Genomic DNA, 72,089 nt, shown 5'->3' with positions numbered 1-72,089 from the left:
ATCTCTCTATTAGCAGTCTACAGAAACTTTATTAGAGTGCTTTAGAATGGAGAGCTGTAATGGTCCTGTAACGATTACTGAGGGGACTTTTTTTGTTTTTTTATTTAAATCCAGGTGCCTAATAATGTATTATAACTTAACTAGTGAACTCTACCTTTGCTGCCTGTGGATATCTAAGTCTGAACACTCTCTGCTCCCTGTCTTCCTGTAAATGTAGAGACGCCAAGAAGGGGGCCTGGGCTTGCTGGAGGGGCCTGGTGTAGGCCTTGGTCCGCCCTTCCCTTCCTCACATGTCAGCTGGCAGCAGCCTCTCTCTCCTCAGCAACCAGCACACGCTTGGCTGCATGAGTTTGGGGAGGCTGCTGTGGCTGAGCTGCAGAGGTCCTCCTCTGCCTGTGGGAGGGAGGGTGTGTGTGTGTGTGTGTGTGTGTGTGTGTGTGTGTGTGTGTGTGTGTGTGCGTGGGGGGGGGATGCGATCACACTGTTCGAACCCCTCATTTATCTGCCCCTGCTGAGGTGCAATTGGAACCCACCTGTGCAGTATTTTTTTTAAAAGTGTTTAAAAGGGGTGTTGCCATGGCTCACATGATTAAGCTATGCCTCCTGCATTACCTTGGCCCGGCCTCCCTCTCTGCGCCCCACATCTCCAAAATTCTCTCTTTCTTTCCAATCTCCATGGCTGCCAATCATTTGCCCCCTCTTTTTTTCAATCAGAATTGGCTAGATCTAAGGTTTAGTAGGGTCTTCTTGGCCAACTTCATACCATAGATTCTAATTTGGTCATCAATTAATAAATGCTGAGACGTTTAATCCAAGCAGATGTGTCTGTTATTTAAACATTTTATCATTGCAACTTGTGTCAGTTTTCCCAAGCATGCATTGGGCCCTTGTATGGCTCACCTCCCACAGTGTAACCTTCGTAGTGTGCCCAACATGGCTGCCTCATCTGGTACACTTGTGGATGGGATGAAAAATACATGGACCTGGTGGTTTTGTTGGACCTACTCTGAGCGTGAAGACATTACAGTCTCCCCATTTCGTGTCATCTCTTCTAGGGGTAGACTATTCCACGCATGGTAATCCTATGCTGCACGCCCAAGATGGCTGCCGCACCTGGTACCTGTGAGGGTGGAATACACAACCCTTGGAAGTTGTTACCCAAAATGCCTGCACCAATCCTGCATTATACTTATTGTGTGCTCAAGGTTTTCTTTTATGTCTCTGTGGCTTGTCTATTGCTGGATTGCTTAAATCTTCTGCAGTATAGGCCTACTTACAGGTTGATTGCAAGACAACATTTTCTTCCAATGGGCAAAACCATGTGCACAGCAGGTGGTGGGGAAGGGGGGCTGGCAGATATGATATAACATGTGCAGAGAGAGTTAGATTTGGGTGGTGTGTACTCAAACGGAAATTTAAATTGCAGTGTAAAAATAAAGCAGCCAGTATTTACCCTGCACAGAAATAATATAACCCCCCAAACCTAACTCTCTCTGCACATGTTATATCTGCCCCCCCCCCCCCCCGCCCCCCGCACTGCACATAGTTTTGCTCATTAGAGGAAAATATTGTTTTGCAATCAATCTTGATTTAGGCCCTATGGCCCTCATTCCGAGTTGTTCGCTCGCTAGCTGCTTTTAGCAGCATTGCACACGCTAGGCCGCCGCCTACTGGGAGTGAATCTTTGCTTTGCAGAATTGCGAACGAAAGATTAGCAGAATTGTGAATAGAAATTTCTTTGCAGTTTCTGAGTAGCTCGAGACTTACTCTGCCACTGCGATCAGTTCAATTCTTTTCGTTCCTGGTTTGACGTCACAAACACACCCAGCGTTCGTCCAGACACTCCCCCGTTTCTCCAGACAATCCCGCGTTTTTTCCCCCTGACACGCCTGCGTTTTTTCGCACACTCCCATAAAACGGCCAGTTTCCGCCCAGAAACACCCACTTCCTGTCAATCACACTATGATCACCAGAAGGAAGAAAAATCTTCGTTAAGCCGTGAGTAAAATAACAAACTTTTGTGCTAATTTACTTGGCGCACGCGCACTGCGAACATTGCGCATGCGCAGTTTGCGACTTATCGCACCAATGCGAAGAAAAAGAACGAGCGAACAACTCGGAATGAGGGCCTATGTGCATTGTTTTTGATGTCTATAAAGCGCCTTAAGTCCTGTCGGAGGAAAAGTGCTATATAAATAAACGTATCATTATTATTATTATTATTATTATTATAACTTATAAAAACATTCACAGACTCGCACTTAATTGGATAAAGTCCTTTGTTGTATAAGGCAAAACAAACTCCAATTTTCCCAATTGTAATATGGTTTTCAAGCCTTAATTGTTACCTTCAATGCATGCAAAGTCTTCAATGAAGACAACACCCTAAGTGATAATCTCAAAGTCCCATTAGCACGTGTTAAACTTTTCCCTTACCTGGAAGCAGCATCTGCAGCTTCTCTATTGGGCTGCAGTGGGGCCAATAATGTGCTTAAAATAAAAATAACTGTATTTTTTTCTAAGGGTGCATGGCCACACCTCCTCTGATTAGGCCACGCCCCCTGAAAAGTACCTGGGCTTAGCCAGGCTCTCTACTGCCCTGGCAGGGAGGCATGCCATGCTCCTTTGAGTGGGTGCTTATCGTGTTCTAGGCCCCCCCCCCAAAGATGTGTGACCATGCCCCAAGCATGCTGTGGTCACCCCCCCTCTGGGGGGGGGGGTACGGGGTCCCAGAGAGTTGTTGTACCGGGGCCCGGGATTTCTCTTGGCAGCTCTGCATCTGGCACCTGCTTCCTCCAGTGTGACTGCAGACATGGACGGCGTGTGAGAGGATACTCAGCGTATCCTGGTTACAACGAGGCACCCTGCATCTGGCACCTGCTTCCTCCAGTGTGACTGCAGACATGGACGGCGTGTGAGAGGATACTCAGCGTATCCTGGTTACAGCGAGGCAGCCTGCATCTGGCATCTGCTTCCTTCAGTGTGACTGCAGACATGGACGGCGTGTGAGAGGATACTCAGTATATCCTGGTTACAGCGAGGCAGCCTGCATCTGGCACCTGCTTCCTCCAGTGTGACTGCAGACATGGACGGCGTGTGAGAGGATACTCCGCATATCCTGGTTACAGCTAGGCAGCCTGCATCTGGCACCTGCTTCCTCCAGTGTGACTGCAGACATGGACGGCGTGTGAGAGGATACTCAGCATATCCTGGTTACAGCGAGGCACCCTGCATCTGGCATCTGCTTCCTTCAGTGTGACTGCAGACATGGACGGCGTGTGAGAGGATACTCAGTATATCCTGGTTACAGCGAGGCAGCCTGCATCTGGCACCTGCTTCCTCCAGTGTGACTGCAGACATGGACGGCGTGTGAGAGGATACTCAGCATATCCTGGTTACAGCTAGGCAGCCTGCATCTGGCACCTGCTTCCTCCAGTGTGACTGCAGACATGGACGGCGTGTGAGAGGATACTCAGCGTATCCTGGTTACAGCGAGGCACCTTGCATCTGGCACCTGCTTCCTCCAGTGTGACTGCAGACATGGACGGCGTGTGAGAGGATACTCAGCGTATCCTGGTTACAGCGAGGCAGCCTGCATCTGGCATCTGCTTCCTTCAGTGTGACTGCAGACATGGACGGCGTGTGAGAGGATAATCAGTATATCCTGGTTACAGCGAGGCAGCCTGCATCTGGCACCTGCTTCCTCCAGTGTGACTGCAGACATGGACGGCGTGTGAGAGGATACTCAGCATATCCTGGTTACAGCTAGGCAGCCTGCATCTGGCACCTGCTTCCTCCAGTGTGACTGCAGACATGGACGGCGTGTGAGAGGATACTCAGCATATCCTGGTTACAGCGAGGCACCCTGCATCTGGCACCTGCTTCCTCCAGTGTGACTGCAGACATGGACGGCGTGTGAGAGGATACTCAGCATATCCTGGTTACAGTGAGGCAGCCTGCATCTGGCACCTGCTTCCTCCAGTGTGACTGCAGACATGGACGGCGTGTGAGAGGATACTCAGCATGTCCTGGTTACAGCGAGGCAGCCTGCATCTGGCACCTGCTTCCTCCAGTGTGACTGCAGACATGGACGGCGTGTGAGAGGATACTCAGCGTATCCTGGTTACAGCGAGGCAGCCTGCATCTGGCACCTGCTTCCTCCAGTGTGACTGCAGACATGGACGGCGTGTGAGAGGATACTCAGCGTATCCTCGTTACAGCGAGACAGCCTGCATCTGGCACCTGCTTCCTCCAGTGTGACTGCAGACATGGACGGCGTGTGAGAGGATACTCAGCGTATCCTGGTTACAGCGAGGCAGCCAGCATCTGGCATCTGCTTCCTTCAGTGTGACTGCAGACATGGACGGCGTGTGAGAGGATACTCAGCATATCCTGGTTACAGCGAGGCAGCCTGCATCTGGCACCTGCTTCCTCCAGTGTGACTGCAGACATGGACGGCGTGTGAGAGGATACTCAGCGTATACTCGTTACAGCGAGACAGCCTGCATCTGGCACCTGCTTCCTCCAGTGTGACTGCAGACATGGACGGCGTGTGAGAGGATACTCAGTATATCCTGGTTACAGCGAGACAGCCTGCATCTGGCACCTGCTTCCTCCAGTGTGACTGCAGACATGGACAGCGTGTGAGAGGATACTCAGCATGTCCTTGTTACAGCGAGGCAGCCTGCATCTGGCACCTGCTTCCTCCAGTGTGACTGCAGACATGGACGGCGTGTGAGAGGATACTCAGCATATACTGGTTACAGCGAGGCAGCCTGCATATGGCACCTGCTTCCTCCAGTGTGACTGCAGAGATGGACGGCGTGTGAGAGGATACTCAGCATGTCCTGGTTACAGCGAGGCAGCCTGCATCTGGCACTTGCTTCCTCCAGTGTGACTGCAGACATGGACGGCGTGTGAGAGGATACTCAGCGTATCCTCGTTACAGCGAGGCAGCCTGCATCTGGCACCTGCTTCCTCCAGTGTGACTGCAGACATGGACGGCGTGTGAGAGGATACTCAGCATGTCCTGGTTACAGCGAGGCAGCCTGCATATGGCATCTGCTTCCTCCAGTGTGACTGCAGACATGGACGGCGTGTGAGAGGATACTCAGCATGTCCTGGTTACAGCGAGGCAGCCTGCATCTGGCACCTGCTTCCTCCAGTGTGACTGCAGACATGGACGGCGTGTGAGAGGATACTCAGCATGTCCTGGTTACAGCGAGGCAGCCTGCATCTGGCATCTGCTTCCTCCAGTGTGACTGCAGACATGGACGGCGTGTGAGAGGATACTCAGCGTATCCTGGTTACAGCGAGGCACCCTGCATCTGGCACCTGCTTCCTCCAGTGTGACTGCAGACATGGATGGCGTGTGAGAGGATACTCAGCATGTCCTGGTTACAGCGAGGCAGCCTTCATCTGGCACCTGCTTCCTTCAGCGTGACTGCAGACATGGACGGCATGTGAGAGGATACTCAGCATATACTGGTTACAGCGAGGCAGCCTGCATCTGGCACCTGCTTCCTCCAGTGTGACTGCAGACATGGACGGCATGTGAGAGGATACTCAGCATATACTGGTTACAGCGAGGCAGCCTGCATCTGGCACCTGCTTCCTCCAGTGTGACTGCAGACATGGACGGCGTGTGAGAGGATACTCAGCATATCCTGGTTACAGCGAGGCAGCCTGCATCTGGCATCTGCTTCCTCCAGTGTGACTGCAGACATGGACAGCGTGTGAGAGGATACTCAGCATGTCCTGGTTACAGCGAGGCAGCCTGCATCTGGCACCTGCTTCCTCCAGTGTGACTGCCGACATGGACGGCGTGTGAGAGGATACTCAGCATATCCTGGTTACAGCGAGGCAGCCTGCATCTGGCACCTGCTTCCTCCAGTGTGACTGCAGACATGGACAGCGTGTGAGAGGAATACTCAGCATGTCCTGGTTACAGCGAGGCAGCCTGCATCTGGCACTTGCTTCCTCCAGTGTGACTGCAGACATGGACGACGTGTGAGAGGATACTCAGCATGTTCTGGTTACAGCGAGGCAGCCTGCATCTGGCACCTGCTTCCTCCAGTGTGACTGCAGACATGGACGGCGTGTGAGAGGATACTCAGCATGTCCTGGTTACAGCGAGGCAGCCTGCATCTGGCACTTGCTTCCTCCAGTGTGACTGCAGACATGGACGGCGTGTGAGAGGATACTCAGCATGTCCTGGTTACAGCGAGGCACCCTGCATCTGGCACCTGCTTCCTCCAGTGTGACTGCAGACATGGACGGCGTGTGAGAGGATACTCAGCATGTCCTGGTTACAGCGAGGCACCCTGCATCTGGCACCTGCTTCCTCCAGTGTGACTGCAGACATGGACGGCGTGTGAGAGGATACTCAGCATGTCCTGGTTACAGCGAGGCAGCCTGCATCTGGCATCTGCTTCCTTCAGTGTGACTGCAGACATGGACGGCGTGTGAGAGGATACTCAGCATGTCCTGGTTACAGCGAGGCAGCCTGCATCTGGCACCTGCTTCCTCCAGTGTGACTGCAGACATGGATGGCGTGTGAGAGGATACTCAGCATGTCCTGGTTACAGCGAGGCAGCCTGCATCTGGCACCTGCTTCCTCCAGTGTGACTGCAGACATGGATGGCGTGTGAGTGGATACTCAGCATGTCCTGGTTACAGCGAGGCAGCCTTCATCTGGCACCTGCTTCCTCCAGCGTGACTGCAGACATGGACGGCATGTGAGAGGATACTCAGCATGTCCTGGTTACAGCGAGGCAGCCTGCATCTGGCACCTGCTTCCTCCAGTGTGACTGCAGACATGGACGGCATGTGAGAGGATACTCAGCATGTCCTGGTTACAGCGAGGCAGCCTGCATCTGGCACTTGCTTCCTCCAGTGTGACTGCAGACATGGACGGCGTGTGAGAGGATACTCAGCATATCCTGGTTACAGCGAGGCAGCCTGAATCTGGCACCTGCTTCCTCCAGTGTGACTGCAGACATGGACGACGTGTGAGAGGATACTCAGCATGTCCTGGTAACAGCGAGGCAGCCTGCATCTGGCATCTGCTTCCTTCAGTGTGACTGCAAACATGGACGGCGTGTGAGAGGATACTCAGCATGTCCTGGTTACAGCGAGGCACCCTGCATCTGGCATCTGCTTCCTCCAGTGTGACTGCAGACATGGACGGCGTGTGAGAGGATACTCAGCATATCCTGGTAACAGCGAGGCAGCCTGCATCTGGCATCTGCTTCCTTCAGTGTGACTGCAGACATGGACGGCGTGTGAGAGGATACTCAGCATATCCTGGTTACAGCGAGGCAGCCTGCATCTGGCATCTGCTTCCTTCAGTGTGACTGCAGACATGGACGGCGTGTGAGAGGATACTCAGCATATCCTGGTTACAGCGAGGCAGCCTGCATCTGGCACCTGCTTCCTCCAGTGTGACTGCAGAGATGGACGGCGTGTGAGAGGATACTCAGCATATCCTGGTTACAGCGAGGCAGCCTGTATCTGGTATCTGCTTCCTCCAGTGTGACTGCAGACATGGACAGCGTGTGAGAGGATACTCAGCATGTCCTAGTTACAGCGAGGCAGCCTGCATCTGGCACCTGCTTTCTCCAGTGTGACTGCAGAGATGGACGGCGTGTGAGAGGATACTCAGCATATACTGGTTACAGCGAGGCAGCCTGCATCTGGCACCTGCTTCCTCCAGTGTGACTGCAGACATGGACGGCGTGTGAGAGGATACTCAGCATGTCCTGGTTACAGCGAGGCAGCCTGCATCTGGCATCTGCTTCCTCCAGTGTGACTGCAGACATGGACAGCGTGTGAGAGGATACTCAGCATATACTTGTTACAGCGAGGCAGCCTGCATCTGGCACCTGCTTCCTCCAGTGTGACTGCAGACATGGACGGCGTGTGAGAGGATACTCAGCATATCCTGGTTACAGCGAGGCACCCTGCATCTGGTATCTGCTTCCTTCAGTGTGACTGCAGACATGGACGGCGTGTGAGAGGATACTCAGCATGTCCTGGTTACAGCGAGGCAGCCTGCATCTGGCATCTGCTTCCTCCAGTGTGACTGCAGACATGGACAGCGTGTGAGAGGATACTCAGCATGTCCTGGTTACAGCGAGGCAGCCTGCATCTGGCACCTGCTTCCTCCAGTGTGACTGCCGACATGGACGGCGTGTGAGAGGATACTCAGCATATCCTGGTTACAGCGAGGCAGCCTGCATCTGGCACCTGCTTCCTCCAGTGTGACTGCAGAAATGGACAGCGTGTGAGAGGAATACTCAGCATGTCCTGGTTACAGCGAGGCAGCCTGCATCTGGCACTTGCTTCCTCCAGTGTGACTGCAGACATGGACGACGTGTGAGAGGATACTCAGCATGTCCTGGTTACAGCGAGGCAGCCTGCATCTGGCACCTGCTTCCTCCAGTGTGACTGCAGACATGGACGGCGTGTGAGAGGATACTCAGCATGTCCTGGTTACAGCGAGGCAGCCTGCATCTGGCACTTGCTTCCTCCAGTGTGACTGCAGACATGGACGGCGTGTGAGAGGATACTCAGCATGTCCTGGTTACAGCGAGGCACCCTGCATCTGGCACCTGCTTCCTCCAGTGTGACTGCAGACATGGACGGCGTGTGAGAGGATACTCAGCATGTCCTGGTTACAGCGAGGCACCCTGCATCTGGCACCTGCTTCCTCCAGTGTGACTGCAGACATGGACGGCGTGTGAGAGGATACTCAGCATGTCCTGGTTACAGCGAGGCAGCCTGCATCTGGCATCTGCTTCCTTCAGTGTGACTGCAGACATGGACGGCGTGTGAGAGGATACTCAGCATGTCCTGGTTACAGCGAGGCAGCCTGCATCTGGCACCTGCTTCCTCCAGTGTGACTGCAGACATGGATGGCGTGTGAGAGGATACTCAGCATGTCCTGGTTACAGCGAGGCAGCCTGCATCTGGCACCTGCTTCCTCCAGTGTGACTGCAGACATGGATGGCGTGTGAGAGGATACTCAGCATGTCCTGGTTACAGCGAGGCAGCCTTCATCTGGCACCTGCTTCCTCCAGCGTGACTGCAGACATGGACGGCATGTGAGAGGATACTCAGCATGTCCTGGTTACAGCGAGGCAGCCTGCATCTGGCACCTGCTTCCTCCAGTGTGACTGCAGACATGGACGGCGTGTGAGAGGATACTCAGCATGTCCTGGTTACAGCGAGGCAGCCTGCATCTGGCACTTGCTTCCTCCAGTGTGACTGCAGACATGGACGGCGTGTGAGAGGATACTCAGCATATCCTGGTTACAGCGAGGCAGCCTGAATCTGGCACCTGCTTCCTCCAGTGTGACTGCAGACATGGACGACGTGTGAGAGGATACTCAGCATGTCCTGGTAACAGCGAGGCAGCCTGCATCTGGCATCTGCTTCCTTCAGTGTGACTGCAAACATGGACGGCGTGTGAGAGGATACTCAGCATGTCCTGGTTACAGCGAGGCACCCTGCATCTGGCATCTGCTTCCTCCAGTGTGACTGCAGACATGGACGGCGTGTGAGAGGATACTCAGCATATCCTGGTAACAGCGAGGCAGCCTGCATCTGGCATCTGCTTCCTTCAGTGTGACTGCAGACATGGACGGCGTGTGAGAGGATACTCAGCATATCCTGGTTACAGCGAGGCAGCCTGCATCTGGCATCTGCTTCCTTCAGTGTGACTGCAGACATGGACGGCGTGTGAGAGGATACTCAGCATATCCTGGTTACAGCGAGGCAGCCTGCATCTGGCACCTGCTTCCTCCAGTGTGACTGCAGAGATGGACGGCGTGTGAGAGGATACTCAGCATATCCTGGTTACAGCGAGGCAGCCTGTATCTGGTATCTGCTTCCTCCAGTGTGACTGCAGACATGGACAGCGTGTGAGAGGATACTCAGCATGTCCTAGTTACAGCGAGGCAGCCTGCATCTGGCACCTGCTTTCTCCAGTGTGACTGCAGAGATGGACGGCGTGTGAGAGGATACTCAGCATATACTGGTTACAGCGAGGCAGCCTGCATCTGGCACCTGCTTCCTCCAGTGTGACTGCAGACATGGACGGCGTGTGAGAGGATACTCAGCATGTCCTGGTTACAGCGAGGCAGCCTGCATCTGGCACCTGCTTCCTCCAGTGTGACTGCAGACATGGACGGCGTGTGAGAGGATACTCAGCATGTCCTGGTTACAGCGAGGCAGCCTGCATCTGGCACTTGCTTCCTCCAGTGTGACTGCAGACATGGACGGCGTGTGAGAGGATAATCAGCATATCCTGGTTACAGCGAGGCAGTCTGCATCTGGCACCTGCTTCCTCCAGTGTGACTGCAGACATGGACGGCGTGTGAGAGGATACTCAGCATGTCCTGGTTACTGCGAGGCAGCCTGCATCTGGCATCTGCTTCCTCCAGTGTGACTGCCGACATGGACGGCGTGTGAGAGGATACTCAGCATGTCCTGGTTACAGCGAGGCAGCCTGCATCTGGCACCTGCTTCCTCCAGTGTGACTGCAGACATGGACAGCGTGTGAGAGGATACTCAGCATGTCCTGGTTACAGCGAGGCAGCCTGCATCTGGCATCTGCTTCCTCCAGTGTGACTGCAGACATGGACGGCGTGTGAGAGGATACTCAGCATATCCTGGTTACAGCGAGGCAGCCTGCATCTGGCACCTGCTTCCTCCAGTGTGACTGCAGACATGGACGGCGTGTGAGAGGATACTCAGCATGTCCTGGTTACAGCGAGGCAGCCTGCATCTCCCCCAACGAGTAACACTGCTCCACAGAACATAACAAATCTTTTTATATTTATAATTTCTCTCAATGTATGTTTACTAGCCCCTTATAGGGATGTAGTAATGTGACCTTTATACATAGTTTAATCTTTCTAATGGACCCAGGCATTCTCTTGACATCTGAAGGGGTTCTGCCCTTGCTGTGTTTTTGGAGAATGGAGCGGGTATCTCCATCTTCACCAGCCATGCCAGATAAATATCATCCAATATCCCATTTTTTCAATATATTTTATAATCTGATTATTTTAATGTGAGGGGGAAGGGGTGCGTGCAAAATTACTGCCTTACCCTCAGTGACAAAATTCCTAGTTTCAGCCCTGCCATGACTCCCGGTGCATTTGCATTTGTGTCTCCAGTCTCCTTCTGAATCTACAGCATTACTTCTTTTCTCCCAGTGTTCCTGTGACTTCTGTTTCAGATAATATCCGCAGTGCCTCCTGCCTCTTGCCTTGCTGATCCATTCAGCTTCTAGGAGTCTCTGTATTACCAGCTAGTTCCTGCATCTTTCACAAGCTTTTCTATTTGGTGTCTGCTGCCTCGTGCCTCAGTCTTCACTGAGGAGTCCTAGTTGTGTCAGCCAGCCCCGGTGTCTGTCGCTAGCTTCTGGGAGTCTTCCACTATCATCTCGCCCTACACTGTTCACACCCTGTGCTAACTTAGAAGATTGGACTCCTGGTAGCAAGGTTATCCAACCAGTGGCGGTTCTTGGTGAAAACCGTCGGGTCCATTGGATACTGCACCTCCTGGCTGGTAGTGTCAAATCGGGGTACGGCTCAGTATCGTCTATATCTCACCGCTGTCTGATAAATGTACAACAATCGTCTTCTATTCATGTTTTATATATGTAGATTGAATTAATGTTTAGCAAGTTGCAGAGCGTGCTATAAATTAACAAAACTTTAGCAAAAACAAATGAGGTTTGGGAGATCACAGTCTGTGGACATACTATAAACAAGCGCTGGCCTTATTACTGCATGGGAAGCTGTGAGATATATAAATATATTTTATAACAGGAGAGTAGTGACATGGGTAGCGGCCACGTGCGACCCAGGAAATGACATTTGAACTACTAGCTAGCAAAGAGTAAACATGTCACAGTAGTATTTGACATTAATATGTTTAAATCAACACTTAGGCAATGGCTGAATTGTTCTGATGTTTGAGAACAAAGGTCGAAACACGATTTAATAGAGTTTTTTTCAATTTGAACGTTTAAAGTCTCTTCCTGTTTCCGTGTAAGGGGAATTATTTAAAAATCTGTGCAACAAACTAGAGGAGCCTCCAAGGAATTCCCTGATTATATAAAGAATAGAAGCATCAGGTAACGATACAACAGAGCAACGCCTGGCCCTTTAAAGTAGTATGGGTGATGACCCAATGATGCCTTTCCTTTCTACCGGGAGTCTGGCTATGTTACACAGAGGTCACTGTGGCAATATTCTATCTTGGATGCGGGCACCTCTGGCAAAGTGAAATTCTTGACTAAATAATACTTCTGCTCTGCTGTAACATGACATCATGATTAGAGATGAGCGCCTGTAATTTTTCGGGTTTTGTGTTTTGGTTTTGGGTTCGGTTCCGCGGCCGTGTTTTGGGTTCGAACGCGTTTTGGCAAAACCTCACCGAATTTTTTTTGTCGGATTCGGGTGTGTTTTGGATTCGGGTGTTTTTTTCCAAAAACACTAAAAAACAGCTTAAATCATAGAATTTGGGGGTCATTTTGATCCCAAAGTATTATTAACCTCAAAAACCATAATTTACACTCATTTTCAGTCTATTCTGAATACCTCACACCTCACAATATTATTTTTAGTCCTAAAATTTGCACCGAGGTCGCTGTGTGAGTAAGATAAGCGACCCTAGTGGCCGACACAAACACCGGGCCCATCTAGGAGTGGCACTGCAGTGTCACGCAGGATGTCCCTTCCAAAAAACCCTCCCCAAACAGCACATGACGCAAAGAAAAAAAGAGGCGCAATGAGGTAGCTGTGTGAGTAAGATTAGCGACCCTAGTGGCCGACACAAACACCGGGCCCATCTAGGAGTGGCACTGCAGTGTCACGCAGGATGGCCCTTCCAAAAAACCCTCCCCAAACAGCACATGACGCAAAGAAAAAAAGAGGCGCAATGAGGTAGCTGTGTGAGTAAGATTAGCGACCCTAGTGGCCGACACAAACACCGGGCACATCTAGGAGTGGCACTGCAGTGTCACGCAGGATGTCCCTTCCAAAAAACCCTCCCCAAACAGCACATGACGCAAAGAAAAAAAGAGGCGCAATGAGGTAGCTGACTGTGTGAGTAAGATTAGCGACCCTAGTGGCCGACACAAACACCGGGCCCATCTAGGAGTGGCACTGCAGTGTCACGCAGGATGTCCCTTCCAAAAAACCCTCCCCAAACAGCACATGACGCAAAGAAAAAAAGAGGCGCAATGAGGTAGCTGACTGTGTGAGTAAGATTAGCGACCCTAGTGGCCGACACAAACACCGGGCCCATCTAGGAGTGGCACTGCAGTGTCACGCAGGATGTCCCTTCCAAAAAACCCTCCCCAAACAGCACATGACGCAAAGAAAAAAAGAGGCGCAATGAGGTAGCTGTGTGAGTAAGATTAGCGACCCTAGTGGCCGACACAAACACCGGGCCCATCTAGGAGTGGCACTGCAGTGTCACGCAGGATGGCCCTTCCAAAAAACCCTCCCCAAACAGCACATGACGCAAAGAAAAAAAGAGGCGCAATGAGGTAGCTGTGTGAGTAAGATTAGCGACCCTAGTGGCCGACACAAACACCGGGCACATCTAGGAGTGGCACTGCAGTGTCACGCAGGATGTCCCTTCCAAAAAACCCTCCCCAAACAGCACATGACGCAAAGAAAAAAAGAGGCGCAATGAGGTAGCTGACTGTGTGAGTAAGATTAGCGACCCTAGTGGCCGACACAAACACCGGGCCCATCTAGGAGTGGCACTGCAGTGTCACGCAGGATGTCCCTTCCAAAAAACCCTCCCCAAACAGCACATGACGCAAAGAAAAAAAGAGGCGCAATGAGGTAGCTGACTGTGTGAGTAAGATTAGCGACCCTAGTGGCCGACACAAACACCGGGCCCATCTAGGAGTGGCACTGCAGTGTCACGCAGGATGTCCCTTCCAAAAAACCCTCCCCAATCAGCACATGATGCAAAGAAAAATAAAAGAAAAAAGAGGTGCAAGATGGAATTGTCCTTGGGCCCTCCCACCCACCCTTATGTTGTATAAACAAAACAGGACATGCACACTTTAACCAACCCATCATTTCAGTGACAGGGTCTGCCACACGACTGTGACTGATATGACGGGTTGGTTTGGACCCCCCCCAAAAAAGAAGCAATTAATCTCTCCTTGCACAAACTGGCTCTACAGAGGCAAGATGTCCACCTCATCTTCACCCTCCGATATATCACCGTGTACATCCCCCTCCTCACAGATTATCAATTCGTCCCCACTGGAATCCACCATCTCAGCTCCCTGTGTACTTTGTGGAGGCAATTGCTGCTGGTCAATGTCTCCGCGGAGGAATTGATTATAATTCATTTTAATGAACATCATCTTCTCCACATTTTCTGGATGTAACCTCGTACGCCGATTGCTGACAAGGTGAGCGGCGGCACTAAACACTCTTTCGGAGTACACACTTGTGGGAGGGCAACTTAGGTAGAATAAAGCCAGTTTGTGCAAGGGCCTCCAAATTGCCTCTTTTTCCTGCCAGTATAAGTACGGACTGTGTGACGTGCCTACTTGGATGCGGTCACTCATATAATCCTCCACCATTCTATCAATGTTGAGAGAATCATATGCAGTGACAGTAGACGACATGTCCGTAATCGTTGTCAGGTCCTTCAGTCCGGACCAGATGTCAGCATCAGCAGTCGCTCCAGACTGCCCTGCATCACCGCCAGCGGGTGGGCTCGGAATTCTGAGCCTTTTCCTCGCACCCCCAGTTGCGGGAGAATGTGAAGGAGGAGATGTTGACAGGTCGCGTTCCGCTTGACTTGACAATTTTGTCACCAGCAGGTCTTTCAACCCCAGCAGACCTGTGTCTGCCGGAAAGAGAGATCCAAGGTAGGCTTTAAATCTAGGATCGAGCACGGTGGCCAAAATGTAGTGCTCTGATTTCAACAGATTGACCACCCGTGAATCCTTGTTAAGCGAATTAAGGGCTGCATCCACAAGTCCCACATGCCTAGCGGAATCGCTCCGTGTTAGCTCCTCCTTCAATGCCTCCAGCTTCTTCTGCAAAAGCCTGATGAGGGGAATGACCTGACTCAGGCTGGCAGTGTCTGAACTGACTTCACGTGTGGCAAGTTCAAAGGGCATCAGAACCTTGCACAACGTTGAAATCATTCTCCACTGCACTTGAGACAGGTGCATTCCACCTACTATATCGTGCTCAATTGTATAGGCTTGAATGGCCTTTTGCTGCTCCTCCAACCTCTGAAGCATATAGAGGGTTGAATTCCACCTCGTTACCACTTCTTGCTTCAGATGATGGCAGGGCAGGTTCAGTAGTTTTTGGTGGTGCTCCAGTTTTCTGTACGTGGTGCCTGTACGCCAAAAGTGTCCCGCAATTCTTCTGGCCACCGACAGCATCTCTTGCACGCCCCTGTCGTTTTTTAAAAAATTCTGCACCACCAAATTCAAGGTATGTGCAAAACATGGGACGTGCTGGAATTGGCCCAGATTTAATGCACACACAATATTGCTGGCGTTGTCCGATGCCACAAATCCACAGGAGAGTCCAATTGGGGTAAGCCATTCCGCGATGATCTTCCTCAGTTGCCGTAAGAGGTTTTCAGCTGTGTGCGTATTCTGGAAAGCGGTGATACAAAGCGTAGCCTGCCTAGGAAAGAGTTGGCGTTTGCGAGATGCTGCTACTGGTGCCGCCGCTGCTGTTCTTGCGGCGGGAGTCCATACATCTACCCAGTGGGCTGTCAGTCATATAGTCCTGACCCTGCCCTGCTCCACTTGTCCACATGTCCGTGGTTAAGTGGACATTGGGTACAGCTGCATTTTTTAGGACACTGGTGACTCTTTTTCTGAGGTCTGTGTACATTTTCGGTATCGCCTGCCTAGAGAAATGGAACCTAGATGGTATTTGGTACCGGGGACACAGTACCTCCAACAAGTCTCTAGTTGGCTCTGCAGTAATGATGGATACCGGAACCACGTTTCTCACCACCCAGGATGCCAAGGCCTCAGTTATCCGCTTTGCAGTAGGATGACTGCTGTGATATTTCATCTTCCTCGCAAAGGACTGTTGAACAGTCAATTGCTTACTGGAAGTAGTACAAGTGGGCTTACGACTTCCCCTCTGGGATGACCATCGACTCCCAGCGGCAACAACAGCAGCGCCAGCAGCAGTAGGCGTTACACGCAAGGATGCATCGGAGGAATCCCAGGCAGGAGAGGACTCGTCAGAATTGCCAGTGACATGGCCTGCAGGACTATTGGCATTCCTGGGGAAGGAGGAAATTGACACTGAGGGAGTTGGTGGGGTGGTTTGCGTGAGCTTGGTTACAAGAGGAAGGGATTTACTGGTCAGTGGACTGCTTCCGCTGTCACCCAAAGTTTTTGAACTTGTCACTGACTTATTATGAATGCGCTGCAGGTGACGTATAAGGGAGGATGTTCCGAGGTGGTTAACATCCTTACCCCTACTTATTACAGCTTGACAAAGGGAACACACAGCTTGACACCTGTTGTCCGCATTTCTGGTGAAATACCTCCACACCGAAGAGCTGATTTTTTTGGTATTTTCACCTGGCATGTCAACGGCCATATTCCTCCCACGGACAACAGGTGTCTCCCCGGGTGCCTGACTTAAACAAACCACCTCACCATCAGAATCCTCCTGGTCAATTTCCTCCCCAGCGCCAGCAACACCCATATCCTCCTCATCCTGGTGTACTTCAACACTGACATCTTCAATCTGACTATCAGGAACTGGACTGCGGGTGCTCCTTCCAGCACTTGCAGGGGGCGTGCAAATGGTGGAAGGCGCATGCTCTTCACGTCCAGTGTTGGGAAGGTCAGGCATCGCAACCGACACAATTGGACTCTCCTTGTGGATTTGGGATTTCAAAGAACGCACGGTTCTTTGCGGTGCTTTTGCCAGCTTGAGTCTTTTCAGTTTTCTAGCGAGAGGCTGAGTGCTTCCATCCTCATGTGAAGCTGAACCACTAGCCATGAACATAGGCCAGGGCCTCAGCCGTTCCTTGCCACTCCGTGTGGTAAATGGCATATTGGCAAGTTTACGCTTCTCCGACAATTTTATTTTAGGTTTTGGAGTCCTTTTTTACTGATATTTGGTGTTTTGGTTTTGACATGCTCTGTACTATGCCATTGGGCATCGGCCTTGGCAGACGACGTTGCTGGCATTTCATCGTCTCGGCCATGACTAGTGGCAGCAGCTTCAGCACGAGGTGGAAGTGGATCTTGATCTTTCCCTAATTTTGGAACCTCAACATTTTTGTTCTCCATATTTTAATAGGCACAACTAAAAGGCACCTCAGGTAAACAATGGAGATGGATGGATTGGATACTAGTATACAATTATGGACGGGCTGCCGAGTGCCGACACAGAGGTAGCCACAGCCGTGAACTACCGCACTGTACTGTGTCTGCTGCTAATATATAGACTGGTTGATAAAGAGATAGTATACTCGTAACTAGTATGTATGTATAAAGAAAGAAAAAAAAACCACGGTTAGGTGGTATATACAATTATGGACGGGCTGCCGAGTGCCGACACAGAGGTAGCCACAGCCGTGAACTACCGCACTGTACTGTGTCTGCTGCTAATATATAGACTGGTTGATAAAGAGATAGTATACTCGTAACTAGTATGTATGTATAAAGAAAGAAAAAAAACCACGGTTAGGTGGTATATACAATTATGGACGGGCTGCCGAGTGCCGACACAGAGGTAGCCACAGCCGTGAACTACCGCACTGTACTGTGTCTGCTGCTAATATATAGACTGGTTGATAAAGAGATAGTATACTCGTAACTAGTATGTATGTATAAAGAAAGAAAAAAAAACCACGGTTAGGTGGTATATACAATTATGGACGGGCTGCCGAGTGCCGACACAGAGGTAGCCACAGCCGTGAACTACCGCACTGTACTGTGTCTGCTGCTAATATATAGACTGGTTGATAAAGAGATAGTATACTCGTAACTAGTATGTATGTATAAAGAAAGAAAAAAAAAACACGGTTAGGTGGTATATACAATTATGGACGGGCTGCCGAGTGCCGACACAGAGGTAGCCACAGCCGTGAACTACCGCACTGTACTGTGTCTGCTGCTAATATATAGACTGGTTGATAAAGAGATAGTATACTCGTAACTAGTATGTATGTATAAAGAAAGAAAAAAAAACCACGGTTAGGTGGTATATACAATTATGGACGGGCTGCCGAGTGCCGACACAGAGGTAGCCACAGCCGTGAACTACCGCACTGTACTGTGTCTGCTGCTAATATATAGACTGGTTGATAAAGAGATAGTATACTCGTAACTAGTATGTATGTATAAAGAAAGAAAAAAAAACCACGGTTAGGTCACTGGTATATACAATTATGGACGGGCTGCCGAGTGCCGACACAGAGGTAGCCACAGCCGTGAACTACCGCACTGTACTGTGTCTGCTGCTAATATATAGACTGGTTGATAAAGAGATAGTATACTCGTAACTAGTATGTATGTATAAAGAAAGAAAAAAAAACCACGGTTAGGTCACTGGTATATACAATTATGGACGGGCTGCCGAGTGCCGACACAGAGGTAGCCACAGCCGTGAACTACCGCACTGTACTGTGTCTGCTGCTAATATAGACTGGTTGATAAAGAGATAGTATACTACTAATATTATATACTGGTGGTCAGGTCACTGGTCACTAGTCACACTGGCAGTGGCACTCCTGCAGCAAAAGTGTGCACTGTTTAATTTTAATATAATATTATGTACTCCTGGCTCCTGCTATAACCTATAACTGGCACTGCAGTAGTGCTCCCCAGTCTCCCCCACAATTATAAGCTGTGTGAGCTGAGCAGTCAGACAGATATATAATATATATAGATGATGCAGCACACTGGCCTGAGCCTGAGCAGTGCACACAGATATGGTATGTGACTGACTGAGTCACTGTGTGTATCGCTTTTTTCAGGCAGAGAACGGATATATTAAATAAACTGCACTGTGTGTCTGGTGGTCACTCACTATATAATATATTATGTACTCCTGGCTCCTGCTATAACCTATAACTGGCACTGCAGTAGTGCTCCCCAGTCTCCCCCACAATTATAAGCTGTGTGAGCTGAGCAGTCAGACAGATATATATAATATTATATATAGATAATAGATGATGCAGCACACTGGCCTGAGCCTGAGCAGTGCACACAGATATGGTATGTGACTGAGTCACTGTGTGCTGTGTATCGCTTTTTTCAGGCAGAGAACGGATTATATTATGTACTCCTGGCTCCTGCTATAACCTATAACTGGCACTGCAGTAGTGCTCCCCAGTCTCCCCCACAATTATAAGCTGTGTGAGCTGAGCAGTCAGACAGATATATATAATATTATATATAGATAATAGATGATGCAGCACACTGGCCTGAGCCTGAGCAGTGCACACAGATATGGTATGTGACTGAGTCACTGTGTGCTGTGTATCGCTTTTTTCAGGCAGAGAACGGATTATAAATAAAAGTGGTGGTCACTGGTCACTATCAGCAAAACTCTGCACTGTACACTACTGAGTACTCCTAATGCTCCCCAAAATTAGTAAATCAAGTGTCTCTCTAATCTATTCTAATTCTAAACGGAGAGGACGCCAGCCACGTCCTCTCCCTATCAATCTCAATGCACGTGTGAAAATGGCGGCGACGCGCGGCTCCTTATATAGAATCCGAGTCTCGCGATAGAATCCGAGCCTCGCGAGAATCCGACAGCGTCATGATGACGTTCGGGCGCGCTCGGGTTAACCGAGCAAGGCGGGAAGATCCGAGTCGCTCGGACCCGTGAAAAAAAACATGAAGTTCTGGCGGGTTCGGATTCAGAGAAACCGAACCCGCTCATCTCTAATCATGATGTAGTGTGTGTGGCCCTTGTGGGCAACAACATCATGCTCTACGATGAAGCCCAGATCCAGGAGCTTGATCCAAAAAGCAATGCTGAGATTATATGTAGATGGTCTTCCCTGGAGACAGGTGGGCATGGCCCCCCAAGAGCAGCACCATAACAAGTATTTTCTACACCCTGTGCCAGTCACAAAGTCCTGAGATGACATCATGTGGAGGGGTAGGGCCACTGGTTCCAGGAATTACAGACCCTGAGGATGCTCCAGGATGCTGTAAGAGCAGCAATGTGCACATCTGGAGCCTCCAAAGGAGGCGGTACTGCCTGCACACCCCTAGTTACGGCCCTGCCCATGGAGCTCAAAATTGAGGGAGTGTCCTCTCTCAATCAACGCACTTTGCAAATGCCTTCACGACTAACTGGTAGTTATGGCTCTGTAGAGTGGGGCAATTAGCTGCAGACCACCCAAAATGCATCAAAGTGCTCTTTCCGCATTCAAGCATGTCCTCAGTTACAGTCTACAGTGCTCTTTACTGTGATGTGTGTCATACTTGCCTACCCTCCCGCAAGTTGCGGGATACTCCATTTTATCAGGCAGTCCCTCAGAAGAGTGGCTATATCTCCCGCCTACCAGCCACTTCCTAGTGAAGCAGGCAGGATGAGGAGATTATACCTGGGATTTTCGGCTCCGTGTGGAGGCACCCTCCCACTAAGTTGAAAATCCTGTGTATAATCACACATTGTGTCATTTAGCCCCATCCCTCCCTGCAAACCTGCAAATCATGGTATTTTGGAGGCATGGTCTAGTGACTGACAGTCAGACCCCACCCCCTGGAGTGGCAAGCAGCATCTTCTCTCCGGGCTTCTCATGGAGAGGAGACTTAAAAAGTAGATAACTACGATGCATCTGTAATTGTCTAGTGACCATTTGTACACATGTAAAATGCTAGTCATTTGTGTGTGTGTGTGGGGGGGGGGGAATAATTGCATTGATCCTTTTATTAATAAATGATCACACAATAATTATTAAGTTGTCACTTTAACAATAAAAAGTTGAAATTTTTTAATTTATTTAATTTATATGCTATTAAAGTTCAGATTTTTTTGTCATTAATTACTCCTATCATTGTTACTCCACCAGAACCTCTCCTTTATATAAAGTACACAATGGAGCAAATTGAGTTGAAACCTTCATTGCCCGACTTCTGTTTGTAGACTATAAACTGTGCAAAAAAACACAATGTGCAATTTGCAAATACAGGGGCTGATTTACAATATAGTTGTAAACTTTACACTGGATTATGCTAAAATATGCAAAAGCCGACACCCCCGTTTTCTGGAATGGTGCACCTCCATGCCAAAAGTCTGTCACTCACCTGACGTCTGCGGCAGTACTACGTCCAAAATTGCTAGGCCTGATCTGCACATGTGCAGTGCGGCTCATGTGCATGGCGTAAATATCGATACTGCAAACAACTATGAATCAGGACCACAATGTGGAAGCCATTATTTGCAACAGCAAAAAAAAAAATAAAAAAAAAATGTAAACATAAAGATTGTATTGCAGGAACTTTGCACATCTACAAAACGGCGTGTTCTGCTAAGAAACCCAATTCACGCACAAATTTTCCCGTCATCTACCCTCAGCGTTCTCATATTGTATCACTGCTCCGCTTCCCTTTCCCAGCAAGTCCTGCTGTCCAAACTGACACTTGAGGAGTTGGACGCGGAGGGGAAGTGGTGAGGCACCTGCAACAGTACCACCATCTGCTGTCCAGCTGGAAATCAGTAGGGACACTGCACTCTGCACATTGCATGACCACCACAGGAACAGGTAGGAGCAAAGTGAACTAGGAACATGTCTCCCTCTCTCTCTCACCCATCTCTCTCTCTTTCTCTCTCTGCCCTATTTCTCTCTCTTCCCACCATGTCTCCCTCTCTCTCTCTGTCCCTGGTCCCCCCCCCCCCCCCCTCCCCACCATGCCTACCTCTCTCGCTCTCTGCCTCTGGTCTCTCTCATGTCTCCCATGTCTCCCTATCTCTCTGCCCCTGGTCTATCTCTCTCTTTCTCATGACTACCTCTCTCTGCCCCGGTCTCTCTTTCTCCCCCATATATCCCTCTTTCTCTGCCTCTGTTCTCTCTGTCCCCTCCATGTCTGCCTTTCTCTCTGGCCTGGTCTCCTCCCCCCATATCTACCTCTGGTCTCTCTCATGTCTCCCTCTTTCTCAGCCCCTGGTCCCCCCATATTTACCTCTATTGTTCTCCTCCTCTGGTTTCTCTCATGTCTCCCATGTCTCTCTATCTCTCTGCCCCTAGTCTCTCTCTCATGTCTCCCTCTCTCTGCCCCTAGTCTCTCTCTCCCATGTCTCCCTCTCTCTCTGCCTCAGGACTCTCTCTCATGCTCTTTATCTCCGATGCCTACCTCTCTCTCTGCACCTGGTCTCTCTTCCTCTTTCCCCCGCATGTATATATATCTCTCTCTGGGGTACATTTACTAAGCAGTGATAAGAGCGGAGAAGTGAGCCAGTGGAGAAGTTGTCCACGGCGACCAATCAGCACTGAAGTAACATCTATAATTTGCATACTATAAAATGATACAGAGCTGCTGATTGGTTGATGGGGAAATTTCTCCACTGGCTCACTTCTCCGCTCTTATCACTGCTTAGTAAATGTTCCCCTCTGTCCCTGGTCTCTCTCTTTCTTCCCCTCCCCATGTCTCCCTATCACTCTGCCCCATGTTTATCTCTCTGCCATGTCTCCCTCTCTTTTTCTCTTTCCCCTGTTCTCTCTCTCTCTCTCTCTCTCTCTCTCTCTTTCTCTCTCTTTCCCATGTCTTCCACTCAGCCCCAGATCTTGCTCTCTATTTCTCTCCCATGTCTCTCTCTCTCTGCCCATGTCTCTCTCACCCCATGGATTCCCCTCGCTCTGCCCCATGTATATCTCTCTCTTCCCCCATGTCTCCCACTCTCTCTGCTCGATGACCCCCCCCCCCATCCCCCATGACTCCCTCTCTTTCTGCTCCTGGTCACTCTCTCTTTCTCCTGGACACTGTAACTTCACTTGGAACTTAAATTTTATTGTCTACTCAGCCTGGAGGATTGGGGTGATATGCTGCTGCATATAACTGCACGTTAATGTTGCTTTAAAATAATATATGCATAATGAATGAACACTACTGTGTATCACTGTAAGTTATTTTATTAGGGATTACTAACAATCAGAGGGAGTTATTCATTTATCCATTTACAAATATCATAGTTACATTTGGCAAAGTACCTTTTTTCAAACATGTTCTAATATCCTCATCCATCTGTGTTCTGTGCCCCATTATTTCCCCAGGACAGGCTGCATTCCTGGACTTCATATCAGCGCAAATGGAAATACTCCATGGTAAAAACCACAGAAGAGTATAAAGCTATTGGTCTGCAAGTGCAGACACTGGCACATCCAGTGATGTAGCCCGTACATTTATGGCAGCAATCATCTAAGGCAAAACCACTGTTTTTGCCTTTTAAATGATTGCTGATTTATCTACGGTGGATGGAATCTCGCCGGTGCCAGCAATTCGCAGGTCATTACATTTGGGCCACGCTCTGCTTCAGTCTTTAATCCCGTTTACTGAACTACAAATCAGACTGCTGGAAACTGGAACTCTCTGCAGTATCCTTCTGGAGATATGGCCTCCAGGGCTGAGCCCAGTATTCTGGATGAGGCTGTACCAATGACGGGTGGTATTCATGTGACCGACGGTCGGGAGACCGACGGTCACATGACCTCCTGCAGCTTCCCGACACCCACTATCCCGATGGTCGGCATGCCGACCAACAGGGACTATTTCCACTCGTGGGTGTCCACGACACCCATAGAGTGGGAATAGAACCCGTGGCGACCGTAGGTGGCGAGTGCAGCGAGCCCGCAAGGGGCTTGCTGCATTCGCCTCTCCCTGCCGGGATCCCGGCGTCGGTATGCTGCCGGGATCCCGGCGTCGGTAAGCTGACCGGCGGTCAGGAGACCGCCGGTCAGCCATACTACACCCCCAATGACCTATACCGTGGCATTATTACTTCTTTCTGCTGTTTATTCCTCTCACAATGCAGCCAAGCCTCTGTTATCTGGAGACCTGTCTATCCAGGAAACTATTAGTGATTGTGGGGGAGATATACAGTATCATGGCTTGGAGAAAGATAAAGTGGAACAGTTGCCCAAAGCAACCAGCTTCTGACTGTCGCATATCTAGAACAGTCTTTTAAATGACAGAGGATGATTGGTTGCTCCACTTTATCTCTCTCTCTAAGGCTTTGCACATCTCCCCATTTGTCAAATATTCTGGTAGGATCATCAAGTGCCTCCACCTCCAGACACTGTGCTGTGAGGAGAAATGATACACATGCTATACACCTACAATCTACCAATTAGTACTTACTCCCATTGTCACAGGGAAGAGCGCTTTACATAAAGTACAGCGGCAGAGCCGCGGAGGCCATGGAAGCATTGGTCTCTCTGTGCCAGCTGTCAGTGGAGCAGAAGGGACACAGATAAATCCATTTCTTACCTCTGATCACTTTATAGATGGATCTATCTGTACGGTTTTCGGGCAATTGGTTGCCTGGTACAATATGACATCGCAAGCACCACACCGCTGACAGAGAAGCAGCCAGGAGACACAGTAGAAGGTAAGTGTCTGAGGGCTGTGTGGGGTGGCGGGTGCTGGTTGGGGATGCTGGAGCTGGAGAGACAGAAGGTGGGCTGGCTAGAGATACAGAAGGGAAGTTAGCTGGAGAGACAGAAGGGAGGTTGGCTGGAGAGACAGAAGGAAGGTTGGCTGGTGAGACAGAAGGAGTCTGGCTGGTGAGACAGAAGGGGGGCTGTCTGATGGGACAGAATGGCGGCTAGCTGGAGAGACAGAAGGGAGGTTGGCTGGTGAGACAGAAGGGGGGCTGTCTGATGAGACAGAATGGCGGCTAGCTGGAGAGACAGAAGGGAGGTTGGCTGGAGAGACAGAAGGAAGGTTGGCTGGTGAGACAGAAGGAGTCTGGCTGGTGAGACAGAAGGGGGGCTGTCTGATGGGACAGAATGGCGGCTAGCTGGAGAGACAGAAGGGAGGTTGGCTGGTGAGACAGAAGGGGGGCTGTCTGATGAGACAGAATGGCGGCTAGCTGGAGAGACAGAAGGAAGGTTGGCTGGTGAGACAGAAGGGGGGCTGGCTGATGAGACAGAAGGGAGGTTGGCTGGTGAGACAAAAGGAAGGTTTGCTAGAGAGACAGAAAGGAAGCTGGCTGGAGAGACAGAAGGGAGGTTGGCTGGTGAGACAGAAGGGTGGCTAGCTGGAGAGACAGAAGGGAGGTTGGCTGGTGAGACAGAAGGGGGTTGGCTGATGAGACAGAAGGGAAGTTGGCTTGAGAGACAGAAGGGAGGCTAGCTGGAGAGACAGAAGGGAGGTTGGCTGGTGAGACAGAAGAAAGGTTTGCTGCTGAGACAGAAGGGAGGCTGGCTGGAGAGACAGAAGGGAGGTTGGCTGGAGAGACAGAAGGGCGGCTAGCTGGAGAGACAGAAGGGAGGTTGGCTGGTGAGACAAAAGAAAGGTTTGCTGCTGAGACAGAAGGGAGGCTGGCTGGAGAGACAGAAGGGAGGATGGCTGGTGAGACAGAAGGGGGCTGGCTAATGAGACAGAAGGGCTGATTGGAGAGACAGAGGGGTGCTGACTTGAGTGACAGAAGGATGCTCTATGGTGAGACAGAAGTGTACTGGCTGGACAGACACTGCGGAGCTGGAGCTGCAGAAGCACAGGGGGAAATGGGTGGGAAGTGAAAGGATTACTGGAACATAATTTCCTCCTATGTCCCCTCAGCTGTGTTACTGTGCCAACATGATCACTGTCAGGAACACAAGTATACAAAGTAATATTGAGGAACCTAATCGAATCACCGTAAGAAATACAACTACTCAAGTTTGTGACATTTTGCAAGGATGACATTTAATTTCTTTTCTGGTTAGGGAAGATGTGTTTTTCCTTTTCAGTTTTAAGGCAGTATTATAATCTTGTCTACGTTATGTCGTTTACTTTTAAAAGGTAACATTAGTCTCCTCATTCTCTGTGTTACAAATACAATACGCACTACAATATTTGTAGCACTGGGATTCAAAATGCAGCTTCTTCATCATGTTAAAGAGACCCTCCAGAAATGCTTTCTTGAATGATGGTGTTGAGAAGTAAAATATGATCGGATCCACGGACGCATTAAAACTGCTGAGGAGGACAGTGTATACCCTCCACTTCGGACTGTCACCCTCGATAAAGCCCACCACATGTGATACATTATAGGGCAAGAAACAAATGATGAAGTTGATGAGAGTGGCCACCACCAGGCAAATGGCCCTCAGTTTTCTTCTCCTCTGTATGCGAGCCTGCGACATGATAATCTTGATAAAGTTTACATAACAGAAGACGGTGATCACAAATGGGACGCAGAAGAGCAGAAGAAATATCTCCAGGCGCACAGGCAGTAGAATGGCCAACTGGGGTGGTGAAAATGCACCATAACACACTGTCGTATTGGTTTCCATCACATTCATAGGCACCACATGTTCTACAATGTAGACAATACTGCAGTGGACTGTTGCCAAGCACCAAAAGAAAACACTGGCTACCACAAAGTAGATCCGTTTTTGCAACAGCTTGTACTTTATCGGAAAAGCGATAGCCAGGTATCTCTCCACACTTATGGCCATGAGGAAGAGCGAGGTGATGTAAATGCTGCTGAACAGCAAAAAGAAGGACAACGAGCAAATGAAGTAGGGCAGAAGCCATTTCATATCGGATGCTGCCTCCACCATACGGAACGGGAGAAACGCAAGAAGGAGCAAATCAGAAATAGTTAAGTTGATTAGCAAAATGTCCACAGGGAGAAGATTCTTCCGACACTTTTTAATAAGTGTGCAAAGGGCTATTATGTTCAGAGGAAGCCCTGTTACAAAAGTAGTAATGTAGCCAATCAAAAAGAAATTCTCTGAGCCAGGGAAATCAGCCATGATTCGCTTACAGCAACTTCATCCCGGTGATATTGGCAGTGTAGAAATATAGATGGTTCCTTTTGGCTTGTTCTTGATATTGAGAGTTTTTTCAAAGTACTGGAAAATTGAAGAACACAAATTAACATATTAATATTATGATAATGAATTAAATGCACACATTTTTCATATAGAGGCATGACACCACCTCCATTTGACAAGAGACTGATATAACTGTCCGGTGCTTTTAAGAACCTGATCTACTCTCTGGGGGAGAACTATGAAAACATTGAGAGAGATAAAGTAGACAGAAGTTGTCCATAGCAATCAATTAATCAGCTTCTAGCTATCATTTATCTAGCAAAGCTAGATAGTTGATTGGTTCCTCTGTCCTACCTACTATTAGTCCCCTACTCATAGTAGGGATTGCCATCGGCACCACACCCATCGATGGTTGCCATTGATGGGTGTTTTCACTGGAACCATTGATGGTTAGGAACTATGTTATCATCTTCCATCGATAGTTCCCACTGTTGAATAGCCACTCATGCGCAGAAGAGACTTTGGGGTCTAATTACTAAGCCTTGGATGGAGATAAAGTCGCTGGCGATAAAGTACCAGCCAATCGGCTCCTAACTGCTATGCCACAGGCTGTGTTTGAAAACTTACAGTTAGGAGCTGATTGGCTGGCACTTTATCTCCAATTACTTTATCTCCATCCAAAGCTTAGTAAATAGACCCCTTTATCTGGAGAGTCAGCCAGCAAAAGTTTCCTCTGCCCTTGCGCAGTGGCTCCCCATTTACTGAGCAGCTGAGGGGGGAGACAGAGCTCACAACACATGCCCACATAGGCAGGACAAGAGGCAAGTAGCTGCTTTCCCTGTCTATGAAGATAGATACAGTGGGTGGGGGAGAGTCGGGGTTGCTGGGTGCTGACTGACAGACGACAGAAGAGCACTAGTGAGTAGTGAGTGGGCACAATAAACAAACCATCACCATCGGCCAGACACCCACCGTCAATGGTGGAAAACCATTTGGTGCTGCACCATCGATGCTAAAAGCATTCGACATCGGCCATAATCCATTGATGTTTTTAAAATACTGATAGCCATCCCAAACTCATAGCATGAGGCTGCCCTTGTGACATACAGCTCTGTCCCAGTAATGTGATAATTTCCCACTTTCCTGACCCCCTTTTTGTGTGTCTGTTGTTGGTTGGTCTTGTCCTGCCTTGTTGTTGGTGCAGTAAAGTGGGGCAAACAGTGGACACTACTTTACATATTTGGTCTATTGCAAGTAGGAGAGGCCAACATGTACCTCACATGGGGTTTGTTGATACCACCTGCATCAGGGGGTCTACATTTGTCAAGTATATTGTGAGGAGAGGATGCACACTGGTGACCATGTTGTATTGGGTGAGTGTTTTCACCCCATTTGTTTAAGTATTCAATCACATCATGGATCTCAAACTGTTTTCGTCATGTTTTATTCTGCCATCAGAACTGTTTCTATTTGTTACAGCTATCTATTGGTGTTTACCAAATGTAATAAACTCCCTTGCGGTAGATATCCAGAATTTACCTCTAAGACTTATCACAGCTCTAAAATCTTATCTAAAAATTAATGCACGGACAACAGGAGTTGGAATTTAATTTTGGTCAAATTTATTATGACATTAACCAATTAAATTCAAATTTTTGGATGATCACATAAAAAATATGTTATATAATTAAAGTTAGCATTGCGGTGGACAACAATAATGGACAACTACAACAAAAAGGTGGTGTTCAACTCTTTAGATAAAAGCACGCTGTATGGGCCGTAATTTCCACGTAAGGACCAAATGGCATATAATTGAATAAGGAGGGTGCACCCATCTAAAATATATAATCAGTTAACCAAACTACCGTTCTTTCCATCAAAGCAAGGCAACTCAATCTGCTGCCCACCATCCGAATACAATTAAAAACTAAACAAACCAAATAAACCAACTCCAAGAGACCTTTGAACAAAGCTTCCACAAACAAAAGCAACCGCTCAGCCATCAAATGCACACCATCAGGCCTAAACAAACATATGTGCATCCTTGAACTTTATTATACTACGTACCACCACCACCACCACACCACCACCAATTGATAACATAAAAGAGGTCACTGCAGAATTCAGCTAGCATCTGACCTCTACCATCACCCTACTCAGTTTGCAGTAATACCACTTACAGCGAGGAATTTGTGGCGCAATGTAATTTTAAAATCATGACTGCCACGACGCTGCCGGCCAAGTCCACAAATAAGCCAATTTGAGAATTGCCACATGCGACGTGGGGGTCACTTTTGGACATGTTGCAGGCGCCTTTAGCTTTACCTATCACACACACACTGCAATACTTAGAAAAATAGGTAGACGTGAGCCACGCGGACCCTGGGTTCATAAGAATTCCAGAATAAGAACTAAAATTAGATATTTAATTTCAAGAATACTTCAGAGCTTTAATTACAAAAAAGTTACAAAGATTATTGAGAATATTTTAAAAACACACACAGAATACAGCAATCTCAATAAATGAAAGGAAATAAAACATACAGAAAACCTAGCTCACTTACTCAAACAAATTTAGGTATTTCTGCTGTGGGCGATTTCACAGAATAACTCAGGTCATCTCCAACAGTGTTTATTCCCCAAGAGATCACACTTTCTGTCCCCATGAGGGAGACAGATATAGTCTTCAGCTCCAGCAGGCCCCCTCAGGATTTTTAACTACTACCCTGCTGGACACTTCACTCACCAGTTTTACATACTTGGTGCTTGGCAACAGGCAAGGGGTGTAGCCCAAAGGCATACTGTAGGAAACTCTTTCAAAGAGAGTGAGGTCTAGGCCCTGGGGGGTCACATCTTCCTAAACCTGGAGTTGTGGATTTGAAGTATTAGAGGTTTATGACATTAGCCAGGAAATAGGACTCCTGCATTCCCATCAGGACATTTGCTCACCCTTCCCTGGTCTGTTTACAGAGCCCCCCCCCCCCCATTGTTGACATAACAAATGAATTGGGCTTATCAGACCTCAATGTCCAGAGCTTGGCAATATCTACTTTTGATGTAGAAATGCAATCCCCTTTTTACAATGGTCATGTCAAGATCACAGACCACAGATAATTTATATTTTGGACAATATATAATTCTCCCTCTATCAGTATTTATAACCTCCGGTCTGGTCATTGCACATGTCATACTTTATGGTCTGCAGAATTCCCCCAGCCTAGATGTATGGAGGTTAAACGCAGGACATTGCCTGTCAGCCATTTTATCACATCTAAGTTGAAAGAATACAAAGTATATATATATATATATATATATATATATACAGTCACTTGAAAACATTATTGGTGATTATTCCTGCAGGTAATCGCACCTTTGATCCCATATAATTTGTGATCCTCCTTTCTGTATTTAAACATAACAATGACCAATTACCTACTTGAGGTCCAAGGATGTCATCAGGCACAAGTCATTCCCACCAAGATGTATAACCAACACTTTATGCAGACCAAACCTATGCACCTCATCCAGCAAATGCCCCTTCAACTCTTTCCACAATATGCCCGAAAACACAAGCCAACAAACTTGATCAACTACACCAAAGTAACTAGGATCATGAGCTGCAAATGATTGGGCAGCCCAATAAACAAAAATAATGGACAATAATCCAAATAGGCCTATTATTGAACAATTGTGTAAAATTCAATAGAAAAATGAATAAACATCATACTGTACTAGATAAAAGAAACAAAGTCACCAACCAAAAGACCAACAGCAGCCAACAAAGCCAACACAAAAACCACAAACACTAGGTTATTGATAAACAAAAGCATGGTAACCAGAACGGAAGTAAAAACTAAAAACCTACAGTACTTTTACTGTATATGAAATTTAGAATAATAAATTCATAGCACAGCAGCAAATAGTCTAAAATTCTATGTAGAATGCTGAAGAAGTGCTAGCAATCACTTTACCGAAAAGCAGGGGACTGACACTTCCATGCTGCATCTGTTCAGTCACATCACTGTTCCCGGAGGTGGTCGGTGGCAGGGCACAGGGCAGAGAGGAGACTGTGTCATGCTGCTGCAGTGATTCTCATGATGTGGTATGGATGGTGCCATCTTGCTTCAGGTCACCTGATCAGGATCAGTCCAATCCTGGTCAGGTTGTAAGTCAGCTGATTCCTGCAGCCAGTCTGGATTCACTTGAGGGTATAAAGCTTCCTGCTTCACAGGACTCTGGTGCCAGATCCATAGTCACACAGCAGTGGGAGCATTGTAGCTGCGCTCCCTTAGTTAGACTATAGCCTCGGTTCTGAGTATCTCTGTGAAAACCTTTCTATACAAGCATTATTCCAGTCTATTTACACTCCAGTCCGGCTCCAGTCCATTTGCACTCCAATCTGGTTAGACTCCAGTCCAGCTGCAGTCCAGTTACACTCCAGTCCGTCTTCGTCCATTTGCACCTCAGTCTGGTTCCAGTCTGGTTACACTCCAGTCTTGCTCAAGTACGTTTGCATTCCAGTCCGGTTACTCTCCAGTCCGGTTCCAGTACGTTTACACTCCAGTCCGCATCCAGAATCATCAACCTGGTACCAGCTTAGTCAGCATTCCAGTCCTGTTCCAGCTGGTCAGACCAGAACATCTTCCGAACATCTAGACAAGGTAACCCAGGCAGGGGGCCGAGACCGGCTCACTGGGTGCAGCGAAGCACAAAGTTCATCTTGTGCCTTCCTGGTGAAGACCACAAGTGAGGTAAGGCTCCGCGCCCCTGTTCTGGGTCTCATAAACCTCCTGGTACTAGTTCTGACCATATTCCAGTAATCATCAAATAATAATTAATTCTATGTGAAAGCGCAATCTCTGGCCTCCCAGCTTCCAGTACAACAATACCCAGAGGACCAACATCTCTGACACCAGTCCGGATACATCCGAAACCCAAAATCAGACAATATCTACCTAGCCACACTCCATCTCCACATCTACTAATACTGCATCACTACATTTACCCACACACCATCTCTTCCTACCCCCACTCCATCTCTACATATGCTTATACTGCATCCCTACATTTACCCACACATCATATCTTCCTACCCCCACTCCATCTCTACATCTACTTATACTGAAACCCTACATTTATCCAGGCTCCATCTCTACATCTACTTATACTGCATCTCTACATTTACCCACACAACATGTCTACCTACCCACCTCTCCATCTCTCCATCTACGTACACTGCATCCATATATTTACCCACATACATCATATCTACCTACCCACACTCCATCTCTACACCTACTTATACTACATCCTTACATTTACCCACACATCATATCTACCTACCCACACTCCATCTCTACACCTACTTATGCTACATCCTTACATTTACCAACACATCATATCTACCTACCCACACTCCATCTATACATCTTCTTATACTGCATTGCTACATTTACCCACACATCATATCTACCTACCCCCACTCCATCTCTACATCTACTTATACTGCATCCCTACATTTACCCACATACTGTACATCAAATCTACCTAAAGGGGGAGTGGCCACGCCTCTTTTCCTATACTTTCAATGAAAGTTTGGAGAGCCAAAAATCAGTACAGACCATAAAAAAAGCTACTGTACCTGCCAAAAAGGTACAATTGGAGAGTATGTATCATCTCTACCTACCCACACTCCATCTCTACATCTACTTATACTGCATCCCTACATTTACCCACACATCATATCGACCTACCCCCACTCCATCTCCACATCTACTTATACTGCATCCCTACATTTACCCACACATCATAGCTACCTACCCCCACTCCATCTCTACATCTACTTATACTGCATCCCTACATTTACCCACACATCATATCTACCTACCCACACTCCATCTCTATATCTAGTTATAATCCCTACATTTACCCACACTCCATCTCTACATCTACTTATACTGTATCCCTATATTTAGCCACACATCATATTTACCTACCCACACTCCATCTCTACATCTACTTATACTGCATACCTACATTTAACCATACATCATATCTACCTACCCACACACACTCTATCCCTATATTTTCTTATACTGTATCCCTATTTTTGCCTACACACCAGCTCTACCTATCCACACTCCATCTCTACATCTACTTATACTGCATCCCTACATTTACCCACACATCATATCTACCTACCCACTCTCCATCTCTGCATCTACTCATACTGCATCCCTACATTTAACCATACAACATATCTACCTACCCACACTCTATCCCTATATTTTCTTATACTGTATCCCTATTTTTGCCTACACTCCAGCTCTACCTACCCACACTCCATTTCTACATCTACTTATGCTGCATCCCTACATTTACCCACACATCATATCGACCTACCCACACTCCATCTCTATATCTACTTATACTGCATCCCTACATTTACCCACACTCCATCTCTTCATCTACTTATACTGTATCCCTATATTTAGCCACACATCATATCTACCTACCCACACTCCATCTCTACATCTACTTATACTGTATCCCTATATTTAGCCACACATCATATCTACCTACCCACACTCCATCTCTACATCTACTTAAACTGTATCCCTATATTAAGCCACACATCATATCTACCTACCCACACTCCATCTCTGCATCTACTCATACTGCATCCCTACATTTAACCATACATCATTTCTACCTACCCACACTCTATACCTATATTTTCTTATATTGCATCCCTATATTTGCCTACACACCAGCTCTACCTACCACACTCCATCTCTACATCTACTTATACTGCATCCCTACATTTAACCATACATCATATCGACCTACCCCAGTTTGATTGTTCGCCTTCACTTATCATTTTTAGAAGCTTCAGTAAATCTACCCCATAGAGTATAATTACAGTGTGACACCCTAAAGCAGTAAAAGCCCAACATGATAGTTTCGGCACTATACTAAGTTCCTGAGCCTGTCATGGTGGGAAGTGGTCAACAGCTGTTTTGCTGCTCATTGCACCTTCCTCAATGAAATGCTTATAATGTTGACATACAAGCATTATGTGTACAATCGGAGTATCTTCATGATACTATTACCATCTTCCATTCCTCACACTGTCATATACTGTAACTCATTCCCTACAGTCTGCATATCTCGCTCATCTGTTGTGTAACTCTCTCCTTATTGTAACTGGTAATAATTAGACGTAGTTTGCACAATGCTTTTCTTCATAGTTTTATTTCTTCTTTGTTTGCCAAAGCCATCATTTCTATTTTAAGCCAATCAATAAAGCCCATTTCTGTGGACTTTTTGCAACTTACAGAGAAGTCCACAGTGACATCTTATTATTGTGCCGTTTTTGATGAAGGGCCACTAATCTCATGTTATATAATTATTGTTAAAAATGTTAGGTTACAGAATAACTATACACACACCATAAAAATACATTTCGTATATTCACAAGCTTACCCAGCTGTTTCCCCCCCCCCCCCCCCCCAGGGCTCGTCCTTCTACTTACTGTCTCAGCGTCCTCTCTGTAGGTCACGTTTTGTGTGGTGTCCACGGATCCACTGACTCAATGTGGGACTGCAGATGCTTCTCATTTCAGTCAGGGGAAAGTTCAGGGCATACTGAACTTCTCCTCTCAGTAGAATAGCAGTAGGTATAGCATCAAAGTCATGCTTAATAATTTTATGACCTTGGTAAACAAATTGGTTTGGTAATGGAAGTACTAGGCATTCAAATCAGCTGAGCATTCACAACACAAAGGGATTCCATTAGCTGTAAGGCTTGTATGGACAGGAAAACTTTACTAGTTTTCTTTATATAGCAATCTGTATGGCTAATGCGTGGATACTTGCGTCTGCAAGCAGCAAGCCGTACTGCCCATTGACACTATGACATCTGCTGCAACTAGGGTGGCCAATCTTGGGCCATTTTTTCAATCCCGACACTGCCTCACCTGCCATAGACTTTTGCCTCCAGAGTTTTTACTATAAAAATGATTAGAATAATACAAAGAAGATCATATTTCTAATATATATGTTTGTATTTTTTTATATACTTTATATAGTCAAAATGGCTTATGCTTTAGGTTGTCAAAAAGGCTCTGCCTCACCTCCCCTAAGTCACTGATCTGCATCTTTACTATTAATGAGACCTCAGCACCTGCACCGGCCTGCACCTCACCTCCGTGCAAAAGGTGGATCCACCCTCCCATCCGGATGAGGGTAAGCTGCCTAGTCCACATAACTTACCCTTATCCGGATGGGAGGGGTGGATCCACCTGCTGCAAGGAGGTCAGTTGCGGGCCGGTGCAGGCGCTGAGGTCCGGGCGGCTGGCTGTGCAATGTGACCTCTGACTTCACCTCACGCTGTGCAGTGTGCACGGGTCTGGGACTGAGGGTCGACAGCACAAAGGTCGACACACCTTAGGTCGCCGCCAATTGGTCGACATGGACAAAATGTCGACATGGAAAAAGGTCGACAGGAACAAGGTCGACATGGAAAAAGGTCGACATGAGTTTTTTATGTTTTTTTGGTGTCGTTTTCTTCGTAGAGTGACCGGGAACCCCAATTAGTGCACCGCTTCCCCTCGCATGGCTCGCTTCGCTCGCCATGCTTCGGGCATGGTGATTTCGCTCCGCTACCGATTCGCTCGGCACACTTTACCGTTCCAATCGTAGTCCACGTGGATCGTTAAGTATGAAAAGGTTCAAAAAAAGAAAAAAATCGTGAAAAACTCATGTCGACCTTTTTCCATGTCGACCTTGTTCCTGTTGACCTTTTGTCCATGTCGACCTTTTGTCCATGTCGACCTAAGGTGTGTCGACCAATTGGCGTCGACCTAAGGTGTGTCGACCTTTGTGATGTCGACCTGGAGTCCGGATACCGTGTGCACAGCCGGGAGCAGGGGGAGGTGAGCAGAGGGAGTCGGGCAGCGTCTGAGCCTCCCGAGGAGGCTCAAAGCTGCCCGGCATTGAAAAAAACAAAGTGGCTTCCTAATCCCGGAATCCCCGGAATTAGAAGCCCCAATCCCGGGATTGAATCCCAACTCATTTTTGCCTAAAATCCCGGGATGCCACCGATCTCGATCCCGGGAATGTCCACCATAGCCGCAACCATTATTAATTTGGCCAATTGCACAAGCCTGATCTAGGCAGTAGAAGTAGTGTTGGTAATGGTTGGATTTTATTAATAAAATTCCATAGAAAAATACTACACACTATTTTATTAGAAATTTTTATTTTATTTTTATTTATCCCATGTGGAGATTGACACAGGGGGCAGCTGTACTAAGGCTTGGAGAGTGATAAAGTGAAGAGAGATAAACTACCCACCAATCAGCTCCTACCTGTTATTTTTCAAATACAGCCCGTAACATGGTAGTTAGGAGCTGATTGGCTGGTTCTATATTTCACTCTCCAAGGCTAAGTACATCTGCCCCAGGATGTGATGTGAGAAGAGTAATTCCACAAAAATTCCATCCAAAGAACATCTTGACAAAGTCTTGGTTTATGGCCTAAGGATTTATCAGTATTGATTAATAAACTGTTTTCTGCTGCGGGGTACACTGGGCTCCACAAGGATAGACATAGGGGTGTAGAGTAGGATCTTGATCCGAGGCACCAACAGGCTGAAAAGCTTTGACTGTTCTCAGAATGCATAGCGCCGCCTCCTCTATAACCCCGCCTCCCTGCACAGGATCTCAGTTTTGTAGTTGGTGCCGCAGATAGCAGGCACATAACAGAGGGGCTGCTCTGGGCAGCCCTAAGAAGAGCTTTTTTGAAGAAAAAGTGAAGACTACAAGGGCAGCAGCGGTGTGTAAATGTCAGGAGACATTCACTGCTGCAGCTCCAGCTCTCCCCAGCGGCGCTGTACGCTCCCGAGCCCTGGTTGCCGGGTAACTACAGCAGGAGGCCCAGGTTTTCTTCCATGGTCAGGCACACACGACGGGGGCTCTCCGGGATCGCGTGGCCGCGCTTCGGGAGGTGGTGAGTGGGTCCCGCTTGCGGGACCCGTACTTTATCGTGATCCGGCGTGGTCAGTGGGAGGCGGGCTGCGCGCGCTAGCGGTGGACACTGTGGCAGTACAGGCGATCCCACTAGATCACCAGGGCATGGGTGCAGGTCAGGTTTTCCCTTAAAGCCATTTTAATAGTAGCCCACAGTACTTGGTGGTTTTGCCAGCAGGGGGATAAGGCTTAGACCTGGAGCCCCTCCCCCAGCCCCAGGGCGCCATTTCCCGCAAATGTTCACGCCCTGGAGCTGCATATCTGTATCTCCCTCACTCCCTGTCAGTGTTTGGGCGCCATTTCTCTCAGCTACACTGTTCCTGGGACTGCTTGGGCAAATCCTCCTGTGTAAAGCCGCCTGGTTGTCAGCGCTGTGACTTTACATGACACTTAAGTATCCTACCTGCCTATTAGACAGTGTTAGTTAAGAAAGAGTGCATTTAGGGGGTAATTCCAAGTTGATCGCAGCAGGATTTTTGTTAGCAGTTGGGCAAAACCATGTGCACTGCAGGGGAGGCAGATATAACATGTGCAGAAAGAGTTAGATTTGGGTGGGTTATTTTGTTTCTGTGCAGGGTCAATACTGGCTGCTTTATTTTTACACTGCAAATTAGATTATAGATTGAACACACAACACCCAAATCTAACTCTCTCTGCACATGTTAAATCTGCCTCCCCTGCAGTGCACATGGTTTTGCCCAACTGCTAAAAAAAATTCTGCTGCGATCAACTTGGAATTACCCCCTTAGTCAGGGTTTTCTAGTACAATTACCCTGTGATATACATCCAGTTCTTACTGTGCAGTGTTATATCTATTGACTGCATAGCTATATCAGCTGGTCCAGTGCAGTATTATTGTTAGTAATAACCTCTGCATTGTACAACTGTGACTATATGTGTGTGCATTAGCTTGCTGAGTGGTGTCCATTTCGTGTCTTTCACTCAACTTGCTATCCCTATATTCTATAACCTGAGGGGGCTTGGTGCGTCAGGTTTTATATAGGATTTTCACAAGATATACTTTAATACGTATTTTTCTCTGTGATTTTAGTCACCATATCTCTCCTATATCTCTGCTGGTGCTGACTACACTGCGCAGGGGTTTGGGTAAGAGGTATTGTGCTGCTGCCAATTGTACTGTGTTACCTGATACTGCAAGTTATATCATGTCTGCTTCTGAGGGTAACGGTTCTGGGGCGGAACACACTGCAGGTGTTGCTGAAGCCACAGATCCATATGAGGAGAATATAGCAGCTGTGGGCTCTGGTTGTGGGGGCTCTTTGCCCCCCAGTGGGACTGTGGCAACGGAGGTACATAATGACCCACCGTGGGCTGCTTTTTCCACGCTTCTACATATGCTAGTTAATAAACTAACACCCTCTATGGGACCCCCTATGCCGGTGCAACCGTATGTGGTCCCTGCAGCTAACCGGCCGTGGGCGGACAATTTATCTGCTCAATTGAAGAAGTTGAACCAGTCCCTGACTACTAAAAAGTCTGACTCTCGCTCGCCCAAGCCCAAGGGGTCCTCTAAGCGAGCTCTTGTCTCCTCACAATCCACTGCTGTCACTGACACCTCGTCTGATGAAGATGGCACTTACACTGACCCCACAGATTCTGACACAGATACTGCTGATGTTCACTGTGAACTGCTGTTCACATGTGGATGTTCCTGATCTTTTGGAGGCTATTAAGTTGATTTTACAGATTACGGATGATCCCGAGCCATCCGTCCCTCCTAGTAAACCAGATAGGTTCAAGCGTCAGAAGGTGGTTAAACAAGTTTTACCTCACTCTGACCACCTAGTGGATATACGTCAGGAACCCTGGGAAAACCCGGGTAAGAAGTTTGTGCGTCAAAAGAAGATGCTGGCTCGCTATCCCCTCGCGCCAGAGCTGTCTAAAAATTGGGAAACGCCTCCTCCAGTAGACTCACATGTGGCTAGGATGGTGGTTTCCTCAGCTCTACCCATCACTACCATCACGTCTCTAAAAGAGCCTACGGATAAACGTGTGGAGGGTTGTCTTAAAGCGATTTACACCCTCATGGGTGCTGCACAAAGGCCCACTATTGCAGCAACATGGGCTGCAGAGGCTATTGAAGCATGTGCCTTGGAGTTAGAAGCTGAAATCTCTTCTGACTATGCTAGACAATGCTTGTCATATATTGTCACAGCTTCTCACTATATTAAAGAGGCGGCTTCTGATGCCGGTATCCTAGCAGCCAAGGCCTCTACTACATCAGTCCTGGCTCGCCGGATATTGTGGCTGAGATCCTGGTCTGTGGATCTGGACTCTAGAAAAACCCTGGAGGTACTCCCCTTCAAGGGAGATATTCTGTTTGGGGAGGACTTAAATAAGATTGTGGCTGACTTGGCTACTGCCAAAACTGCCTGTCTGCCAAGTACCGCTCCTTCTGTGTCGAAGGCTAAAGGTACTTCCTTTCGCCCCTTTCGTCCTTCAGGTAAAGCAAAAGGTCAGGCGTACAACAAGCAGGCCCGCACTTCCAAACCTGGTAAGCCAAAGCCCAAAAGAGCCTGGGCGGCCCGTCAGCCAGCTTCCAAGACCGATAAGCCTGCCGCATGACGGGGTGGGCCTCCCCCTGGGGGATCCCAGGGTGGGGGGCCGGCTTCTAGGGTATACCCAGGAATCGTTGAAGACCACTTCAGATGCCTGGGTACGGGAAGTCGTCACTCGAGGTTACGCCATAGCCTTCAAAAACCGACCCCCTCATCGATTTTGCCGGACAGACAAAGGCAAACATTCTACATTCGGTGGTACAGACCCTCCTGGATACAGGAGTCGTAGTACAGGTGCCTCTTACGCAGAGGGGCCGGGGGTACTATTCCCCGCTGTTTCTAGTCTTGAAACCGAATGGGTCCTCCCGGCCCATTCTCAACCTCAAGGCATTGAACAGGTTTGTGAAGGTTTCCAAGTTCCGTATGGAAACCCTTCGCTCTATAGTTCTGGCCTTGGAACCTGGGGACTACATGGTTTCCCTGGACATACAGGATGCTTACCTGCATATTCCTATAGCAGCATCACATCAGCAATACCTGAGGTTTGCGATTGGCAACCTCCATCACCAGTTTTGGGCGTTACCTTTTGGTTTAACTACGGCTCCGCGAGTCTTCACCAAAGTTATGGCGGTGATGACGGTGGTACTCCGCCGTCAAGGGGTCAGGATACTGTCATATCTGGACGACTCATTAATCCTGGCAAATTCCCCAGTACTTCTCCTACGTCATCTGGATATGACTGTCCGGTTTCTACAAGCCCACGGGTGGCTCATCAACTGGAAGAAATCCTCCCTGGTCCCTGCTCAGAGCATGGTGCACCTGGAAGCGCTATTGGACACTCACAACCAGAGGTTGTTCTTGTCTCAGGAGAAAGTCCTGAAGCTTCAGGACAGGATTCGTTGCTTCCTTTCTCGTCCGCAAGTGTCGATACATTCGGCGATGCAGGTGCTTGGCCTCATGGTATCAGCATTCGACATGGTGGAGTATGCTCAATTCCATTCTCGCCCCTCCAGAAGCTGATTCTAGCCAAGTGGGATGGCCTACCTCACCGGATCAGGTCTCACATCATCTCATTGACTCCGGAGGTCCATCTGTCGCTGCTATGGTGGCTCCAGGACCGACAATTGTGCAGGGACCGTCCCTTCTGGATATCCAACTGGGTCCTGTTGACGACAGATGCCAGTCTAAGAGGTTGGGGTGCGGTGCTGGAGCAACACTCCCTTCAGGGTCGGTGGACCCAGGAGGAATTCCTCCTCTCGATCAACATTCTGGAATTGCGGGCGGTCTTCAATGCGTTGAACCTGTCCCAGCATTTAATTCAGAACCATCCTGTTCAAGTATAGCCGGACAACGCCACCTCAGTGGCTTATATAAATCATCAAGGCGGCACTCGAAGCCGTTTGGCAATGAAGGAAGTCTCACGGATTCTACATTGGGCGGAACGCCATCTACCGGCCATATCGGCAATATTCATTCCGGGAGTCCTGAATTGGGAAGCGGACTTTCTCAGTCGTCAGGACGTACATGCCGGCAAGTGGGGCCTCCATCCAGAAGTGTTTCAACTCCTAGTGGAAAAGTGGGGCCTTCCATACGTAGATCTGATGGCGTCTCGACACAATCACAAGGTTCCGGTTTTCGGAGCAAGGACAAGGGATCCTCAAGCAGCATTCGTGGATGCGCTGGCGGTGCCGTGGAGGTTTTGGCTGCCGTACGTGTTCCCTCCCGTGTCACTTCTGCCCAGAGTAATTCGGAAGTTCAAGCAAGAAAAAGTAAATCTGCTTCTCATAGCTCCAGCGTGGCCCAGACGGCACTGGTTCTCAGACTTGCAAGGCCTATCGTCAGAGCGTCCAATTCTACTTCCACAATGCCCAGACCTCCTCATTCAGGGCCCCTGTGTCTACCAGGACCTAGCCCGGCTGTCTTTGACGGCGTGGCTCTTGAAGCTTCCGTCTTAAGGGCTAAAGGGTTTTCTGAGGCGGTCATTCAAACTATGTTGCGGGCCCGGAATCCGGCATCGGCTCGGATTTATTATAGGGTCTGGCATTCTTACTTTGGTGCGCATCTAACGATTATGACGCTTCCATGTTTAGTATAGCCAAGTTGTTGGCTTTTCTTCAGCAGGGCCTGGACTTTGGCCTGCGTCTGGCCTCCCTCAAGGTTCAAATATCTGCCTTGTCGGTGTGGTTTCAGAGAAAAATTGCGACCTTACCTGATGTGCATACCTTTACTCAGGGTGTGTTGCCTATCCAACCTCCCTATGTCCCGCCTGTGGCTCCTTGGGACTTGACGGTGGTTTTGGAGGCGTTACAAGAGTCTCCGTTTGAACCTCTTGGTTCAGCTGACCTTAAGTGGCTTTCCCTTAAGATGGTGTTTCTCCTGGCTATTGCTTCAGCTAGAAGAGTGTCGGATTTGGGTGCCTTGTCCTGTAGTTCCCCATATCTGATATTTCACCATGACCGGGCGGTTCTTAGGACTCGTCCCGGATATTTACCTAAGGTGGTTTCTTCGTTCCACCTTAACCAGGAGATTGTGGTTCCGGCACTTGTTTTTCCTGATCTGTCTCCCAAATAGCGGTCTTTGGATGTGGTACGGGCTCTCCGTATCTATGTGAAGAGAACTGCTTCAATTAGAAAATCTGATTCTCTCTTTGTGCTGTTTGGATTTCACAAACGGGGCTCGCCTGCTCACAAGCAGACTTTGGCCAGATGGATTAGAATGGTGATTGCACATGCTTATGTGAGGGCTGGTCTATCAGCTCCTGCTCACATTACGGCCCTTTCTACTCGGTCTGTTGGACCTTCTTGGGCGGCCCGCTGTGGTGCGACCCTTGAACAATTGTGCAAGGCGGCTACGTGGTCCTCTGTGAACACGTTCATAAGGTTCTATGCCTTCGATACTGCCACTTCCCAGGATGCTTACTTTGGACGCCGGGTTCTTGTGCCCGCTACAGTGCGTCCCCTCCCATAAGGAACTGCTTTAGGACATCCCCTATGTCTATCCTTGTGGAGCCCAGTGTACCCCGCAGCAGAAAACGAGTTTTATGGTAAGAACTTACCTTTGTTAAAACTCTTTCTGCGAGGTACACTGGGCTCCACAAGGCGCCCACCCTGACGCACTTAGCTTCTTTGGGTTGGTATGGCATTAGCTGCTGACACTTCTCCTGTCATGAGAGTGTGGTGTATGTGGCTACTAACCGTTGTGGTCTCTTTTCCTGCTACTGCATTGGACTGGTTAACTAAAAACTTAGCTCCTGTGCAGGGAGGCGGGGTTATAGAGGAGGCAGCGCTATGCATTCTGGGAACAGTCAAAGCTTTTCAGCCTGTTGGTTCCTCGGATTAAGATCCTACTCTACACCCCTATGTCTATCCTTGTGGAGCCCAGTGTACCTCGCAGAAAGAGTTTTAAAAAAGGTATGTTCTTACCATAAAACTCGTTATTTCATGGCACCAGGACAGGTGTCCAATTCTGATGGGGCTGCGACTGGGGGCTCACAACTAAGGTGACTAAGACGGTATAATTACATAATGACCTATCACTTTTACTGTACAATACTAGATCTAGGAATTCAGGTAAGCAGACTATGGCACTACATGCAATGATGCACAGCATGTTTTCATAAACCCAAGTTTATCTCAACGAAGTTAATTATTAATTTTCTACACTAAAGATTATTGTTCCAGTTATCTGCACTCGGATAAAGTTTATAGCGTTTGTTATACTTTATTTGATTGTTAATTTCAAAGTAAAATCATTTGGCTACACATTGTGAAACATGCAAGAGCATAATGTAGGAATGGCAGAGATAGCAGCAGCTCATGGTTTCTAGTCGTTGGTGCATTATCTCATACTTGCTAGCAGAAGACATCATAACGCATAATAACAGTTATGGTATTCTCACGTTGGCTGTTTTGGGGCAGGTCAGAAAGGGACATTCCGCGGGGGCCACCAGCTTCCCAAAGGCTTTCTGCTTCTGGACTAGATTTTTCCTGGCTCCAATGTTAGTTCAACTTTGCTAGAACTGTATCTGATAACTTATTTTTAGAATTACAGTATAATGAGTTATTTCTTGTTTGATCTACAAATTTCAGATGTTGTAATAAGGCTGCATTTCAGCCGAAGCCAAGAGTTTGAGGCTCTGACTTTCCGGCTTGGAGTCTCTCCGATTCTAAATCTGACCATGTGTTTTAAGACTCTCTGGGGTTACTTTTGCAAACCTCCCAACTTTTCAAGTGCAGGAAGAGAGAGAGAGTTGCACGTGCCTAAGGCGCACATCCAAATTAGGGTCTGTGGCTGCACTGCAAGGGGGCGTGGCTTTACAGGAAATGCCGAGCCCACGAGACACCTCCTTCTTATTCATCACTGTGGGTGCTGCTGGCCATGACCCCAGTCTTATTCTCCTATGAATAGATGCCAGGCACATGTGAGTCACAGCATCTATGCTTTCCTGCTCTGCCAAGCAGAGCAGCGAGTGATGGGGCTTCCTAACTTCTCCTACCACTATGGCTCACTGTGGCCCAAGGGTGGGACAGCAGGAAATTGCCTGATAAACAGGACTGTCCCTCCGACCGTACAGTACATCTGCTGTGTGGTTTCCTGAGTGTCTTCTATTGCTTGCACTGTTTTATGATCGTGATTCAGGCACTAGGACCTGTTGAAATTTAATGGAGTTCTGGGCAGTCTACCTGTATGTATTGCTGGAGCCAGAAGACACTTGAATGTAGGGGATCTATTAATCCTTTGTGTTTAAGTAATCCCTACACAGTTGAGGACTATATCTTAAACCAGAGGTTCCCAAACTGTGTGCCGTGGCTCACTGGGGTGCTTCGGGACACTTGCAGGGGTGCCCTGGGTTGGTGGTCCAGGACCAATTCAAATTATTCATGGTCAATATAATAGGCAAAACCAGTGCTGGTGGCTGCCAGTCATAAAATATGTGGCCAAACAGTAGCATATCTTGTCCCTCACCACATATAAACGCGATCTACTTAATGTAATATTTCTTTCTAAATTTCTCAATAAGAAATTTTTGGCCTAGGGGTGCCGTGAAAAAAATTCTGATATTCTAGGGTGCCGTGATTCAAAAAAGTTTGGAAACCACTGTCTTAAACTATCTACCGAGTAAGAAACAGTCGTTTTGTCAGTTGGTCTACAAATTTGGTTCTATAGACCTGAGAGGAATCATTTGCTTTAATATGGAAGAAGTATGCCTCTAGCTCTTTCCAAGCACTCCTAATTTTGTGAACAACATTTTTATCCTTACTTGCAGTAGGATCTGCCTGCTTCATTCTTTTAAACTTCATTCTTGATAAGAATTTATCATCTAATTACTGGCAGCATTACTACCCCTGAAGAAGTCTGTCTGGATGAAACGTGTAGGGTTTGGGCCTGCAGTTCCCAATAAACCAGCAGAATGACATCCACCTAGTGAGCTCATACCCGTGAGGGTAATAGGTGTCAATTATAACATCCATTTCTCTGTTAAATTGTGGAAAACTTGCAGCTTGTTGTATTGTGATATTTCATCTTTTACGTTTTTTTACCTTTATGGAAAATAAATGTTTATTTCCAAAAAAATCATATTGTATTGCAGTGGGGTGAAGATTGTTAAAAGACCATATCCATCATCTTGGTCTTTGCTAACACAAAGGACTGCACAAGAGGTGCTGCTTAAACTCATCGGGGCAAGATAAAGGCAGTGTTTGTGATATATAGAGTATATATATATATATATATATATATATATATATATATTATAACTCCTGATGAAAATTTCTATAATGACATTGAAACGTTGAGATACCTCTGAGTTCCTGTCGTTTCTTACTAATGCTGTGAGTGCCGCTCCTTCGAAATTTGTATGTAGTATGGGCCTAATTCAGACCTGATCGTAGCAGCAAATTTGTTAGCAGATGGGCAAAACCATGTGCACTGCAGGTGGGGCAGATGTAACATGTGCAGAGAGAGATTTGGGTGGAGTGTGTTCAAACTGAAATCTAAATTGCAGTGTAAAAATAAAGCAGCCAGTATTTACCCTGCACAGAAACAAAATAACCCACCCGAATGTAACTCTCTCTGCACATGTTATATCTGCCCCCCCCCCCTGCAGTGCACATGATTTTGCCCATCTGCTAACAAATTAGCTGCTGCGATCAACTCTGAATTAGGCCCTATATGTATATACACTGAGGGCACCCGGCTTAGCTGCTGCTAGAGAAAGGAGAGTGACGATTTTAGACAGTTGTAAATAGGGCGTACTAGGAATACTTGCAGCAAGCAAACAGTATGATATTATAGGCATTACTGAAACTTGGTGGGACGAATCTCATGATTGGACAGTCAATCTAGAGGGTTATACGCTGTTCAGGAGAGACAGATTAAATAAACGGGGTGGAGGGGTATGTCTTTACGTAAAGCCGTTTTTAAAACCTGATATATGGGGAGATATTCAGGAGGGGACTGTAGACACTGTTTAGACGTTATGGGTAGAAATTGCAAGCGGGGGTAAAGGAATAAAAAAGTTAGAATTGGGTTTATGCTATAGGCCGCCTGGTATTAATGTGTCTGATGAGGAATTGTTACTACAGCAAATTGAAAGCAGGAGGAGTAGGTGACATAGTACTGATGGGAGATTTTAACTACCCAGAGATAAATTGGAAAAACGATTCATGTGATACTGCTAGGGGTAACATGTTTTTAAACACACTTAATGATAACTACTTAGTTCAACTAATTGAGGAACCTATTAGGTACAATGCAATCTTAGACCTGGTATTAACAAACAATGGGGAATTGGTATCAAATATTATAGTAGGGGAGCCCATAGGAAGCAGCGACCACAATATGGTCACATTCAGTATCAGTTTTCACAGGCAGTCCTATACTGGCTCAACTAGGACTCTAAACTTTAGCAAAGCCAACTTTGATATGATGAGGGAAGCTTTAAGGGATACTGAATGGTAAATTTTCTTTCAAGGAAAAAATACTACGGAGAAATGGGATGTATTAAAATCACTGCTAGTTAAGTACAGTATACTCTCAAATTTATTCCCATAAGCAGCAAAAAAAAAAAGGAATAAAAATACCAAACCAATGTGACTTAACAAAAAGATAAAGGAACTTATGGGCAAGAAAAGGCGAGCATTCAAAAAATTCAAATCTTACGGGAGTGCGGAGTCATTTCAGCACTATAAGGACTGTAACAATATATACAAAAAAAGAAATAAAAGCGGCTAAAGTAGAAACTGAAAAACTAGTAGCAAAAGAAAGCAAGGCGAATCCCCAAAAATTCTTTAAATACATCAACAACAAGAGATTAAAGAAGGATAGTATAGGCCCTTTAAAAGACTAGTTGGGAGTCTTAGTCAAAAATGATAATGACATAGCGGACAAACTAAATGAGTTATTTTCAACGGTATTTACAAGAGAAGACCAAATTCAGAGACTAACACACAATCTCAATAATGATAATGACCCACTGATAAGTGCTTATTTACGTGAGGAGGTAGTCTGTGACCGATTAAAAAATGTAAAGATTAATAAGTCACCGGGTCCCGATGGAATTCACCCAAGGGTTCTAATGGAGTTTCACTCAGAACTTGCAAGACCGCTATTTTTGATCTTTAAAGATTCAGTTATATCAGGTATGGTTCCCAAAGACTGGCGTATAGCGGAAGTAGTGCCAATATTCAAAAAGGGAAGTAAAGCCGAACCGAGTAATTATAGACCAGTTAGTCTTACATCTATAGTGGGGAAAGTATTGGAAGGTATTCTAAGGGATAGTATTCAGAAGTTCCTTGAAGTCAATAAGGTCATTAAAAGGAATCAACGTGGATTTGTGAAGGACAGATCATGTCAAACCAACTTACTTGGCTTTTATGAAACAGTTAGTGCGAACCTTAATCAGGGTAAGGAAGTGGATGTAATCTTTTTTAGACTTTGCCAAAGCTTTCAAAACTGTACCACACTTGCGACTTATCTATAAGCTACAAGAAATAGGGCTAGGAAGCACAATATGCACTTTGGTCAAAAATTGGTTAGATAATAGGGAACAGCGCGTTGTGGTTAATGGATCATTTTCAAATTGGACTGAAGTGCTGAGTGGTGTGCCACAGGGGTCTGTACTAGGACCACTATTGTTCAACATTTTCATTAACAACCTAACAGAAGGTCTAGAGAGTATGGTGTAAATTTTTGCAGACGACACCAAATTGTGTAAAGTTATAAATATGGAGGGGGATGCTGAGTCTCTTCAGAACGACTTAGTTAAATTAGAAGCATGGGCAGCCAAATGGAGAATGCGCTTCAATACAGACAAGTGTAAGGTAATGCACTGTGGTAGCAAGAACAAAAATTACACCTACATACTAAATGGGGTAACATTAGGGGATTCTGTACTGGAAAAGGACTTAGGTGTTCACATACAGTAGACAGCAAACTAAGCAGCAGTACCCAAAGTAGGATTGCAGCAAAGAAGGCTAATAAGATATTAGTATGCATAAAACGGGGAATTGATGCAATGGACGAGAGTGTTATACTCCCATTATATAAATCACTAGTGAGGCCACATCTTGAATACTGTGTGCAAATTTGGGCACCATACTACAAAAAGGATATCCTGGAGCTAGAAAAGGTTCAGAGGCGGGCGACCAAACTAATTAAGGGCATGGAGACGCTGGAATACGAGTAAAGGCTTGCAAGGCTAGGCATGTTTACACTGGAAAAGAGGAGACTGAGAGGGGACATGATCAATATCTACAAATATATAAGGGGACAATACACAGAGCTTGCGCGGGATCTGTTTTTGGTAAGATTAGCACAGAGGACACTTGGACACTCGCTTAGGTTAGAGGAGAGGAGATTCCGCACATTGCGGCATTAAGGTTTTTTCACAGTAAGAACAATACGTGTTTGGAATTCCCTGCCTGAGGGAGTTGTAATGTCGGACTCAGTCAGCACCTTTAAGAATGGGTTAGATAAATTCCTAATGGATAAGGATATCCAGGGTTATGGTGCGTAATTGCGCACTATAGTTACTATGAAAAGAGGAATAAAACTCAACGGCTGACATCAGCATCAGACAAAATTTAGACCAAAATAATCCTGTATAGGAGACCACAAATAGGTTGAACTTGATGGACAAATTGTCCTGTTTCAACCTTAGATATTATGTTACTATATATATATATATATATATATATATATATATATATATAGTATATATCTATATCTATATATATTGGCTTTAAATCTGCATTCTGCATATAACATAATCTAACACTTCAGGGACAGACATCTTTCTAAACAGATAAGACTCAAATCCTGAATGTATATGCTCTCCGTATCTTGAAGTTGTGATTAACCACAGCTAATGATACACTGATTATCAGTCCTATTTTTTGCACATCTCCATCTCAGAAAGTCCCAAAGAGAGGAACGCTAATTCACTACTTACCTTTGCCTAACTCTAATACACTATTACTTACCTTTGCATTTGGCAAAATACCTGGTAACTTTTCTAGTGCTGTTGCTACTTATTAATTAATTACTAAAACTATTTATTCCCCCCCCCCGTCTTTTTTTTCTTTTTTCTGTAATACATTTGAGTATCCTATACTCTGCATATTATTGTGACTATACAGCTATTACAGCTTAACAATAATTTCACCCAGGGTAGCAGAAAATATCATTTGTGAGCCCTATCGCCACGAAAATTATAAAAAGTGAGAGACTTACATTTTCTATATAGAAACATTTACCGTTTCTTTGCAATTTTGAACATACGGGCCCTCATTCCGAGTTGTTCGCTCGCAAGCTGCTTTTAGCAGCTTTCCACACGCTAAGCCGCCGCCTACTGGGAGTGAATCTTAGCTTATCAAAATTGCGAACGAAAGATTAGCAGAATTGCGAATAGACACTTCTTAGCAGTTTCTGAGTAGCTCCACACTTACTGGGCAACTGCGATCAGTTCAGTCAGTTTCGTTCCTGGTTTGACGTCACAAACACACCCAGCATTCGGCCAGACACTCCTCCGTTTCTCCAGCCACTCCCGCGTTTTTCCCAGAAACGGTAGCGTTTTTTCGCACACACCCATAAAACGGCCAGTTTCTGCCCAGAAACACCCACTTCCTGTCAATCACATTACGATCACCAGAACGAAGAAAAAACCTCGTAATGCCGTGAGTAAAATACCTAACTGCATAGCAAATTTACTTGGCGCAGTCGCACTGCGGACATTGCGCATGCGCATTAGTGACTAATCGCTCTGTTGCGAGAAAAATATAACGAACGAACAACTCGGAATGACCCCCACTATTTCAATAAAAGTTATAGTTTAAGTATTTTTTACTATCTCAAGCGTGTGCCCCACAAAGAGGTTATTTATTTCCGCTTTGCTTTTTTGCAGTAAGTGCTTGTCCTAACAATTTAATTTGTCTATACCTCGGTGGAGCACCGCCAACATATAGATACCAGACCACAATTATTTGTTATGGATGGCCATTTATATATTTTCTAGAAACAACTAGCCATTAGTAAGGAGCAAGAACAAATATTCCACAAAGACTTAAAGGAGATGGACGACAATATCAGGGAAGATGGGAATTTACTGTTGGCTGCGACAAAGAGAAGCCCCACAAGTAGTGTATAAAATAAAATGAACCAAATAAAACTATAATGGTAAAGAATAAAGCAGTGTAATGACCTGTGAAACTGAGTTGCATTGTAAATTGTTTCTTTGTTACCTTGTTTTGTACAGCAGAATATTTTTTTTTACTTTTGGTAATAAAATCAACATGTCACCAGAATACATGAGACTGGTCTATTTTTATCATATGTTCATATTCATTTTGTGAAAAGTCTTTATGTCATAGAGAGAAATCATATTTTTTTGTAATCAGCACAGCAAGGGGGTTATTCAGAGTTGTTAGCAAACCAAAACAGCACGCTAATGGGCAAAACCATGTTTCACTGCAGGTGGGGCAGATGTAACATGTGCAGAGAGAGTTAGATTTGGGTGGGTTATTTTGTTTCTGTGCATGGTAAATATTAGCTGCATTATTTTTACACTTCAATTTAGATTTCATTTTGACAACACCCCACCCAAATCTAAGTCTCCGCACATGTTACATCTGCCCCACTTGCAGTGTAACATGTTTTTCCCCATTAGTATGCTTTTTTTGGTTTGCTAGATAACCTAAATAAGGCCCCAAATACCTTAGGAATCAGTCTGAGATTTGTAAACACCATTTATTGAATCATATTCTGCAGGACTGAGTTATCAGAAGTGTCTTTGTTTTCATCATACAGTGGTATGCGATGAGTAAGTATTTGAAATACTATAACAGAAACTCTTGCAGACTGTAGATGTGTGCTATGATGTAACATCAGATACCGAAAAGTGAGGGGGGGGGGGGGGGGGAGGGTTCAGAGTTCATACCAAGTGTCATTAAATTCCAAATTGATGACATAAATTATATAATAATATAAATACATATATGAAATACAGTATAAAGCATCATCTTGGATTAGTTTTCAGTCAATATCAATTCAACTCTTTTTTTCCCATTTCCATCTTTGTGTTATATTTAAGTTGATATCATAATATAATATGCTTAAATTCAGATGCTTAGAGATCAAGACAGTACTTTCAAGGCTTTTTTTCTCCTTAACTAATTCCAAGACAATTTTTACTGTCATCTTAAAGGCAGTATTATCATGCTGCACACATCATTTGCTTTCAGCAAGAAGCTCTTGTCTCTTCATTCTCTTTTTCAAAATACGCAATGCAATATTTATACAGACGCGATCCAAAATTGAGTGATTTCATCACATGCAGAAGGCCCTCCAGAAATGCTTTCTTGAATGAGGCTGATGAGTAGTAAAATATGATAGGATCCACAGATGCATTAAAAGTGCTGAGGAGCATAGTGTAGACCCTCCAATTCGGACTGTCGCCTATGATAAAGCCCACCACATGCGATACGTTATAGGGCATGAAGCAAATGATGAAGTTGATGAGAGTGGCCACCACCAGCCCAATGGCCCTTAGTTTTCTTTTCCTCTGTATGCGAGCCTGCGACATAATAATCTTGATAAAGCTAACATAACAGAAGACGGTGATCACAAATGGGACGCAGAAGAGCAGAAGACATATCTCCAGGCGTACAGGCAGTAGAATGGCCAACTGGGGTGGTGTAAATGCACCATAACACACTGTCACATTGGTTTCTGTCTCATTAATAGGCACGACACTTTCGACAATGTAGACAATACTGCAGTGGACTATTGCCACGCACCAAATGAAGACACTGGCCACCAAGGAGTAGATGCGTTTCTGCAGCAGCTTGTACTTTATCGGGAAAGCGATAGCCAAGTATCTCTCCACACTTATGGCCATGAGGAAGAGCGAGGTGATATAAATACTACTGAAGTGCATATAATTGGTCAAAGGACAAAGGACATAGGGCATAGTCCACTTCATATCGGATGCTGCCTCCACCATACGGAATGGGAGAAATGACAGAAGAATCAAATCAGAAATGGTCAAGTTTATCAGCAGAATGTCCACAGGGAGAAGATTTTGCCGACACTTTTTTATAAGTGTGCAAAGGGCTATTAAGTTCAGAGGAAGCCCTGTTACAAAAGTAGTAACGTAGACAAACAAAAAGAGACACTCGGAGCCAGGGAAATCAATCATGATTGACTTCATTATGGTGATATTGGCATTGTAGAAAAGAAGCAGGTTCTGTTTGGCTTGTTTGTGCACTTGTTGATGTTTTTTGAAGGCACTGAAAAAAATTGTAAAATATATAAGAACATATTAGTGATTGATAATAGGTTGGATTTAGAAAATTTGTTGCATATAAATATGAATTTGACATCACATCTGTCTGATAAAAACCTTACGTTTTATAATCTGCGGGTCATAACACATACGTGGCAGAGGCACACAGTGCTCAGCCTGTCTATCTTCAATAAGACCGCCCCCAGACTCCCATTGGCTGGTTTCACAGTGAGTATGGCTGTACCTTTATTTATTTATCAATAAACCAACACCACTGGTTAAGTAACTGGACTGTTCATAGCTTAAGTCATCCATTGATGTGTCCTATATGACTCTGCAATATCAACACCTGCAAACACATAATTTCCAACACATATGAGAGGATATATCTCTACCTTACACTCTGAAATACTTTGTACTGCTGTGTATACTGCTACAATACAATTATCTCATAAATTCTCCAAAATACACTCTCAATGCTGGATAACTACTTAGGACCCAATGATATCTTTTTTTTATATACTCTGTAGACACTTTATAAATAGATAATTTGTTTATCATGTCTACCAACCAAGAGATGTTTCTCCTACTTGAATTATTTTTCTTTTTCGTTAAGTTATTCAATACAACCCTACAATATTTTCTAGCTATTTTATTGTTTTGAACAGGGTGTATATTTATTAAGTTCGATTTTTATTTTCTAGAGATTTGGCATTCGATTTCAATTCAATTCCCATTCAATTTTGATTGATAAGATTTACTAAAGACAAAATACAGATGGAGCCATGCTAATCTATCCCTTTAATAAGATTAATTGAGCCAGGGTAGTCTGACTTAATCCCCTGCTTTAATGACTTAATCCCCTGCTGTATTGTTCTCTGTATTGTATTGCAGCTGAGAACAATAGATGAAAGGCTTATGCTAATAAACCTTGGTGCACCATGGTGCAGCAGAGAAGGCTAGATGAGCGAGTCTCCATCTGTAGAATGTCAAATCAATTCTAAAACCAAATTCAACTCAAATCCCACTCAAAATCAAATTTCTGAAAAACATCAGTATTTTCCCATTGTCGAATATAAGATGCCATCATTCACCAAAATTCAATTTTAAATTGAACTCTAAATCAAACTCTAAATCAAACTTCAAATCTCCAAATGAATTGTATCATGTTAGACATTTAATTTTTGCTTATAAACACCACTCTATTGGTAGTAAATTGATTAAGATGGCTTTTAGAGTACCCAAAAGTGTGTGGAGCAGTGTGGCTGTAGGAATAATTGCTGTCCAAGGTTATGGTATGTTGTGCACCTATCTGCAGTATGCAAATTACCACCTGACTGAGAGAACCCAGGAGCATTAATCAGAGCAACATCAGCAGCTTCATGAGTTGAACACACATTTTTATATAAATAGGCATCATACCTAGTCCATGAATGTGCAATAAATACAGCATAGCACAATACCTGACACTTTTGTTGAAGGATATAATGAAACTTAAATTTACAAGTGTTGTTACTGGCTATCCTTGTTCATGCCATGATGCCTACATCCTTAGCAAGTCAAAAGCCAGAGGCATGGTTGTTGGGTAAGTTACCTATAAGTTTTAACAATGCAGCTAATAGTACTTGTTACTATATTGTTCAAATCTCCCCCCTTCCCCCTCCCTGCCCATATTAGGTGATTTAGGCTATGGCTGATGCTCCTGGCTTCTGACTCCATTGACAAATCATCAAACTGCTGCTGAGCATAAGTAAAAAAAAAAGGCACATATAGCCACCAAATCCATGTCAGAATGCACCTTTGGTCTATTAAACATAGATAATTTGGAAGGCAAGTTATTATATAATTTGGCAAAAGTGTCCAATATTGTGCTCTGCTGCCGTCTATTGCATAATAGCGCATACAATAAACCACTCCCTCCAGATTATGCAATAAATAGGGAGCAGGCAGAGGTTTTGTTACCAACAACTGTCTATGTGAGCACAGATAGTGGAAGGCAGACAGGAAGGCCGATTAGGGCTAAGCTAAATGCCAACTATTTGAGCTGTAAGTATTTAAAAAAAAAAATCTAAATTTTAATAATCAATTAGGTTTTTGTGGATAAAGCACTGTTAAGTGAGAGTTTCCTCTTTATTTAGTGTGCATATGACACATTTGGACCAATAGTAAGCAATGAGGAAGTTCAGTTTGATTTTGCATTCAATTTTGCTGGGGATTTTAATGGGGATTTGAGGTTCAATTTTGGTAGGGATTTCAAAATCTCAACACAAAATCCCTTGTAAAAATAAATCAAAATCGAATTCGATTTAAAACTCGAATGCAAAATTGATTTTTAGTAAATGAGAGATCGTTTAAGGGATTTTTTAGTTTCAATAGAATCGATTTCAGTCGATTTTTTGGATTCATAAAAATGAATTCCAAATCGAACTTTAATAAATATACCCCCAGATGTTATTCTATTGATATCAGTTTAATTTTCTTAAATTTCAAAATCAAAACATTGAGTTAGAATGGCTGCTACAACCTAGTGTTCATTTCATTGTAATCTGGGATAAAAAGTAGCTGCGTAAGGTGTGCAGAAGTCCTGAGTGAAAGAAAACATCGTTATCATGTTGAATGAAGATATGAAGGACATATTTAAGAACAATCACATATAAGTTAAGTTTTGATTCTTATAAATTGAATACTGATTCTTGCTTAATTATCATTCTTTTGACTTGCCTTCTGTTTGATAATATCCCCTTCAGGATATGCACCAATAAATTGTACACAAATTGTATACAGCTCCAATTTTGACTTGAACATCGGCGATTTGCCCTTGCACCACATAGAGCATTGAAGGAAACGTAGCATTGTTGGGGCAATATATTCTACCGTGATGTGTACGCTGCGGAGAACAAAACAGCCCCCTGTGTTCAATTTCAGTGTATTTGAACCCTTTACAGAATTACACCTTAAAATGTAACACACATTGTACATGGCACATAACAAAATGTGATTCATAAATATTACAGGCAGGTGTCTATAAATCTGACAGGTAGACTTTGTAAAAGAGCAAGGAGCCATTTAGTGAAGAGAGATATACTGTTGAACATCGCCAAGACACCCGCCAATGCACATTACCTATTACTACAGTAGGACATGTTTTCTCATTTTCTGCATACAGTACCTCTATGGGGTGTGGGAAAGTAGCCAAAATGCATGTCAGGTGGTGCCTACACCCCTGACTATATCAGGTACACACTGGGCACATTGCTCCGACTTAAAACTAGTCAAAATCATATGTAACAAAGAATACATTTCATAAGCCTATTACATTTCCAAATATACTGCCATATGAATTATTGATCATTATTCTGTATAAAAGTTACTACTAAAGTACTAAAACATAAAGAACCCTCTTACACTTCCCTTATCTATAGACTGTACAACACAAACATCAATGTAACTGCAGGACAAGGATTAATGTTACCTATGCTGTTATATAGAAAATCAAGAGACACTCCAACTAACATACAGTACAAAACCAAATGAATCCCCCCCCACACACAGAAAACAAGCATACTTATATAAAGAATAATATAAGATAATGAATATTGTATTATATATTTTATTATACAAGGTACAGTATGATGAGGGATAATAAGAAGTGTAAAATTAAAGTATACAGTATACAGTTTAATGAGGGATACGGATAATAAGTGTAAAATTAAAGTCTATACAGTATAATGAGGGTTGCAGATAAATAGAAGTGTAAAATTAAAGTCTATAAAAGAGGGCATCCATGGTTAATAACAACACGATATCTATGGAACAGAGTTTTTACCTGTCTTGCTTACACTTCTATTCATTTATTTTATTACATAAAAGACAGACAAAGAACATATAATTGTACGTACTCTATTTTCTTTTTAGGCTATATTGTAATTTACACAACTATTGCAATAAACATATTATAGCTGCAATAAATATACAGTAAATTTGTGGAAACAGAGTTATGATGTTGTACTCAATCCACTAGATATACACTTTTCACTTTTAAATCTTTCTAAAAAATGTTAATTTAAGTCAACTTGCATATGTCACCCTTTGTGCTTCATATCATTAGTATTAAGAGAAAGTGCCTCAAAAAATTGCCGCCTGTATTTGGTGTATGCATGTTCAAGTTCCCATATCAATGACATCTTCATAATCTTGAACAGTCATTTATATGAAAGATGGTTTTAGGCAGGGCCCAGTTATTTAAATGTTCGAAATACCAGTTGAAAATTAGTGTTAGCTGTTCTTAGTGCTGATGAAAGGATTGACCGTTATTTCAAGAACAAGAATAAAAACCCATGGTACAATTTCAGATTAAAACAATTTAAAATTCACTTCTTATTCAATAATACAATGTGTAATTTAAAAATCGCATATAAACAATTAAAATATTCTCACGCACATATATAACATAACAGAATCAAATGTCTAATCTCTTGATGTCACCCTTAGGGCGCATAAGCCCCTAAACAGCTCACTTAGCCCACTTGAGATTGTGGTAGCGCGTATATATATATATATATATATATATATATATATATATATATTACAAAAGTATATAAATAATAAAATATTACAAACCTACTATACAGTATGGTTGAACTAAGCATCCTCCATTCCTCACACTCTCAGGCGCAGACTGTAACTAATTTCTCTCCTGTCTGCATGACTCAATTAAATAACCCTCTCCATTTAGTATGGAGACATAATTAAATATAGTTTACACATAGATTTCCCTCATAGCATTATCTCTTCTTTGTTTACTGAAAGGTACAATGTACAGTATATTTTTAAATCCAATCTATATATATATATATATATTGCATTTATCTATATTATATAAATATCTTGTGTGTATCTAGGCAAACTTGTGCGTCAAGGGGAGGAAACGGTGATGGACCATATACTGTCACTTAAATATTAATGTGTAAAATTAAGACAATTTTAAAGGTAAACTTTACTTATCTAGTGCACTAGAGAAGTGAGATTTACCTGTAAACGTTTTCTTGGTGTTAGGATTTACTTTTTTTGTTTTAATGTTTTGTGATATTTGTATATTTGTGTGTTCCAAAGCAACGCTTTTTCTTGCAAAGTTTTTATTGGTTAGTTTGACTTATTTTACTCAGTCTGATATAGTATGATGTACAATATGTTATTTACATGAATGACTCTAGCCATTATAACTATTTTATCCTTAAATTGGGTAAACTGTATGCCATATAATTTTCAACAAACGTACTATAGTTTGAACCTGAGATAAGTTTAGACAATGTGATATATAGGTCTTTACTGTACACTGCTCAAAGTTTTAAATGTTATCTCATCCTCATAATTATCTTTCACCAAGTTTCTCACCCTACCAATATTCACTGGTAACTATTCAGTGGTTATAAAGAACTTGGTGAATACTGAGGCTTTCTGTTTTGCTGGAGATATCCCATGTCCCTGCATCCAGGAAAGATCATTGTTCCTTGTAGAGCCAATGGTGTCACACCTCAGATTTCCCTTTGTTTTGGTTCTGAACCTGTTTCTGCTGTTATGAGTTGCTGGCCCTGCAACCTTCTGCTTCTGATTTCCTGTTTCTGCAATTCCTGGCCCTGTTATCCTAATTATCCAGCATACTGCTACCAGTATGCAATCCTGAGCAACCGATTATTGGCCTACTGCTGTCTGTAAACCTACACTATTTTGTGTGCTCCTAATACTCTTTTACCCTAGTGTAATGAGTTCTTAACACTCTGCTATCCATTTGTCACATCCCTGAAATCTGTGTCCTCCTAACTCTTTGCTACCTGAATGCATTCCTGAGTACAAATCACTCTACTACCATCCACTAACCTATGTACCAGGCACTCTGGTAACTGTGTGCAATTCTGTGTGAGTAAATTCTTGTCCCTGGCACTTGACTACCTATGTGTTATCCTGAGATCATAATCCTCTGCTACCCATGTGCAATAATGATCTACAGTACCTCTCTGGTCTAAGGGCTCCCAACCAATTCAATGTTTGCATGTCTTTTAGCTATTATAAACTATATTAAAGATTTTTTTCCATATTTTAAATATATTCTTTTTTTCCACTTTATTCATGTGGAATTACTGTATCCTTTATATACAGTATTAAAAGAACACTATTTGGAACACTACACCATGGTGGAAAGAAACAAACAAACACGTCTTATAGGAGGTCTCGTAAGAAATAATGACACTCCTGTTTCATTTAAAAAGGTGGTGCCAAGCGCCTATTGTCCTCTGTAATGAGCCGAGCACTTAGGGGTTAACCCCTTAAGTTCTGTGGCCGCCATTAACCATGTGGCCACAAAGGTCTCTGGCCACACTCATCCCCCCTCAATTCAAGCGGGAATACCAGGGAGCCATGTCCCAATAATTTGGCTACGGGTCCCGCAGTCTCTTGGGTTGAAGGGGACGCTACCTGGGGGTTGTAGGCTCCAGCTTAGACAGTTTATCCATAGTGCAGTGGGCTTTTCTTCGTGGGTACACAAGGTTCATGTAGTCCACATGAAGTCCAAGTTCAAGGCTCTACCACAAAAGTCTGTCAGATTTCCCCAAGGTAGGTTGCAGCCACCTAACAGGTGGGTGGTAAGTCATCACTGTGGGGGGCCAGTTACACAAACAGAGTAAAAACTGGTCCAATGCGCACACAAGTGCCACCCAAGGTGTCCCAATTGTGGCATACCCCACCTCCCACCATAGCAGTGTTCTGCTCAAACAGGCCACAGGGTGCTCCCGCCCATATGGCTCCTCCTGGCTCAGTACTGCTCCCAGTCCATGCAGTGGTGCAGTAGTTCATACCACAAAGTCCTGGTCAAGAATGTGTGCCATCAGCAGTGGAACGGGTACCAGAGCCTCCTTCAATGACTGGAATGCCAATTCACAAGCGGGTTCAAAGTCCACTGACTTGGGAATGCCCTTCCTAGTCATCTCTGTAAGGGGGTTCACTACAGAACTACAGTCAGTGACAACATGTCCGTAGGGCCTTACAGGTTCTAAGGTCAGTACCTGTCTGGGTGATGTGGGCCGGGGACAGCCTCTGGTCACCTCTGCTTTGGGCCTACCCCTGTCTCCTCCCACATGGTGCCCTAGGCACTGCACCTCTGTCATTTCTATCTGGCATCTGTCTGTCCTAACTGTTAGACCTGCCCTCCAATACTCCTCTGTCGACCTATGACTCAGGAAACCTACCCTGTCACCTAGGTCTGCTCTTACCTCCTTATCTGCTACCTGTACCACAGTGATGGTGGCCAGACCACCAGCCTCTGGATCCTGCATAGCAGCCACTACAGGGAGGCTGCTTGTCTTCCCTGATCTACTGCGCACTGGCATGGGACCTGCTATGTCCACAGCAACTTGCTGTAAGGGCAAACGCTGGAGTGCCCCAGCTGCCAACGCATGGCACCAGCCTTACAGTTGGTCTGGGCGTCATCTGACATTCCAGACCAGAGTATGCTCTGTGACAGGCACTTCAGGGTACGGTCTATCTCCGGGTTACTGTCCAAAGGGGTTTCGCTGGCAACTAACACCGGTTTCACAGGAAAGTTTCCAGGGGGTCCAGTTGGACACGTTCCCTATCTGGTCTATCCTCTCCCACTTTCCTGGCTACCCTGTACATGAACCCTTCCTGCCAGGTCACACTTACCGCCCCAACCCTGTCAAGGCAGCTGCCAGCTTGGCGCCTCATGCCTTTCAGGGATGGGTCAGAGAGCGGAGCCTCCCTAAACTTCTGCCTGCAGCCCTCAATCTCTCATAAATTGGGACACTCTACAGGGGGATCTAGGTGGGGACTACTAGGGTCAGTCTGGTAGGGGTCGGTCATGGAGAGGTCAGTGTGGTTTCTCATACTCACCGCCGGGGTTGGCAAACCACTTGGGTCAGTAGCATCATTGGGCACCCCCACAGGATCAAACGAGCTGGAACCAACATCCTCTGCTTTGCTAGGGAACGTAGGCATTCCAGAGGCAAAAGGCATGAGGGGTCAATGTGCTGATCTAGCCACTGTAATCTTTTCCTCTGGGCTGGTTGATGTGGTGGTTGGCTGTGCTGGCAGTTGTCTAGCAGCTGTAGTCTTTTCCTCTGGGCTGTGCTGTGCTGGATTAGCTGATGTCAACGGTGGTTGTGGAACTTGACTTCGGGGAACGGCGCCAGCAAAAGTGATGATCCCACCACCCAGATGATTTCCCAGGACCACATCAGTTGGGAGACCATCCATGACGGCAACTTCTCGCAACTCTGGTCCAGCTCCCCAGTCCAGGTAGACTCTTGCCATGGGAACCTCTTTCTACATTCTATCTGCCAGGGTGACCTTGGCAGTGCGACCCTGCAATTCTGCAGCAGGATGGATAAGGTGGGGGCTCACTACAGTGATTAAGGCCCCAGAGTCTCTTAGGCCTTGCCCCTGCAGGGGTTCCACATGGACCGGCTGCAGGTGCCTACACATATTGTGTAGGGGCCGTTTAGCCATGTAGGTGACTCTCCGCAGAGTGCACCTGTTTCTCGCCACACTCTATTGGACCAACTGGAGGGGAAACAGTCCCTGTAGGCTCATCTCCGCTCGTTAAACAAGCGAGCCGGGCTCCAGCACTCGGATTTGGAATGCGGGTCTGGGGTGCTTGGGGTGCAGAACAGTTCATCCTCAGATGTCCGATTTTCCCACAGCTGTAGCACTTCTTCTGCAGTTGTGGTACCGATGGTCTCTGATAACTTGCAGGGACGCTGCGGTGCGGTTGCTGGCCAAGAGCACTCGGGTTGGAGGATGCTTGTTTTGGGGGGTAATGAGCTAAAGAGGGGTGTCCCCTTGGTGGAACAGTCCTTTGAGGCTGGCTGCTGGTTGGGCGCTTCTGCCGCTGTGGCCGAATTGCCACATACTTGTTGGCTAACTGGGCAGCCATCTTTAAGCTGGGTGGCTCCTGGTCTAGCACCCACTCCTTCCCTTCTGGGGCACACCTGCGATAGAACTGCTCCCTGCAGATCAGGTTGATCAGTGTGTCCCATGTAGTGGATTCAGAATCCTTCACCCACTTCACCACATGCTGACGCAGTTGGGTAGCGAACTGCTCATGGGTGCTGTTAGGGTTCTTGGGCAGGTCCCGGTACTTTTTCCTGTAGGACTCTGGAGTGATGAAGAATCACTGGAGGAGGGCCTTTGCGACTTAGTCGTAATACTCACAATCCTCCGTGGCCACTCCTCGATAGGCCTCCAAGGTCTCTCCATGCAGAGTGGGCACAAGGTGTCTCACCCACTCTGACTTGGGTAATTCATGTAGTTTGCAAGTCCTCTCAAACACTTGTAAATGTCCATCAATATCCCCAATACTGTCTGCAAACTTGGCAAACTGAATGCGTCCCGATCTGTGTGCAGGAGCGGACAACGGCTCTCAGGGTACCACGGCCTTTTGTGCCCGCTCATCACGCCACATCCAGATGATGATCAAGCGCTCTTGCTCCATTGCCCTTTCCCCCAATATCGCTAGCTGATCTGCTAGGGTATCCATGCCGCCCCCCTTGGGACGTTGGAATCCTGGCCCTGCTAGGTATTGCTGGGAAACATGGCTGCTGCGAGAGGGAGCGGGGCTTGTGGGTCTCACCAGTTCCCTATGAAGGTCCACTGGTAGGCCGTCCTCTCCGATGCTGACGCCCTCAGTGCTCTCTACCTCTGCCCGGCGGGACTCCTCAAAGGGATATCCACACCCTTCTGCCAACACACGATCTCCAGATCGTCCTTAGACATTCCGCTGAAGTCCGCCATCTTGTGCGTTCTCCTGTTCTGCAGTTCTCCTCTCCTGAGTTACTCGGCTTCTCCAATCGGGTGACCGAAAAGCCGCCTGGGATTATCCCACGCCTATGCCACCAATTTCTGTGGCGGACGGTCCCGTACGAAAGCCCTTACCGCTTTCACGTCCCAGCCCCAGTGCACAGAATGGAGTTTTAGGTCACACGGGACCTTGCCAATTAGGGAATTCCCGCTTACCGTCAGTAACCGCCTGTTACTGACTCCACTCACTGTGCAGTGGGCGGGTACTACGCTGCCACCACAGACTCCTAACCTGCCGTGGCATCTGAAACCACTGTTCTGCTCTGTATGCATCGACACGCCGTCTTACCACACCTGTGTGGTGTTGATGAATCCCCATTAGTCGCTTGACTAGGCCTCTACCCAGTAGCTGGCTGGAGGCGGAGCTTGGAGACGCTGGGCGCTCCCTGGACAGCCGGAAAACAGAGCTAGGTTTCGCCTAGCCCTGCAGGTCACAAGATGAAGTGGTCGTCTTGAGGCAGAAGATGTTTTATTTGCCCCAAATAGTCTTAAAAAAGATTCAGCAATACAGCAGATGTTTACAGCAGAAAGTAGTTGGTATAATACACTTTGGAGGCTTGCAGGCCTCCTTTTTATGTCCATTTTCCACACAGTACCACAGGGGGTAAGTCCGCCCTGTGGTTTACAACCAATCACTGTTTACCCATGTGCTGTGCATGCCTTGGTCACATGCACAGCTACCATTGTCCTCTATGGACAGTGGGGAGTGGTCACTCTCCTTTGACCGTCCCATTCTGGAGGATCGGTATCCACCCCGGTGATGTTCAGTCTGGGCTGGGGGAAGTTTTCCTGCCTAAACTTACTTCCAGGAATCTACCCGAGGCCTAGCTCACTATCTGCAGCCTGGATTCGAGCTCCAGAGCTGGGCAGCCTAGATCCTCGGTCAGGGTTTCCTGCTCACCAGAAGTGATCCCCATGGAGCTCCAGAAAACCACTCAGCTTGTTGGGAAGCTGAGTTTAGCCTCTCTCTCCCCATGCTACTTCCCTGTGGAAGGCTGGAGGAGAAGGCATTCAGTTTTTGGGGAAAAGGTCTGGAGGAATCCAACAGCCTGCACAGCAATGGATTCACACTTCCTGGTACACAAAAACCAGTAAGTGAATTTTTACATTAAATATACAGTACACACTTCTGTAAATATACACTGAGCCTGTGCCCTGCACAGGCTCCACATACCCAGGCACTGCAGTGCCTCATCATACAATATGTATTTATACATTTAAATACACTGTGGTTTTTACTTTACTGTGCCCAGCGCTCAGCACTGGGCTCCCTGAGCCCTGCAGCCTGGCTGCTAGGGCTCTCTCAGTGCTGGAGGTATAGGGGCTGGCTTCCCTGATCCTCTAGCCTGCCTGTGCAATGCTTGCCACTGGGGTCCAGGGAACTGGCTCTCCCAGTCCCCCCAGTGCGGCACTTAGTGGCCTCGCCGCAGCCTGCTGGAGGTGATCTGGGCTGTGGCGCAACCCCTCCTGAAGCCGGGCACGCTCGTCCTGGCCACCGTGGTTCTGTGCTTCCGTAGCGCTGAGGCGCCGGGAGCATACCTCCTGGACCCCAGTGCCCAGCACCCTACACACTCCTTCGCCGCATAGAGGGCAGGCTAGCCCGGTTCCCTGTGTGCAGCGCGTACCTCTGTGGCCTCGCCTCAGCCTCCGGCAGTGATCCCGGCTGCGGCGCACCCCCCTGCAGCCCAGCAGCCCGTCCCAGTTGCCGCGGCTTGCCACCTCCGTAGTGCTGAGGTGCCAGGAGCCCCCAGCAGAAGCATCACACAGAGCGCTACAGCAGGAGCTGATCTCCCGGCTGCAGCAGCTCCCCCTTCTCCCCAGCACCCACACACAGCTCAGTGCGCCAGGGGGCTACCCTCACTGCCGTGGTCACTTGAGAGGTCCGGAACCGCGGTGAACACAAAAAATATATTTCTTAAAACATTTAAATACCCAGCGCCTAGCGCCCATAACATTTCAAAGTTGGCGCCTAGCGCCAGTGCATTTGAAAAAGTGGCACCAAGCACCTATTGTCCTCTGTAATGGCACAGGGCACTTAAGGGTTGACCCCTGAAGTGCCGTGGCCGCCATTAACCATGTGGCCACAAGGGTCTCCGTCCACAATTTATTTTTTATTTATTTTTATTTATAACAGAGTAGTGCTTGGAGGGCTTGTTGGTTTCACTTAGTGATGTGCACCAGACATTTTTCAGGTTTTGTGTTTTGGTTTTGGATTCGGTTCGGCGGCCGTGTTTTGGATTCGGACGCGTTTTGGCAAAACCTCCCTGAAAATTTTTTGTCGGATTCGGGTGTGTTTTGGATTCGGGTGTTTTATACAAAAAAACCTCAAAAACAGCTTAAATCATAGAATGTGGGGTCATTTTGATCCCATAGTATTATTAACCTCAATAACCATAATTTCCACTCATTTCCAGTCTATTCTGAACACCTCACACCTCACAATATTATTTATTTTTAGTCCTAAAATTTGCACCGAGGTCGCTGGATGACTAAGTTAAGCGACCCAAGTGGCCGACACAAACACCTGGCCCATCTTGGAGTGGCACTGCAGTGTCAGACAGGATGGCAGATTAAAAAAATTGTCCACAAACAGCACATGATGCAAAAAAAAAAGAGGCGCAATGAGGTAGCTGTGTGACTAAGCTAAGCCACCCAAGTGGCCGACACAAACACCTGGCCCATCTAGGAGTGGCACTGCAGTGTCAGACAAGATGGCAGATTAAAAAATTTGTCCCCAAACAGCACATGATGCAAAGAAAAAAAGAGGTGCAATGAGGTAGCTGTGTGACTAAGCTAAGCGACCCAAGTGGCCGACACAAACACCTGGCCCATCTAGGAGTAGCACTGCAGTGTCAGACAGGATGGCACTTCAAAAAATAGTACCCAAACAGCACATGATGCAAAGAAAAATGAAAGAAAAAAGAGGTGCAAGATGGAATTGTCCTTGGGCCCTCCCACCCACCCTTATGTTGTATAAACAGGACATGCACACTTTAACAAACCCATCATTTCAGCCACAGGGTCTGTCACACGACTGACTGAAATGACTGGTTGGTTTGGGCCCCCACCAAAAAAGTAGCAATCAATCTCTCCTTGCACAAACTGGCTCTACAGAGGCAAGATGTCCACCTCCTCCTCATCCTCCGATTCCTCACCCCTTTCACTGTGAACATCCCCCTCCTCACAGATTATTAATTTGTCCCCACTGGAATCCACCATCTCAGGTCCCTGTGTACTTTCTGGAGGAAATTGCTGCTGGTGAATGTCTCCACGGAGGAATTGATTATAATTAATTTTGATGAACATCATCTTCTCCACATTTTCTGGAAGTAACCTCGTCCACCGATTGCTGACAAGGTGAATGGCTGCACTAAACACTCTTTCGGAGTACACACTGGAGGGGGGTCAACTTAGGTAAAATAAAGCCAGTTTCTGCAAAGGCCTCCAAATTGCCTCTTTTTCCTGCCAGTATACGTACGGACTGTCTGACGTGCCTATTCGGATGCGGTCACTCATATAATCCTCAACCATTCTTTCAATGGTGACAGAATCATATGCAGTGACAGTAGATGACATGTCAGTAATCGTTGGCAGGTCCTTCAGTCCGGACCAGATGTCAGCACTCGCTCCAGACTGCCCTGCATCACCGCCAGCGGGTGGGCTCGGAATTCGTAGCCTTTTCCTCGCAGCCCCAGTTGCGGGAGAATGTGAAGGAGGAGCTGTTGACGGGTCACGTTCCGCTTGACTTGACAATTTTCTCACCAGCAGGTCTTTGAACCTCTGCAGACTTGTGTCTGCCAGAAAGAGAGATACAACGTAGGTTTTAAATCTAGGATCGAGCACGGTGGCCAAAATGTAGTGCTCTGATTTCAACAGATTGACCACCCGTGAATCCTGGTTAAGCGAATTAAAGGCTCCATCCACAAGTCCCACATGCCTAGCGGAATCGCTCTGTTTTAGCTCCTCCTTTAATCTCTCCAGCTTCTTCTGCAAAAGCCTGATGAGGGGAATGACCTGACTCAGGCTGGCAGTGTCTGAACTGACTTCACGTGTGGCAAGTTCAAAGGGTTGCAGAACCTTGCACAACGTTGAAATCATTCTCCACTGCGCTTGATTCAGGTGCATTCCCCTCCTTTGCCTATATCGTAGGTAGCTGTATAGGCTTGAATGGCCTTTTGCTGCTCCTCCATCTTCTGAAGCATATAGAGGGTTGAATTCCACCTCGTTACCACCTCTTGCTTCAGATGATGGCAGGGCAGGTTCAGGAGTGTTTGCTGGTGCTCCAGTCTTCGGCACGCGGTGGCTGAATGCCGAAAGTGGCCCGCAATTCTTCGGGCCATCGACAGCATCTCTTGCACGCCCCTGTCATTATTTAAATAATTCTGCACCACCAAATTCAATGTATGTGCAAAACATGGGACGTGCTGGAATTTGCCCACATGTAATGCATGCACAATATTGGTGGCGTTGTCCGATGTCACAAATCCCCAGGAGAGTCCAATTGGGGTAAGCCATTCTGCGATGATGTTCCTCAGTTTCCGTAAGAGGTTGTCAGCTGTGTGCCTCTTATGGAATGCGGGGATACAAAGCGTAGCCTGCCTAGGAACGAGTTGGCGTTTGCGATATGCTGCTACTGGTGCCGCCGCTGCTGTTCTTGCTGCGGGAGGCAATACATCTACCCAGTGGGGTGTCACAGTCATATAGTCCTTAGTCTGTCCTGCTACACTTGTCCACATGTCCGTGGTTAAGTGGACATTCGGTACAACTGCATTTTTTAGGACACTGGTGACTCTTTTTCTGAGGTCTGTGTACATTATCGGTATCGCCTGCCTATAGAAATGGAACCTAGATGGTATTTGGTACCGGGGACACAGTACCTCAAGCAAGTCTCTAGTTTCCTGTGAATTAACGGTGGATACCGGAAACACGTTTGACACTACCCAGGCTGCCAAGGCCTGCGTTATCCGCTTTGCAGCAGGATGACTGCTGTGATATTTCATCTTCCTCGCAAAGGACTGTTGGACAGTCAATTGCTTACTGGAAGTAGTACAAGTGGTCTTCCGACTTCCCCTCTGGGATGACGATCGACTCCCAGCAGCAACAACAGCAGCGCCAGCAGCAGTAGGCGTTACACTCAAGGATGCATTGGAGTAATCCCAGGCAGGAGAGAACTCGTCAGACTTGCCAGTGACATGGCCTGCAGGACTATTGGCTTTCCTGTGTAAGGAGGAAATTGACACTGAGGGAGTTGGTGGTGTGGTTTGCAGGAGCTTGGTTACAAGAGGAAGGGATTTAGTTGTCAGTGGACTGCTTCCGCTGTCACCTAAAGTTTTTTAACTTGTCAATGACTTCTGATGAATGCGCTCCAGGTAACGTATAAGGGAGGTTGTTCCGAGGTGGTTAACGTCCTTACCCCTACTTATTACAGCTTGACAAAGGCGACACACGGCTTGACACCTGTTGTCCGCATTTGTGTTAAAATAATTCCACACCGAAGAGGTGATTTTTTTTGTAATTTGACCAGGCATGTCAATGGCCATATTCGTCCCAAGGACAACAGGTGTCTCCCCGGGTGCCTGACTTAAACAAACCACCTCACCATCAGAATCCTCTTTGTCAATTTCCTCCTCAGCGCCAGCAACACCCATATCCTCATCCTGGTGTACTTCAACAGTGACATCTTCAATTTGACTATCAGGAACTGGACTGCGGGTGCTCCTTCCAGCACTTGCAGGGGGCATGCAAATGGTGGAAGGCGCCACCTCTTCCCGTCCAGTGTTGGGAAGGTCAGGCATCGCAGCCGACACAATTGGACTCTCCTTGGGGATTTGTGATTTAGAAGAACGCACAGTTCTTTGCTGTGCTTTTGCCAGCTTAAGTCTTTTCTTTTTTCTAGCGAGACGATGAGTGCTTCCATCCTCATGTGAAGATGAACCACTAGCCATGAACATAGGCCAGGGCCTCAGCCGTTCCTTGCCACTCCGTGTCGTAAATGGCATATTGGCAAGTTTACGCTTCTCCTCAGACGCTTTTAATTTTGAGTTTTGGGTCATTTTACTGAACTTTTGGTTTTTGGATTTTATATGCTCTCTACTATGACATTGGGCATCGGCCTTGGCAGACGACGTTGATGGCATTTCATCGTCTCGGCCATGACTAGTGGCAGCAGCTTCAGCACGAGGTGGAAGTGGATCTTGATCTTTCCCTATTTTACCCTCCACATTTTTGTTCTCCATTTTTTAATGTTTGGAATTATATGCCAGTATCAATAGCAATGGCCTACTACTATATATACTGGCGCACAACTGAAATGCACCACAGGTATGGATGGATAGTATAATTGACGACACAGAGGTAGGTAGAGCAGTGGCCTACTGTACCGTACTGCTATATATTATATACTGGTGGTCAGCAAACTGTGCAAAACTGAAATGCACCACAGGTATGGATGGATAGTATAATTGACGACACAGAGGTAGGTAGAGCAGTGGCCTACTGTACCGTACTGCTATATATTATATACTGGTGGTCAGCAAAATTATGCACTGTGTCGAAGTCAGAAAAATGTCTCTATGCACGTTGCCATATTTGCACCGCACACTGGTCCGTGCTGCGCATGCGTGCGCTCTCCCGTGGAGGCGCATACCCGCAATAGCGTGCACTCGCAGGCGCGGTATGCGTATTTACGGTAGAGTTTACGTAGTCGTAGCGTGCGACCCATTCGTTACAACTGTTCACAATTAATGTAGTTTATAGATCATGGTCCCTTTGATAGATTCTGAAAGTTTGGTTAAAATAGAATGTCCCTGAGCTGAGGAATCCCTCTTTGCATCGTACGAAGGGTCTAACAGGAATCATACAGCAGTGTTTGGTACCCATCGGAAGAGTATTTAATTAGCAATATTCCGGTGTTGGTTTGGAGCGTATTAATCGCTCGTGCGAATAGTTATGGACATAAGAAGTTATGTCCATTTATTTATTATTATTTGTTCTTACTTAGTCATGCATCTGAACAGTTGGAGACAGGCATCAGTGGGTCTCAAATGTCTCTTTGACCTCAGAGACCCCCCAAACAATAGTTTGCATGTTAAGAGGGCCTCATATCTACACATGCATAAGGTAAACACAGGAATAGTAATTGAAGATCAATTGTACTCCAAATCAGTATCTTTCCCGCAGACGGAGTACAATAGCCTTTAATTACACTGAGTTTTTGAGACTCAATAAGGAGGGCCAACACCTGTGTTTACAAATGGGGCTGGATTTGTATACAGGAGAATGAGGGCTGAGATGTCATTGTCTCAACTGAAAGTGGACATCATGAATATAGAACAGAACCCAGACAGGATTCTGTTTTGTATTCGCCAAACAATCGCTCTCCAGAAGACAGGAATGTGTTAGTCATCACCCATTATTTTGCATAACCAGGGCCACTGATATGAATCAACTTATGACCTTTTGTTATGATGCAGGGCCGAATTCCTTCGGCCAATGAACAATGGGATTGTAGGGACTATGAGATTGCATTGTGTGTGGGGCATAAATAGGCAGGCCGACCATATCCAATTTCACTCACTCTCATCAACGGTTATCTGCTGATAGCCGGGAGCTGGATATCGAGGCGCAGGCGATCATACCCTTTGTGCGTAAGTTTCTCTCCGTAATCATTGTCTTTCTGTGAGCCAATTTCTCTCTCTCTCTCTATCTCTCTCTCTCCTCTTTTCTCTTATATCTCTCATAGTATTATAGTATTGTACTGTATTGCATTTAGGTCAGTGTAGTATTGTCTTTTTGTATTTATTGTTTAGTTCTGTGGTTAGGAAGTCCTTGTTATATTGTAGTGTATCATTTGTACTGTTATCCCCTTTTACAAGTATATTAGATATAATACAGTTAATAGGCTTTGGAACCTAAACCAGTATCTGTGTATTTTCTATAGTGTTAAGTGTTCACTTGAGCGTCGGTGACGCTCAAGCAGCTTTGTAGTTAGTCAGGTTACACAAGGTTGCACTTACACCCTGTACTCACATTAAGGTATTCAGTGTATTTCATTGGTATAAGGTTTTAACATAAAGGTATAGTGTTGTGAGCGTCTGCATCGCTGGTGACCTCCCCGTGGTCTCGAGCGTACGCTACGCTACAGCGAATCATTCCCCTAGTCATAACCAATAACGTGTCCTGTGATCACTGGGCCGTGAGCGAACGTGACGCTTGAGCGTCTCGCCTACGGCTGAGCGATCGCTACGCCAATAGCGTACCATTACGGTACTTCTTAAGTAAACAGCGTACAGTGTTCTTAGCTTCATAAAGGGTTGTTTATACGACAAGGAATTTAGCATTGTCAATTGGGGACTCGTCCGATCCTTCTCATATCTGCACTAGGTAGATCAGCAGACATTATCCCCCAGCAAAGGGTGGGAGATTGTCTCATAGTGCTGGCGGGATAAGCGTCTGCTTCGCTTAGATAAAGAGTGCTGAAGGAATCCGGTAACCGGAAGTAAGAACAAAACGCTTGTGTCTTTTTAAAACTGTTTATTTTTCTTTTGTCTTGCGTACGCATACACATATCTGCATTTCTTTTTCAATTTCGTATATCACTATTCCTGTTTGCCAATTTTTATAGTTGATAGAAAGTGCTAAAAAGAGATTTGCTGTTATTTCATAGTAAAGGTAATAGTTAAAGTATAGAACAACACACGGTTTGTCTAGGAGATAAGGCAGTCAGTGTGGATTGCGGTAGATGATCAGGGATCATTTACATTGATAAAAGTATATATTGTGTTACGGTGGATCTTTGCATTGCGTACACGTGTCATTAACAAAGACTAGCGTACGCAATCCAAAGGCAGACGCACGCAGCGTACATTACGCAACGTAGCGTCTGGTTACGCCCACGTAGCTCGTCACGAAAAGTTGAATTAGCGCAAAGCGATAATTAGCGCAAAGGCGATAAGTAACGCACAGCGGTAGATGACGCGACGCGGTAAATAACGCAAATCTATTTTTGGAAAAATCTGAAATTTAGTTTAACAGATCCTGCTCCTAATTGGTAACACTTTTGGCCTAAAGACAATTTCTGCGCAGAAATAGATATAGAAACAAAAGTGTACATGTGTTGAGTGAGTGTGTTTTGTATACAAAAGTTTATATAACTTTAAGGTGGAACCAAAAGGAAAGCCGGGTACTCGTCAAGGGACATACGTGTAAGTGACATACACGGTGGCTAGGGAGGCATCCCTGGTTAAATAATATTTGAGCATTAGAGTATAGCGGACCATAAGGTAACAGACCAGGAGGTCATAAGGTAACAGACCAGGAGGTCATAAGGTAACAGGTAAAATAGACAAAGAGGTCCGCTATAAAAGTCCAGTGGCACAACGCCTGGGGTGTTGGTGCAGAACCCATATAGGCCATAAGCTCTTGCTGAAGGAATCGCGGCCGGAAACATCGATTCCATTGATCTCTCAGTACATAACAAGTAGTGCTTGTGTACTGAACGATTGGACCACACGTAATTGTGTGCAGTAGTTAGTAATCTGACCTAATACCATTAGAGTAAAGTGGTCACAAACGCTATTTGTACATTCTGACGTGATTTGTGTAATTTTTTATTTTTGGAAGGGAAGTTCGCTGGTCACTCAGGAACTATCCAACAACCGATACTTGCTGGGGAACGCGCCCCAGTAAATAAAGGTTCACAGGGGCCCTGGGTTGGGTACCGCAGCTCTGGATACAGTGATTGCAGCACAGGCCAACGTGGGCGAGAAGTAAGTGGGGTACTTGGTAAACCGCCACCGCCGGCCTGCCCAGGACTTCTTGGTTTGTTTGTAAGGGTTCGCTGAAAGCCTTGATATTCAAGGAGGAATAAGCAACGCCTGCAGATTATGGGGGCCAGTTG

At 46.2% G+C, this 72,089-nt stretch overlaps 2 protein-coding genes across 2 annotated transcripts; both read right to left on the bottom strand.

The window, feature by feature from the left end:
* Nucleotides 1-26,007: 26,007 nt before the first annotated feature.
* On the bottom strand, nt 26,008-26,973 carry LOC134965154 (free fatty acid receptor 3-like). Its single transcript, XM_063941676.1, has one exon. It carries the CDS (start codon nt 26,971-26,973, stop codon nt 26,008-26,010), a length of 966 nt encoding a protein of 321 aa, XP_063797746.1.
* Nucleotides 26,974-51,277: 24,304 nt separating this feature from the next.
* On the bottom strand, nt 51,278-52,237 carry LOC134965153 (free fatty acid receptor 3-like). Its single transcript, XM_063941675.1, has one exon. It carries the CDS (start codon nt 52,235-52,237, stop codon nt 51,278-51,280), a length of 960 nt encoding a protein of 319 aa, XP_063797745.1.
* Nucleotides 52,238-72,089: the final 19,852 nt, after the last annotated feature.

The sequence above is a fragment of the Pseudophryne corroboree genome, chromosome 10, assembly GCF_028390025.1.
Source record: "Pseudophryne corroboree isolate aPseCor3 chromosome 10, aPseCor3.hap2, whole genome shotgun sequence".
NCBI classification, from domain to species: Eukaryota; Metazoa; Chordata; class Amphibia; order Anura; family Myobatrachidae; genus Pseudophryne; species Pseudophryne corroboree.
The sequence above is the reverse complement of the archived record's forward strand: the minus strand, read 5'-3'. Positions and strand labels throughout refer to the sequence as shown.

Coding starts and splice junctions, on each gene's coding strand:
- LOC134965154 (XM_063941676.1), bottom strand. CDS start 26,973: ATGGCTGATTTCCCTGGCTCAGAGAATTTCTTTTTGATTGGCTACATT.
- LOC134965153 (XM_063941675.1), bottom strand. CDS start 52,237: ATGATTGATTTCCCTGGCTCCGAGTGTCTCTTTTTGTTTGTCTACGTT.